A 72,089-nucleotide genomic window follows, 5' to 3' on the forward strand; every position below is an offset into this window, starting at 1 on the left:
CGATGGTCTGGTGGCCGAACTGTTCAAGATGGGTCCGGAGAGGCTTGCCGTCATCATGCATCGGCTGATTGTTAGGATTTGGGATCAGGAAGAACTACCGGACGAGTGGAAACTGGGTGTCATACACCCAGTGTACAAAAAGGGCGACAGGCTGGACTGTCCTAACTTCCGGGCCATCACAGTCCTGAATGCTGCCTACAAGATCCTGTCCCGAATACTCTTCTGCAGACTTTCGCCTCTTGCTACAGATTTCGTCGGCAGCTATCAAGCTGGATTTGTTGGAGGCAAATCAACTACCGACCAAATCTTTACTCTACGGCAGATCCTCCAGAAATGCCGAGAGCACCAGATCCCTACGCACCACCTGTTCATCGACTTCAAGGCGGCCTACGATACCATAGATCGGACCGAACTATGGAACACCATGCAGCAGTACGGATTCCCTGGGAAGCTGGTACGACTGTTGCGGGCCACTATGGACGGGGTGCAGTGCAAGGTGAGAGTGACGAACATGCTGTCAGAAGCGTTCGAATCTCACCGGGGTCTGAGGCAAGGGGATGGACTCTCCTGTTTGCTGTTCAACATCACTCTGGAAGGTGTCATGCGAAGCGCGGGCTTCGAGATCCGGGGCACGATTTTCACCCGAACTCTCCAATTCCTTGGCTTCGCGGATGACATCGACATCATCGGGCGAACATCTGCGGCGGTGTGCGAGGCGTACACCCGACTGAAACGCGAAGCCGCTAGGATTGGATTGAGGATCAATGCGACGAAGACAAAGTACCTGCTTGCCGGGGGCTCTGACCGTGATAGAGCCCGACTCGGAAGCAGAGTATCAGTTGACGGCGACGATCTCGAGGTGGTAGAGGAGTTCTGCTACCTTGGCACGATCGTAACTTCGGACAACAACGTAAGCAGCGAAATCCGAAGGTGCATTGTTCAGGGAAATCGTGCCTACTACGGGCTCCACAAACTCCTGCTATCCAGAAGACTCCAACAACACACGAAATGCGCAATATATCGCACACTGATACGTCCGGTGGTCCTCTACGTGTACGAGTCCTGGACTTTACTGACGGAGGACGCCAATGCACTCGCCATTTTCGAACGGCGGGTGCTAAGGACTATCTTTGGCGGTGTGTGCGACCCGTTCGGCACGAGGCGTAGAGGAGCACAGCGAGCTCGCTGGCTGGATCAGGTGGAGTCGCACCTGTCGGAGATCGGATGCAACCGTGGTTGGAGGACTGCAGCCCAGGACCGAGTTTCCTGGAAACGAATTGGCGACCTGGCCATGTCTACGAGACGTGCTCATTGAGCAGGCCAAGAAGAAGAAGAATATACCAACCATGAAAGCAAGATTTTCACAAACTCAAGTTCAAGACATTTGTGATCAAGAACCATAGATAGAAGAAATTCGTAAAATACATAACTTTGCCCATAGCTAAGGAAACGCTAAGGAAAATTCATTACAAGCTATAAAAAATTCTATTTCCCTTCTATGAGAAACAAGATAGAACAATATGTTAAAAACTGCGAAACTTGCAAAGTGGAAAAATACGAAAGAAGACCCCCTGAATACATACCAGTTAAAACACCAATCCCAAAATATCCAGGAGAAATTGTTCATTTTGATATATTTGCATACAATGCGAATTTTTATTCATCTTGTCAATGGACAAATTTTCGAAATATTTGAAATTAAAACCAATTAAATCAAAATCCATAGCAGACGTTAAGGAAGTACTGCTACAATTATTATACGATTGGAATTTGCCTAGACAAATTATATTTGATAACGAATGTACATTTGTATCGAACGTCATAGAGCAGTCCATACTAAATTTAGGCGTATCCATTTTTAAGACACCAATGAATAGATCAGAGTCAAATGGACAAGTGGAACGATGTCACTCCACGATCAGAGAAATCGCAAAATGTACGAAAGGTTTGAATCCAGACATGAGCTTAATTACCTTAATACAACAAGCCGTGTATAAGTATAATAATACTATTCATTCTTTTACAAAAGAGACTCCCAAAAAAGTATATATTGGAGAGCAATCAGAAGAACTTTCATTAAGACATAGGTACAATATCAAAAGAAAAACTTGAGAGTAAAATCATAAAAATATTTGAAGAAAAAAATGAAAAGATTAAAGATGATAAGTACCATGAATATGAACCGAATCAATTTGCGTATGAAAAAAAAAACTATGAATAAGCGTGACAGTCGTTATAAGACAGTGGTAGATAAGGAAAATCATCCAACGTATATAATAGATTCGAACAATCGAAAAATCCACAAAATAAAGTTAAGAAAAAAATAATGATATAATTATGAAATAATTAATTTTCTATTACAGAATCGCGTTTTTCACACTATATGGTGTTCTACAAGCTAGCATAAATATTTTCGACTTAACAAACAACCCATTGGCTATTGTTCCGTTAGGGCAAGCAAAAATTAGGATCGGATACTTGAGGACGATTCATCCAATTGATCTTACCGAACTAGAAGAGATAATTTATCGAGTTCTAGAAAATAGCGCAAACAGTACAGGAAAATCCCCATTGCAAAGTTTAATTAATTTGAAGCTCGAAAAACTTAACGCCACAATTTCAAAGATTAGGCCACGTAGACTGCGAACGAAAAGATGGAACAGCATAGGCACCGCCTGGAAGTGGATAGCTGGCAGTCCCGACGCGGAAGATCTAAAGATAATAAACACCACCCTTAACTCGCTCATCATACAGAACAACGAGCAGCTATTAATCAACAACGGTCTCAGCAGAAGATTCCAAGAAACAACCAATATTGCTAATCATGTTATCGACCTTCAGAATAGAATCCAAAGGGAACATCAAACCGAGATACAACAGATCATTAAGATAGCGAACCTAGACGCGCTACAAGCTCATATAAAAACACTCCAAAAAGCCATACTAGCCGCTAAGCATGGGATACCGAATAGCGAGCTACTATCAATAGAAGACTTAAATACCATCGCAGAATTTTTGGCACAAAATGGCATTTACTATACATCAGTTGAAGAAATGTTAACACAAGCCACAGTGCAAGCTACTATGAACTCTACACATGTGATATTTATACTAAAATTTCCACGTCTATCCTATGAAACTTATGAGTACAACTATATAGACTCTATCATACAAAATGATAAGAGAATCCTATTAAAACATAACTACATAATCCGGAATCTAACCCATATGTTCGAATTGCCACAGCCCTGTATCGATCAGAGCAGCCACCAGCTTTGCGAAAGTAAAGATCTGGAAGAGCCTTCACGCTGCATACGACAACTCGTACAAGGGGAGCATACAGAATGTATGTACGAAAAGGTGTATTCAACGGGATTAGTTAAACACGTTAACAATGCGAATATTCTATTGAATGATGCCACTGCCGAAATTTCATCCAACTGCAGCAATATTAACCACATTCTTAATGGATCATATCTCATACAATTTCACAACTGCAATATATTTATTAATGGAGAACTCTTTCCCAGCACAGAAGTTTCGATAACCGGTAAACCATATATATCAACCCTTGGCCTTATCGCTAAAGAAGACGGCATCAGAGACGAACCTTCAATTGAACATCTTCGAAACATAACATTGCAGCACAGAGAGAAACTACATACCATCAGCCTGGTTAATAATTCCCTCACATGGAAACTTCATATCTTTGGGTCAATTGGGCTAACGACAATTGTTATGATAACAATAGCAATTTTCTATTTCATCACCAGATTAAGAAGAATGAAAATAAGCTTCAACATTCCAACGAACAACACCAACCGACAAGATGTCCACAACATGGAAACCTTCGTAAGAAAACCCACAACATTCCATACTCTCAGCAGACTTTGGGGGCAAAGTCATCTAAGAAGGGAGGAGTTAGACCAACCCGCTAAAAGACAAGACTGCAAGCTGGCATTCCAAACTGGCCACGAGCAGACGAAGATGTAATGCTACACCGGTAACGAGCGGACGACGGCGACATGCACAAGATGCGACACGCGGACCAACCGTGGGAGCGGACCAATGCAGCCGGCAACCAGTGGCCTAGTTAGAACGTTAGTTTGTTAGGTTTAGGCAGTTGAAGTCGAGAATCAGCCAGATTTAGTTCATAGTTTAGCTTTAGTCAGGAGTAATCCTGTTTGTGTAAAATAAAAAATCTTTTTTTATGGCCAATCGGTCTAGATAAAGATTAACTATACCAAAACGCCTTAAGGTAGAAAGCAACAATGATCTAGATATTGTTTTAAATACCCGTTTTAGATCCAAGAAAACAGCAACTATCGATTCCCTCCGATCCATCAACACCCTCCACCTCGCCAGTACAAGATTCAGAGCAGTCTCACAAGAGTGTCCTTGCCGATATCCTGATTGCTCTCTGATCAACAGCTCGCTTCCATTCAGAAACTGAACCAATTGCTCCTTAACTACTGTCTCCAGCACCTTTTCGAGCACATGCAACATGTTAATAGGACGAAAATCCTCCGCATTGGCAGCTCCGTTCACCTTAGGAATAGGTGTTATCAATGATTCCTTCCAAGTTTTTGGGAAAATTCCACTGTCTAGGGATTCATTTATCACCATCAAAAGGTCATCTCCTATCACATGAAAGCAATCGTGTATGGTTGTTGAACTCACATTCCCTATACCTGTGGTTTTTCTCAGGTTGAAACAAATAATCTTTAGCTGACTAAGAGTTATTTTTTGGAATCTGAAATGGTTTCGTGGAGTTTCTCTATGCGACAAATAATAAGGCTCATTAACATCATCAATGTTTTGATTTATATCCAAAACACTGTTGACCAAAAACGAGTTAAACTTGTTACAGATGATGGAGTCTTCAGATTCGATCAAACCCGCAAATTTAACAATAGAAATATGTGCTTCATCTGGCCTTAACATGCTTTTTAGCACTTTCCACAATTCTCTGCTATCTCCCTTGTGCTTATTTATCTCACTGCTATAGTAATTTTTGCGTGAGTTTTTAAGATTTCTAATGTATAAATTTCTGAGTGCAGTATACTCAGTCCAATCATAATCTGTGTTAGTTCTAATAAATTGTTTGTACGCTTTGTCTCTTTTCCGTTTAATACGTGCAAGATCCAAAGTATACCACCTACTAGTTTCTCTTGAAACAATTGTCTTTTCTTCCACCAAGGTGTTCATTGCATTTTTCAACGTGTTCCATAACAAGTCAGCTGCTTCATCCAAGTTGGATCCGACATACTGTAAACCTTGTGACACATTGTAGCAAAGAGCAAGTTTCGAGTACGCTCATCGTTTATGGTCAAAACAACGATATTTTCAATAGCGAATCAGTAGTGACTTTGATTGAGTCAATACTACTGTAAATCTGATCAATCAATGTCCTGCTCTGCCTAGCAATTCGTGTGAATTCGTTGACTTTTTGGATCATATTTACTGAATCCATTAAGCTTTTCAGCTTCGCAGATTTTTCAACATTCACCCAGTCAATATTGAAAACACCGACGACAATGTTCATTTTGCTAAAATCCAAAAACCTTTCTAACCACTATTCCAGAATGTCTACGAACCTTGAATCACTTGCACTTGGTGAGTGATACAATATGCTATAATTTCCTGCCCTCATATTGCCGTCAATTGCCTTCTAATGACTCGTTTAAAATCACTTTAAGGACAATATCACTTCTGGCATAAGCTGCAACACCTCCTGTGTGACGTGAATGTGATAAACACGACACTACCCTATAACCTATTATATAATATTGCTCAAATGCTTCCTCCTCGGTCACGTGAGTTTCCGAGATCAAGACCAACAAAGGTTGAACTTTTTCTACTGTCTCACGAAACATAGCATAGTTAGATGAAAGACCGGCAACATTGAAATATAAAATCTCTCTGAACCGGCCTAATTCCACCCCTCCCTGCTATTGAGAAAGTTGCATTCGTCTCTCTACCTGTTTTTTAAACGGCGCGCAATCATAGCTATTGGCCGCATGTTGTACCTGTAGTTTCTGGTTCCTAGATGTGTTAGCCAAAACACAATTCACACACTTTAGGATGGACGAGGTGCAATCCGACGTTCAGTGCTCGCCACTGCAGTTTGAGCAAGCTTCCTTATTTTGGCATTCAGTGCTCTTATGGTTAAACTGACCACATTTAAAACAACGCATAACATGTATGCTCCTAGAAATTTTACAACTATCAAATCCAATATTGATTTTATCGATTTTTTCCAAACATTTGTCAGTCTCATTGTCGATTTCCAATACCGCGTTGTGTTTCTGGTACTTTTAGATCTTACTCTCAAACATTCCAATTACTTTTACCTGTTTCCAGGGAATTAACTCATTTTGAGATTTCAAAAGATCTACTAAGTCGGACTCAGAATATTTTTCACTCATTCCAATAATTTTTACTCGTGCCATTGGCAAGGAAGTCAAATACCCGTCTTCTAAAATGCCTTCTACTTCATTTCTAATATTATCTAAATTCGCAGAACATTGAACATAAACTTGACTGTCCCTGCCATTACGGAATTCCAATATTTACTGTCGTCTCGGATCCATTTTCACGCGTATATCAGCTCTTGTCGTATCACAAGACTGAACCACCTTAGGAACAATAACCAGTGTTTTATTCTTATTTTTGTTTTTATTTTTTTCCATGGACTCCTTCATATCGTCATTTTTCCTAATTTTGGGAGTAACTTTATTGTTTCCCTCGTCAAATCTATTAATAATAGTTTGAACATTACTGTCCCCACTCTTTGTCCTCTTCCTTTTTAGTGACCGTCGCCCATGATTCTAAATTTACTTCTTGCACTGTTTCGCTGGTTTTCATAGTGTCAGAAGTTGCACGCAAGGCCACCTTATACATTTTTGAGGCTTCTATAGCACTTAACGTTTCACGCAATGTTGTCTCCAACTTACGCTCCACTTGCGCGCAAAGCTCAGTTTTGAGAATCTCGATTTCTCTCTCTAAAGTGTTATGTTCTTTCAAATATATTAAATAAACACGATGTGTTTGGTTGGAGCTTGGACGCTAAAATCCTTTTATTCGAAATGGACAGCATGTCAAGACGAATCGCTATCGCTTAAACCGTGCACAATGGTTTCAGATCATGGCAATATTGGTCATAATGCCATAACAAAAGCGTTAGCTATCCACACACTCACATTGACCTCTAAATCCCTCAATGTTTGTGCAAGCAAATCATTCGATTTAGCTGCATCAATCTCCATATCAACCAAGCCCGCTTTTTGATCCAAACAGATGTCACAAATATATACAACATTGTGGTTCTCACTTAAAAGTTTAACCGCGGGCTTATTGAGTGTGGGTGTAATACACCGACGGGGAAAACTAAACCCACAACTCCCGGCACAAACGATCGGGTCATCGCCGTTTACGATCACGGCGGAGCATTTTAAACACTCCATGCCGTAAAACAAATCACGGGTGAAACTATTATCAACTATTTATACTTACATTGATATCTACGCAGGCGTCTTAACCTTCATTTCTATAACCACCTACCCGGGTATGTTTAGCTTATTCTTTTTATGATAACTTTTTATTGGATTATCGAATCGATCCAAAAAAATTAGAATGCCTAGAGAAACATGTTTTAAAAAAGTGGTAAAAAATTCAGAATTTTTTATTTTTTTAAATGTGCTTTGAAAAATAAAATCAACTTTTACCCCTTACTTCTATAACCACCTACCCGGGTAGGTAATAAATACAATAAAGGATTTTGGTTTCGATTAGTCGCTAATTTAGTAATGATAGGTATAGCAATGCATGTAGTTATATTTATAAAATCTATTCCAAAAGTTTTCTAGCCTTTAATATTCTTCTAAAGCCACATAGATTGAAATGATTGCCCCGACAGTCGGGAAAACATGGCAGTGTATTAGTGTCAGTTCATCCAATTGCTATGCAATCAATTTATGTAACTAAAAGCCATACTTCATAAATTTATAACATAAAAAGAAGTATTGTTATTGTAGCTGCATAGAATAAGTAAAATACGACATTTTTTTAACAATAAAAATACGAATTCCCTTCTAAAATGTATTACCTACCCGGGTAGGTGGTCATAAAGATGAGGGTGTATTTTTGGTCATAGAAACGAAGGTTAAAGCAAAAAAAACACACACACTCTTCGGTGTCACACACACAACACAAGCTACGGTACTAAGTTGGTCGGACACAAACACAAACATATATCTACAGCGGGAAGGATCGATCGTTGTCTCAACGTACAACGCTGTTGACCGCACAATCCACCCGTAATTTGGCACAATAAATAACGTACACAATATCAACAGTGACACCGAAAGAGTTTACAAACATTTAACAGCACTTGTGATTTTTTTTGAGCGCCCAGCTCTTTATTTCACACGTTTTACAGGAAAACACAAAGAGCTAAACAGTAACACAACTACACTTGTCACCAGTCACCTGCACAGATGGTTATAATAAACTGGTAAGGACAATAAAACGAATTTGTAATTATCGCAATAAATTATATCCTAACAAAACAATACAAATCTACAGAAGTTTTATTAGAAGCAACTTAGAAATAGGAACAGCATCAATAAGAAATGCAAACAAAGAACTATTGAAACAGTTAGATACAATACAAAATCAATCTCTAATAATACTTACAAGATGTACCAAAACAACTCCTATACCCTCACTAATGGCCATAGCGGCAGAAATTCCTTTAGGCATAAGAGCAAAATACCTCGCGAGCAATGAGCAAGCAAAAGAGATTGCACATTCAAAAATTCACAGAAATCTACTATGTGACACAAAACAAAATCACAACACAAGAAACAACAATAACAAGTACAAAACATATTACGAAAAAATATATGACGAAAACAAAAACATCATAAACAAAATGGATAAGATAGTAATAAATGATAACACTAAAAGCGTATCGATAACTTCCAAAGCTCTGGATAATATAACGAAAAATCAACGTACAAACAAACAAATCCTCAAAAGACATTACCAACAAGAAATAGAGTTTTTTTTAGAAAAACAAACACCATTATTTTCACGGATGGAAGCAGAATAGATGACGGTTGTGGTATAGGTATATACATCAAACCACACAACAACAAAAATATGTACTGGTGTCACAAATATAAATTAAAAAACAACACACCCATTACATCAGTAGGACTGACTGCAATAGATAAGGCAATACAAATAGCAGTAGAAAACAACATACTAAACCCTATGATATATACGGATAGTAAAGCGGCTTACAGCATCATCAAAAGGGAACAATACAACAACAACATAGAGGAAAGTACATACCATATTATTAAAAACAGTTTAAAAATAAATGCACAAATCAGATGGTTACCGGGACACATCGATATCGAAGGTAATGAAAAGGCTGATAATTTATCAAAAAAGGGAGTGACGGTAGACAACATTCTGGAAAACAAATTAAGAAAAAGTGATATTAAACTTATGCTTCAACAAAGAATGATATTTGAAACGCAGGAATAGTACACAATGGAAATCCAACATAAAGGGAAAAAATTCGCAGAACACCAGAAAGAGTTTAAAAGAGATAACTGGCATAAAACGATAAATATCAATGCAAACGAAATAAAGACTATGAACCGGATGCTAACAGGACATGACTACTCCAAATACGGGCTAAAAATACTAATAATTGAAGAAAATGACATATGCGATGTTTGCCAAGTACAAGAAACGGGCAAACACCAATTATTTCACTGTATAAAATACAACAATGAAAGACAGAAATACCCCAACATCCGAGAAGATATATTAAGCAAACACTGGAAATATAATGACCTTAAAATAATAAAGGAAATATTTAGATTCATACTAGACACAAAAATCACCATATAAAAAAAATAATGAAAATTAAATTTAAAAAATAGCAAGTTTGAACAGCGCACAAAAACATAGCCACCATGATCATATGAACTCTGAAAGACAAATCATAAACACAACATAGAAATTTCAAAACTATCAGCAAAAAACAACACAAAAACAACGGTATCAACTTTGGATAGGTATATGACTCAGGAAGTCGAAAACCTAAGAGCGGTATGTCTTTGAATGTGCAGTTCGGATTCGAAACTCGACCAGAAAACACGTCAGTGTGGATTGTTTAAAACACGCCGTCTTTGAAATGGCGATCAGTGATTGTGCTACCTTTAGGGTAGAATTTTTCCATATAAAAGAAAACCAAATAGAGGTGAAATCTTGAGGTTCCTTACTGAACAATTGAAATTAAATCCAGAGAAACTGGAGAAGGTTCAAATATTACATACGGCGAGTATAGCCGTAATACAAATGAAAAAAGCTGAAGACGCACGTGAATTTGTGGAAATGTTTGATTCAAAATTAAGCATGACACGCGAGGGAGTGATATACAATATCCCCCTTCAAATGGATAACAACACCAAAGTTGTAAAAAATTTAGTACGGCAAAATACAGGATATCAGAGACCTGTTTTGGGAGAACCCATCGCCTTTCGCAGGCATTAAGGATGGCAATCGAGCAGCCACCATGATAATCGATGCACCCATCCCACCTTTTATCTCCATCAAAGGAGAAAGAGTGAAGATCACACATCCAGAACAGTTAGCCACAAGCGCTGTGGGTGACACAACTGATACGGAAAATACAGAATATACGGAGACCAAAACCAAAAATGTAAGAAAAGTGGAACACAAAAAAAAAATCCTATTAAGGATACAATCCAGAAAAAGATACTCAAATTAGTACCCAACATGATTTGTTTTCCCCATCTAAATGGCATGCACAAAAATCAACCGATTCAAACAAAACATAAAAAAAACTAAAACGAAGTAACAAATACCATGATATAAACACATATATACAGGCTGATGTCTACTGTCATCAGAATTATCATATACCAACAACAAAAAATAGAAACATCCTACTTACCAGACATATGACTCTAGACAGTCGAAGTCTTTTCAGAGAGAGTAAGCCTCTGAATATGCTGTTTCAAACAAATGTTTGAACAACATAGGAGGATACATCCCCTCTCGCAAGTAGAAGAAGAAGAGGAAGAAGAAGTCTTTGAATGTGGCTTTATAAAGTATAGGTTTTATAAAACATAGACTATATTCTGCTCCACAAAAGAAGAAGATTTCTATGTCCTTGCTACCGGTGGCCGGATTTGCTGTCATGATGTAGCCAGCGCGGGACTACGTAATCGCCTTCCTCAATACGATGGCAACCAACAAGCGTATGGTGCGCACCACGCCTACCGAGACGATGGTTGTCATGACGCTGATCACGCTGCAGTGTTTGCGCCTGGTTCGTGCAGGTGTTCTCGAGCAAGCTGAAAATCACCCACCAGTGGTACGTGGAAAACTTTCACAACTATCCGAAGCAAAGGAAAGCACTCGTCCCGTTTGTTCTGTGAGATCGACGGTGAGGGTGCGAATAATATCATTCCGGTTGTTGGGCTTTTTTTTAGGATCGAAAAAATGGTAAGGTTGGTGTGTCCGGCTTTTTTTTAGGTTGCAGGTTCCCGGTTGATGGGATTCAGCTGGTTTTACTGGATCGTCTGTGAATGCTTTGTTCGATATATTCGCTACGCGCACGATCAAACTGTGTAACGATGCCGAGTGTGTCCGGCCATCGCGAATAGAAGCATAGCGGAAGTTAAATTGCATCGTCTATTGTGGTGCGATGCGTTGTATGTTCCGGGTGTGCGATTGAGTTTCATGTTTGTTTCTTTCTTGTTCACAGGCACTTTTTCATCAACAACTGGCATAGCTATCGGCGCACGGTCGGTGGCCCTATAGCGAAGGGAAGGGTGCGTTCCAATCGGCTTGCAGGACACAGATCGGATTGGTTAGGACAGCGATCGGCATAGTACGGCTCACGACCCGCATGTGGCTATTTCATACATGTTCTCTTTTGGTTTATCTAGTTGCCTCTTCAAATGCAAATCTACGAACATGTTTATAAGATTTGGCTCTTTCGGTCGCAACGTTTGCCGAGTCGCTGGGGATATTAAATTGTAAGGAATGAATATGCTGTCCGCAGGAACCAGATGATGAGATCACCAAGGAGTTAATGCGTAGCTTATCAGGAGGAGGCGAGAATGGTTTGCTGTTTTAGCACACCTCCCATGTATCATCCATACCACACCAAATCATTATGGCGCAGCCGTGAACATGTACAACGTCATCCTGCTTGGGTTGGATGGTGACGGTCTCCCGCTCGGTATATCTTGATGGCAGTATAACGCAAGGCAAGTATACATATAGCAATTAGTTTTAGTTTAGCAAGTACATATAGCAAGTAGTTTGCTAAAGAAAGAAAAATAAAGAATGCTAATATCTTTGTCTCTTTTTTAAATTTTCAGATTCAAATGAACAATATCCAAGGTAGACTAAACATACATTGGACCTTGTTTGGAAATGGTCTAGTAAAAGTATTTGTTAGTGGTGCGAGCATATTATTATGTGCACCTATTTTATTTTTCCTATCTTGTAACCGATCGAATCACCCGAACCCAGTAGAATAAAAAATATGATTATATTACATATCCCAAATGTGGGTTACTTACTTACTTATCCGGCGTTACAACCGCTTTGCGGTCTTAGCCTGCCTCAGGAGTGTCCGAAACCGCTCACGGTCTCGCGCCTTCGTCTGCCAGTCCGTTATCCCGGCCTTAATGGCGGACGCCTCCACGCCATCTTGCCACCTCAATTTGGGCCTACCACACCTCCTCTGTCCTTGTGGACGGCCTAAAAAGACTTTACGGGCTGGGTTGTCCGTTTCCATGCGTATAACATGGCCAGCCCACCGGAGCCTGGCGAGCTTTATACGCTGTACGACAGTGAGGTCGCCGTACATCTCGTATAGCTCGTCATTATAGCGGCTCCTCCATTGTCCTTCCACACATACGGGGCCAAGTATCCTTCTGAGCATCTTCCTCTCGAACGCGGCTAAGAGGGTTTCGTCAGATTTGGACAGTGTCCATGTCTCAGAGGCGTATGTGAGTACTGGTACTATATAGGTACTATATAGTCCCAGCTTCGTCCGTCGCGACAGGTTCTTTGAGGTGAACTGCTTTTTCAGGCTGTAGAATGACCGGTTGGCAGCCAGCATCCTTGCGCGCAACTCAGCTTCCATGCTATTGTCGTTGCTGACCTTTGATCCCAGATAGGTGAATTGTGGGACGACTTCAAAAGTGCGCTCACCTATCTGCACGTCACGCCTACGTAGATTCTGATTATTTGTTGGCGGGCCCGCTGATGTTGCCACCATCAGTTTGCTCGCTAATAGAACAGATAATTTGTTAACTGATTCAAATTTCAATGACAGTTTCCTTTTGCTTGTTGCGTTATTTTAACTATAACGGAACCACGGCCGTTAATAATACTCCAAGTGACACGCAAGGCTTACCTCACCGCTTGAATTGACCATTGATCCGCTGAACCAGCGGAGAACATCCGACGATCGCGACCAAAAAGAAATACTGTTCTAAAGATTACGCACCTGCGGCAAGTGCTAGGATCGATTGTCTATAACCAATTTTCGTGTCAGCATTTTGTTCGACCCGAGAACCGCAGCCAACACAACGAGCGTAACAAACAACGGCCTCACATACGCTCTAACACAACGTTTGGTTTTATGATTAGAAAATCTGATGTTAATTATTACTCAAAGTACGTACTTCCTCACGAGTATACGTAAATTATTTTTTATACCCAGATGGTGTTGCTCAACAAACACATAATTATATGTTTCAATAGTCCATGTGTATATAGAGCATAATAAAATCTTACATCTAATTAAACCAAACTAATACTAGTACTAATCCTATGCTAGAGCAAAACAAAAGAAAAAAATAAGGCAATGGTCACATTATAAGGCAAAATTCTATTCCGTTTGGTGAGTGTTTTGCTCAGCAATCTCATTCACCAGATGTTTCATGATGTGTGCGTTGAATGACGTGCGTGAGTTACTGAGTCACTTGCCTGTCACGGGTTAGCATGATACAACATTATTGTTTCGTCTATATGCTTGACTATCGTAGGATGTTGCGCAGTGACTGTGTTTTTTTTTTTTGCAGTTAGATGAAGGAAAACGAATACCTTAGAACATGAAATAGAATGAAAAACAAACAAAATAACGTTTAAAAAAACATAAGAGATAAAGTAAAAAGTAAATGAGCATGTGGTTACTTACCGATAGTGAGTGGTGGCATGTGTACTGAAAAACAATTCGCTATCATTTCGCGTGCAATTCCAACAGGTAGCACGAACTCATGCGGTAGGGGATACGCAAAAGAGAAAATAAATAAATATTTAAGTTTACAAATTTTGTTACCGTCTTGTACTGGTGATGTGAAATAATTTACCTCAGGGGCAACCCCGCGATAAGAGACGTTTCCTTTCTTATCGTGAACACTTATCGAAAGGTTGGCGTTGTAGGGCCCTTTTCACGCTGCCACTTAAATCCGGATCGACGTGTAGTTCGGCGAGCTCGTGCGGCAGTAGGCATGCAAATAGGAAGAAAAATAAAAATCAAAAATATTAATAAACTGCCTACATTGTCTCGTGCAAACCGATCGCTATGATATATCAATACTTACCGCAGGGGAAAACCCCTCGACTAGTGACGTGTGCTACCGCTTCGGGAAATCGGTCGGATGGTATAGATCTTCTACACCAGGTCGGCAAGCTCGTGCGGCAGGAGGCATGCAAATAAAAAGTGTTAGGAAAGGAAGGACATTATGTTATCATCTCGTGCAAGCCGATCGCTATGATCTAGAATTACTTACCGCAGGGGAAAACCCCCGATAAAAAATCGATGTTTTCAACTGCGCTGCCTAAAAAACAAAATTTTGTTTTGCAACAAAGGGATTTGTTGTAAAAATACATTTCTTTTTTTACAAGGAGGGGAAATGTAGAATTCACCTTAGCAAGATGCCATTAAAACCTCCTCCTTGGGTCCGTTTTGCAGCTAAGCTTCTCTGGACCAAATGAGAATCAGCTTTGAGTGTACCTGCTTAAAAAAAGAAAACTAATTATTTAAAAAAAATCATTTTGGTTCCCCAAGGCATCTATCAAGGCGACCAACACATCATCATTGCTTTTCCGGAAGATATTCTACGACTCTTCCTGTAACAATTTTCTTATCCGTAGTTATTCTTCTTGGAGGATCGGTAATACACATATTTTTGATATACAGCGTCGATACTCTCCTTCTTTCGTCCGAACATCTACTACACGTATATTGCCATCATTGCCTTCAAAGATTCGTGTGCCTCGTCCCACAGCCCATTTCAACGGTGGCAAATTGTCTTCTTTAATCAGTTCTATCGTTCCAATACTAATATTATTCCTTTGTCTTGTCCATTTAGTTCGGGGATGGAGTCCGGATAGGTAATCGGTCTTCCACTGTTTCCAGATACGACGGACAAACCCTTGAATTTTCTGGAAACGATCCAAACGATTGACTTCGATGCCTTCGTAAGATAGTTCTGTCGTAGACACCAAACTGCGATGGATTAAGAAGTGCCCCGGAGTTAAAACCTCCAAATCCTCCGGTTCTGTGGATAGTTGTGTTAGTGGTCGTGAATTCAAACATGCCTCGATTTTAATCAACAACGTCGCAAGGTCTTCCTTCAGATGGTAGCATGGTAGCAAATGGTAGCATCAATTGTGCACTTTAGATGCCTTTTCAAACTCTTTATGGCCGCTTCCCATAATCCTCCAAAGTTTGGCGAGCGTGGTGGAATGAATTTGAATTCAATTCCTTCAGAAACGCATTGCGTAGTTATTGTTTCTTGTGCTTGTTGCGTTTTGAACAGATCGTATAGTTCTCGAGTTCAGTACTCGAGCTGCTCCACGAAAGTTTTTGGCGTTATCGCATTCTATTACTGCTGGCTTACCTCATCAAGCCACAAAACGTTTGAGCGCTGAAATAAATGCTTGTGTGGACAAATCAGCTACCAGTTCCACATGAACTGCCTTAGTCACCAGACATACGAAGACTACCACAAAACATTTCATCGGTGTTGCTTGTCGTGGTGCTAGTCGATACCACAACGGTACACATAGATCTACTCCGGTATTTAAAAAGGGAAAGCCAGGAGTTACTCTTTCTAGAGGCAGGTCACCCATTAATTGCTCCATACAAGTAGGTTTGCTGCGAAAGCATTTTACACAGTTATGTAAAACCCTTCGAGCAAGGTTGTGCGCAAGCAGTGGCCAGAATCTTTCTCGAACTATTGATATTAGTAGTTGCGGAGCCGGATGCTTAAACTGGTGATGGTACGATTGCATAATCAACGTGGTTAATGCGCGATTATAATCGAAGATGATTGGATGTTTTCCAGTATTCGAAACGGGTGCATTTAGAAGCCTTCCGCCCACGCATATAATATCGTCTACTAATATAAGGGGTAGCGCTTTTAGCTTGGACGCTCCCTTAACTTGACCTTTCTTCACGTTCTTGATCTCTTCTGCAAAGGTTTCCGCTTGTGCCATCCGCACGAGTACATTACAGGCTTGCCTCAACTCTAAGAGCTGTAGGACTCGTCGTTGGAGTCGGTTTACTCTCTTGCTGTTACGACAGAACCGTAAAATGTACGCCACTAATCGCAATAAGGCTGTGTATGATGACCGAAGAGCGAACAAAGGATTAGTAGCTTTGGATGTAACTGTCATTGCTATAGCGCGTTCTTCTAGTTGTTCTGGTGTGAAGCTTACATCAGGGGTAGTGATACTTGATGCCCATTCGTAGCTATGCCTCAGCCATTTGGGTTCGTGCCACCAAGGTTCGCTGTGCAACAATTCACTGGGGGACATGCCTCTGGATATAATATCTGCCGGATTGTCTTCACCAGATACATGGAACCATTGTGTCCGATCCGTGATATGCTGGATCACTGAAACCCTGTTCGCTACAAATGGTTTCCATCGAGATGGATTGGCAGCTATCCAGTACAACACAATTGTAGAGTCCACCCAAAATACTCCCTTCGTTTCTTGCTTCAAGGTTGTGTTGGGTTCTCTATATTTCCAAGTCACTCCACCTTAGTTACTCGCCGGTATTCAAGTGGCGTCCCCTTAATTTCCCCCGTCCTTGGCGTTCAATCTAGTTACTTTTTGACAACCACCGACCAAGGTTTATCTCATTGTCACGGTGGGCGTCCAATACGCTCGAAGACGCGGCACACCAACCAAACTCTACCGATGTGAAACCTAGCGAACTCTACAGGTTGCTTTAACCTTCGGCCACAGATGGCATAGCAATAAGGCACCTGGAAGCTCTAGTCTTGGAAGGGTTACTCTTTTTTGCCTTTTGCCATTTTCTATTGGTGCTACTCTTGATTTGGCACATAGCAGCTGTACTGTGATAGTACCATTCGCCGAAATCGTTCGCATATACAAGCAGGCACCATAGGCCCTTTCTGATGCATCGCTAAAATCGTGAATCTCAATGCTGTTTGCTGCATCTCCTATCACCCTTCGTGGGACCGCGATTCTTTCAACGTCTTCTATGCCTTGTTTAAACTTTTTTCCAATTTACGCGTATTTCTTCCTCTAATGGTTCATCCCAGCCGACCTTTTTTTTCCACAGGACTTGTAAGAAGCATTTTGCCATTACGATAACTGGCCCGATCAACCCCAAAGGATCATACAAGCTGCGTCTGCCACAACCGTCCGTTTAGTTATGTTATCCTCCTTATGCCATTTTGGGATGCTGAATGTAAGCACATCTTGTGCTGGATTCCATTTCAGACCCTAAGTTTTTATCGACTTATGTGGATCAATCAGCAGCTCCGAGCCAATTTCTCGAAGATCGGGTGGAAGGGAATTCCGTATCTCTACGGAATTTGATGCCCATTTCCTCAAATGAAATCCCGCAGAATGCAATAATTCTGACAGCTCATTGCAAACTAGCCTCCCTTGTTCTACCGTGTCAACTTCGCTAATCATATCATCCATATAGAAATCTGACTTCAAAATCTTTGAAGCTATCGGGTATGATAAATTTGACTCGTTCGCCAGTGCTTGAAGACATTTTGTCGCCAGGTACGGAGCTGACAATGTCCCGTACGTTACAGTCTTAAGCTGAAACTCTCGAATTCCGTCACCATTTTCATCTCCCCACAGGATACGTTGAAGTGGACGGTCTGCCTCTCTTATCCATATCTGCCTATACATCTTCTCGATGTCTGCGGTCAATGCGTATCTCGGGGTGCGAAAACGCAGTACGATACTAATCAAATAATCTTGAATCACAGGGCCAACTAACAAAGCATCGTTTAGTGAAACTCCAGACTCAGTTGTGTTGTAGATGGGACGGAACCGTAATTAAGTAAATTGTGCAACGGAACTGTTTTATCTCTATCTAGATATATTTGTAGTCCTGTAGTGCTTGTAGTTCGGCTTCTCTTCTTCAAGTGTCGTAGTCCGGTAGCGGAAGCGATCGCTGTGTATATAGAATCTAGCTATTCATACCACGGTGTGTATAGAAGATAGTTGTTCATACCACGGTGTGTATGGGGAATAGCGTATGACAGCTCCAGTGCTGCCAGAAGTGTAGCTCAGATATAACAGCTCTTCCGCGCAAAATAGAATTCGTTGTTATAGGTTGAGCCTTTGCGGAGGCTTGATGGTCCGCAGAGAACGACACAACCTTTGGTCCACCGGAAAGTCCGCTGACCCAGTGGGTTGATCAATTGCAGCTGTTTCGTTAGAAATCGGTAGTTGGATACCCGTTTCAGGATTAGGAGTAGTCGGGATAGCAGGGAGGGACATGTCAGTGGATGTATAAGCGTTATCGTAGTTGTATGTATTTGTAAGAATGTCTGGAGTGACTGCGATAGTGTTATCGTAGAAATTTTCACCACCAATCTCTTCACGGCGTAAAGAAATTTCTTCCTTAGTGGATTCCGATAGCCCTGCACCGACACTACGTAGTTGATCGATATGCCTTTTCCAGGTCCGCCCGCCATTGAGTTTCACTAAATAGTGGAGTTTACCTAGACGTTCCTTAATTGTCCCAAACTCCCACTTATTTCCGTGAACGTATTCTCGAGCTGCAACTTTTGATCCAGTAGTCAATGCACGTATTTTAGACTGAACTTCATTTGAGTTTGGATCGTTTGATGGTATCATGAGATCCAGCCTTGAACGGATCTGACGACCGAACACTAATTTTGAAGGTGAAAATCCGGTGACTGGGTGAATCATTTTACGGTATGAGAGCAGTATATTGCAAATTTCACTCTAAACTTCCCCCCGATTACATTGTAGCGACTTTAGTTTAGATTTCATTGTTTGTATAAATATTTCAGCCTGTCCATTTGTGGCTGGGTGGTACGGAGCACTAAGCTTATGAGTAATTCCGTTTAATTTAAGAAATCTTGAAAATTCAGTAGAGGTAAATTAGGGACCGTTGTCACTCACAAAAACAGAAGGTAATCCATAAGTACTGAAAAACTCCCGGCACAAACGAATTGTCGTTTCCGTAGTCATGTTTTTTACAACGTAGACCATAGGCCACTTCGAGTATGTGTCAATCAATATGAGGTAGTAAAGTCCCATGAATGGACCAGCATAGTCCGCATGAACACGCTGAAACGGTTCCGTAGGTGTTTCCCAACAATGAAAAGTGACTTTGGGAGGATTAACCTTTGCAGCCTGACAGGAAGCACAATCGTTGACCAGGTTTTCGATGTCTCTGTCTATGCTTTCCCACCAACAATAACTCCGAGCAAGTGATTTGATTTGTGTTATACCGAAATGTGTTGAATGGAGTTCTTCAAGCACCTTTCTTCGCAATACAGGTGGTGTGTTTACTCGGCTACCACGCATCAAGCAATCTTTATGTAAGTTGAATTCTTCCTGATTCACACCAAATCTATGTTTCCCTTCAACTGAGTTTCCAGTTCTCAGGGCACATAGCAATTCACGAACATTCACATCCGCTAGGGTAGCTGCACTCAATTCATCTACAGTCAGTGGGAGTGTTTGTATTGCATTTACCTCGACTACCTCCGGTTCTTCAATTTCCGATTCAGGGTCAATAGTTCAAACCGGTAGGCGAGACATAGCATCGGCATTGAAAAGTTCCGAAGAACGGCGATGTCTAATCTTATAATCGAACGCCTGTAGGAATGCCGCGTAACGCTGCATGCGCATTGCGGACATAGTAGGAAGTCCTTTAGATTCCAAAAAGATCTGGCTGATAGGTTTATTATCTGTTACCAGAATAAATTTGCGACCGTAAAGGTATTGATGAAACTTGCGAATACCAAAAATGATCGAGTAGGCTTCCTTATCGATCAGAGAATATTTTGTTCGAGTAAGGGTCTGAGATTCGTACTGTAATGGCCGTTCAGTTCCATCAGGATGCTGATGACTAAGAACTGCCCCAACCCCGTATGGGGACGCGTCAGTAGCTAAAACTACCGGAAGTGACGGGTCATAATGTACTAAAAACCTATCGGATTGCATCTCCCATTTTACCAATGCAAACGATTTATCACAATCAGCACTCCACACAAATGGAACGTCATCTTTAAGTAAGTTATTCAGTGGGTACAAAATAGTACTGAAGTTAGGGAAAAATCTACCATAGTAGTTAATGAGTCCAACAAAAGACCGTACTTGCTCCTTATTTTTAGGAATAGGGTAAACGTACCTATAGTGGTGCTAGTACCAATAGTGGTGGTATTTCACTAAAATGCGTCTCATACGATAAATTAACAGTAGTTAAGTTATCTACGATAGTGTGAAATGTTCTCTAGCCTTTTACAAAGTTTTTAAAAATGAAATGGGGTCATTCCGTTTCTTAGTGACCGAAAAATCCATTATTTTATAAAAGGTATCAACATTTTTCCAAAATCCTTAGGATTTCAAAACGATACTCATATTTTTGTTAACGTTCCAAATGACCACATAACAACGCAGTTATTAGTTTTTTAACATAATTGTTATCAAATGATATTGTTTTATTCTAATTCATTGGCTTTTGACCATATTTACGTATTTTTAATTGTTTTTTACGATAGTGCCATTATAGGTACACCAAACAGACATGTTCCTATAGTGGTCCTAGTTCTAAAATCAATAAAAACAGGTAATTTTAGGTTTTTTTCGACAACATTTTTGATATGTCGTACTGTTTTCATTACAATAAGCAATAAAAATGAGTTTTCTGTAAGTAATTTACCAAACAAAGGCTAAAATTCGCTTATTTGGCTGAGTGAAAAATCGACTTCAAATCAAGCAATCTCTTCTAGGTTTGAGTTGACGACAGGTGTTATTCAGTACTTTAGTTAATATTGTCATCAACCAAATTCATACATTTTTTACGATCAAATCACGAAAGATATCATTATTATCGCAGTAATCCTTGCTATTCACACGAAAACAGCTTCAAAACTAAGTTATATTGATATTATACACTGTTTTTAAGGCATCTTTGTTTACCACCACTATAGGAACACAATACGACGACTATAGGAACCATACCACCATTATAGGTACAACGAAGCAGTCACAAAAATATGTATTTTTTTTCGTAAAATTTATGTGTTTCATGGTTAAAATGGTTGTGATTGCGAAGATAAAGAAGAAGAAGAACTTATCATAGCAGTCCACACTCGGGGAAGGTTTTTGTTTTGACTTTGGTGCTGCCGGGTCTACCGCTGTGGCGCGACAAATGCACGGAATTCACTCGACTAAAACATGAACCTACCGATCCGAGCCCATTCCAAGGCAATGCCGGTCAATCCGCGTCATGATAACTTCTCCAAACCAACAAGCCGCCAGATTCTGGAAGGGCAGGTGCAGCACCATATGCGCGAAAGAATTTTGCTACATATCACACGCACGTTTGCTTCGATCGTGTGCCTTTTTAACACCCCCAACAGCAGAACCGATCGCAAAGATCGTGGTGCCAATCCGATAGTTGTGTTGTCTCTCAGGTAGCGAAATCGAAAATGCATGGACTTTGTAGCCGCAGCGGATGAAAATGTACGCATCAGAATCAAATAGTTTTGGGGTTTCCACACGCACGCACACACACACAAAAACACAAATGCACACATGCACGTACGCGTGTACGCGGGCAGGCACCCGCGAAAGCGCAAACGCAAGCACGCACCCACGAAAGCGCGAACGCAAGCACGCACTCCCCCCCTTCCCCCCACCAGACCACCCCCCCCTCCCCGCATGATCGATTACGGCTACCCTATCGGTAGAACGGCTGGTTCAGCTTTCTTGTATCGCATCCTCATCCAAAGCGCCGGGCGGGGTGGGGGATCGCGGCATGATAGAGTGAACGGTCACTTTCCCCGCGCTGTGTGCGTGTGTGTGTGTGTCGAGACCCAAAAACTGGAGACAGATTTCGGCAAATAAAAAAAAAAATTATTACCACTATACACTGTGCTACATGATGCATAGAAGGTCGTTGAAGCATCAAACATGCTCAAATAAAAAAATATTAGATTAGTGTTAGACGTTCTCCTACGCTTGTTTTAAATAGGCTTCTTCACCCTCAATTGGCAGGGGCATCGAATGGTCTCATCAGCAGCGGCACGAAATAAAATAATCCATCAATACACCGATAACACTTTAAATCCCAATCCAGCTTCTCCTACAGCGTCTCAAGGTCACACACAAATTAATAAATGCTAACACCCACCAATAACAATACATAACCGCAATGCACATATAAGTATCAACGCATACACCACAACACCCAATCAGCTGGCGGCGGAAGGCACGGGCTGAAGCTCAAGTAAGGCAAGCCAGGGTGAAGGAGGGAGAGGAGAGGAAGAAGCGGACGAAAAAATGGGCGCCATTATTTTTTTAAATTTTTTGACCGTTTTTTTTTTTTGCTCCGCCGCCGCCCGAACTGCCCGAACTGCCCGAACTGCGCGAGCCAGCGCTGGAATCGCTGAAGTCCAGCGCGTCAGACGAGCCAAAATCTGCGCTGGCCAGCGCAGATTTTGGTGCATTTTCTGCGCTGGAAACTGCTCGAATTTGCGCAGCGGGTAGGCTGAAATTTCAGCCTGTCAGCTGTTTGCATTGTATAGCTGTTTTCGAGCAGCTATCTATGGGAGTATAATATACAGGTGGGATTATCCCAAGGTGTATGAATTTAGAAGGCTGATTTTTATCGCTTCTGATTCTGAATGAAGATTTTAAAAGTGTTTTGAGTATTCGTCAAGCCTCCAGAAAGCTCGTTTTAGCAAAAGTTTTCACTCGTTCTGTCAAAAAGTGATGTTCAAAATTGATTATAAAAAAATGCTATGAGACTACCTGGACTACATACACTTTGATTCTAGATTCCACCACGTGATCTCTTTAATACACCTTGGGATAAATGTAAACAACACCGTGTTTTCGAGCAGGTACTCGAATCTAATTGTTGCTTGGAGGCTAAAATAATCTAGACTGAAAATTGCAGGCTAGTTTTTTGTGTGGTTTTGTATGGAGTGTTTACATGATTTCAGCCTCCAACTGTCAAACTCCATACAAAAGCTGAAAAAGCTCTTTTCACATCTTTCGGCAAAGCTACTATGAATTTTCCATCGATTCCCCGTTTTGTAGTGCTTTCAAATATCGCGTCGCATTTCGATTCTACAGGCAAAAACATATTCCCTGACTGGCACGCTTCTATCTCCCAAAACTGCTTTAGCCTCTCATCTAATGATTCATCGATGCACGCTACGTTAACCAGACTTCTTTGATTTAAACTTGCAGTGACAAATTATTTTCTCCCGATCGTAGCCTAACTAATCCGTTCAACAATATTTCATAATTTCACCTCCCTTCCGAGAAGCATATCGATTGCGCCAATTTCTGCACAGGTTGGGTCAGCTAGCTTAACGTTCGGTTTTAGTTCCCATTGTTGCTGATCAACCTTAACTGACGGAAGGTTCCACATGATCTCAGGTAGCACGTGCAATCTTAAAAGAAAGCAAAAATTAGTACATTGCGAATTAATCACCACATTTACCGAATAAGTTGATGGTTGGCTGCCTCTGCCCACTGCTCCAATTGCGAGATGATCTCGTAGCCTTTGTGCTCGTAAACCTTGCACTAAACGTTCGGTGATGAAATTCACTTGCGCTCCTCCATCCAGTAATGCGCGTGCGATCATTTTGTTGCCATACGATGCGACGACAGTTAGCAGAACAGTTGGCAACAATATAGATGTTGTAGGCACCGGTTGGTTCGCGGTCGGGGTCAGCATCACCGTGTAGCTATCTACTATACACAACTTATTATAATACACACTATCAGCTATAGACACATTGTAACACACTTTGGAAAGCCAAACCACACCATTGTAACACATTCATTATAACACATTCAGTGAACCAGATCATACCATAGCACCGCAACCGGAAGAATTCAGGCCGTCCATTCAAACAAATAACAGATGTGACACACTTATCAAAAACAACCGAAACGCACAACATAAGCAGGAACAGTATGTAACCCAAAGCAGGAACAGTATATGCATTAAACCCAAAACACGAACTTATTGACAAGAACCATCGCTCTTGTCAACAAAAGACAAACGTAACCAGCTGAGTGAAAACAATAACTTTCCAACATAAAACCCGGAACCAAATGTGCGAAACCCTTAACTCATTTGAGTATAAATAAAACCAATTCCAACCGTGGCAAGCCAGATTCGTTCGGACTGCCAAGATAGGACATTACGCTCCCCAAAACCTTCGCCTTCCAACTTATTTCAAGAGTTTAGTTATGTCCCCCTTCCCAAGGTAAGGCTTCTAAACTCCGACGTTTCCAGTAAGGGAAACCCCTTTTGGGTTTCTATGATCGCCTGGACGATCATGTGTTGAAAAGTCCGCTTCGAACAAAGTATGATTCTACATCGATACATGTCAGCGAAACACTGACCTACCGCGACGGTACTCGAGGTACAGTTGTACGATCATCGCATTACATGGCGACCAGCTATCTTCCGAACACATTACAACCGTATTGTTCGGTTCAATGAAAGATGTCGCTCTCGTTAATATTGTCACCGTACTCTCAGGAACACTCGCGACAACCGTAGACGATGGTTCAATCGGCGTCCGATGTAACATAGTGTGATGCTTCAGCTTACACACACGACACGTGCTGGAGGTTCATTCTCGTACGCGATGGTCTGGCGCCAAGCAATTTATGCAAAATCCTTTCTCTTTCACTTTGTCGTACCGTTGATTTACAGGCAGGTTTCGAAAGGTGTCACACTTAAAGGCGGAATGGTTCTCTCGGTTGCAGAATGTACATTTCTTTTCTATAACGTTTACGGTTGCACACGCTTGCTTCCATTTTTGTCGACCGTGGTTAGTGTGTGCGTGAGGGGCAGTTTCCTTTGCATTGGGTAAAGCTTGTAGAACCATAGCGTGCTGCCGTAGAAAATTCACCAATTCCTCATAATCTGCTACTTCACTACTTTGATGATGAGTTTTCCATTCCTTTCGAGTGTTAGAATTCAATTTGTCGCATAACATGTGAGCCAAAAGCACATTCCAACCATTCGCACAGACACTAACCTTCTCCACCATTTTGATCGTTCGCTCGAAACCGTCTAGCAAAATGGTGAGAGACTCGTAACTTTCACGTTTTGCGGGAGAAATGCTGACAAGATCATCCAGATAGCGCCGCACTAACACTTTTTTTATTTTCATAGCAGGTTTTCAGCAACTCCCATGCAACGCTATAATTTGCTCCTTTCGTTTCTACTGCGTCGATCACTTGTGCTGCTTCTTTGGAAACCACTCGTTTTAGATAAATTAATTTAACTAAATCCGATAATCCAGGATGCCCATCAATCATGCTACTAAATGCATCACGAAACATTGGCCACGATTCTAGCGCACCATCGAAACTAGGTAACGGAATTTCCGGTAAACGCACTTACGATTTGGCGTTCGACACTCTTGGATCCTGCGCATCCGTATTAGGCACCGCATACTCCTGCGCTTTCGTGTTAGACACACACATCTCTGCTTCACGCCGCTTCAGCAAAACCGTTAGCTCGAAGCGTCGTTGCTCGAACTCATCATACCGCATCTCTTCTTCCTCACACTGCACTTCGTCGCCCGTCTCCAGCAACGAAGCGTGCCTTCTCTCGAAGGCGGCCGCAATTGTCGTTAACTGCTCCGTACACGCTTGCAGGTATGACAAATCAGGAACTGCAGCTTCTACTGCTTTCACGAGGGAATCCATCCTACGCATGTCAATGCGCTTGAAAACGTTCGACTACACTTGCCATCGATATCGCTTCCTTTGGACTTGACGATGCTTGCACATCCACAAATGTAGATATTTCCGGATTCGACATTTCGGCACTTTCACTACTCCAATGAAACAATTACTTAAAATGGTAAAAGTTATCAGCAATACTTTATAATCCGATCGAAGGACCAAATTTTATGTAAGGGTTTCTCGATACAAATTTTCCGTTCGGCTTCTGGTTTTAGACTAACTTTATTTCCTTTCATTCTTTACATGTATTCGCTTATTCGAGCACGATTAGTGTAGCGCCTGGGAACGATCGTGTAACATCGGTTTTTTTGGCTATCTGTACTAATTCAATGGTGGTGTTAAACCAAATCGATCAAAATGGAATGCGAGCGTTTCGGGACATGCTCCAGGAAAATGGCCTTAGTTTCTCAGCACATCCCACCCACAAGCCACTGAGGACCGGAACTACCGACCCAGCCGACGTTGTAATTTCGACGAGTGATGACGGTTTCGTCGACTTCCACCGTCATGCCAGGGCCCCCTATCGTATCTCGTGTACGATCGAATGTTTCCCAAAGAAAACTTCGGATCGTATCGTACCACGAGAGAACCGTGTTGTGGGAGAGGCCAGTCTCCAACGCACAACGAGTTGAGTTGGCCCCATTAGCCCACTCGTAACAGCAACGCACAAGACTCCTAAGCGAAGCTTGTTGTTGGCAAATATGGACCTGGCCCGGATGCTGTTGGTTCCGCCGCATTTGCAGTTGGGCCATACATACCTGTAGCCGTCGATGCTTTTGTAAGGAGTTAGCTGCATTTCGACATCTCGGACACAATTGGAACGGCTGCAGAAGAGCCCGCTGTTGCATCCAGCCGATCGCTTTTTTACCGTCCTGAAAAATATGAGAAATCATATCAGAATTGTATGCCATTTTCGATTGCCTCTTTACGCTTTGAAAAATATGCACAAGTGGTGCCAAATATTGTGTATGTGTGCGGTATATCGATGGGGATACAAACTAGGGTTAAGATGTGGGTGAACAACGGTAGCACTGCTTAAATTTGCAAATGTATGAGCTGGTTTAAAATATAATATTTATTGCGGATACACATTGAAAGGGATTAATAATTAATGCAGAAAATAAATGTATTTACTAAAATATCGTTTCGTCATATTTTTATTCATGAGTTTTCAAATATTTTCATTTCAAGAACACCGTCTGTCCCACAGTTACCTTTGCAATTACCGTTATTTTTAAAAATTCTCATACGCACGCAGGCAATCTATGATATCGTAGTGTACGTGGTTAGCTCTCATACTTAAAAGGTAAACAAACCATTTCAGTTTGTTTAACACTAGCAAAAAGGTGTTTTGTTGGATTTGTGCTTTATTTTATTACAATAATCGTTTGGTATTTTACAATCTCTTGGTATTTTATTATGTGAATCTACTATGACAGTGTGCCCTGTGTGGAATTGAAACGCATCGACAGCTGTTCGACCTTCGCAGCTGTTTCGTTTTCCTTGCGTTAAAGGAAGAATTAGATTATTGCCTTCCATGTGCCATTAAAATCAACATTGGTTTCTTAAGCTTGCTGAAAATTAAACTACTAGCAGAACAATACGCAGCCAGACAACGGTCATGTTGGGCCCCTCGGAATCCTCGCACCAAAACCCGATGAAGCAGCTGATGATTATTGATGGCAAGCATGCATTTTAATTATTGTGTGCGGCTAGGGCTGATGAGCGCAGCTTTACCACACAGTATTACTTCTCAGTCTGAATTTTCTCAATAGAAGCAGCTGGTGCTGTATCTAAAGCAGATACCACGAACAGATGCCGATGGACGAGGCCACCATCGGCCATAAAGAACTTGGGGAAAATCAATTTTATTTCCGGCAATCCGTTCGCACCTACATTGGAAGTGATAATTTTAGGGCGGTCACGTTGTCTCCCATTGTCGGATGACAAATCCCACGGACTGCAGCTTGGCACGAACCGGGTTTGGGATTATATTACTTTACTTTTACTTATTTTTATAGAGACTTTGAGGTCTAGCTCATTCGCCTCTTTGGGATTATATTGGCGACAACTTTGTGTACTATTTGCTGCAGAACAAATCGAACGGCAAGCTATCTCCGACAATCACCCGTATTAGCGTATTATTCAGTATTAGCGCTAGGAGAAGGAAAGTTTAACGAACCCAATAGAGGAAAACCCCTACCACGGTTTTAACTCTTCTGCGCTCCGAAACATTGTAATAAATGCATAAACCTTCGTACTTTATGCGTTCAGGTATAATTTCCTATACAATGTGTGGTGCATTTTGCGTTTATGTTAAGGATCGCACTTTATAATTTTCGTTTTCTTTTCATTTTTAATTCATGAGCACTATGAATGAGTGCTTTACTGATGAGTGGTACAACTGATCAGATTTGATGTGGTTCGTTTTATCTATTTATTTCTTAATTATGGTGATGATAATAATGAGCAGCTGCTGCTTCGCGTACAATGTTGAGGTCTTATTTTTTCCAAAGATACGTGAGTTAGCGAGTTTGTTAAGAAAAAGTCATTGTTTACATTTATAGTTCATGGCTATTTAAATCGAACCTAATACTTTTGACCCAATACTACGTAACACTCTTTCTAATAAACTATGAGATAGTATACGTAAATATCGTGCTATTTACAGTGCGGTAATTTGCATTTACATTTCTGTTGGCCGCATGACTACAACATGCCCGTCATGGGGTTCAAGCCCCAAATGGTCTGTGCTCCCATATGTAGGACTGACTATCATGCTATGTGTAATCAGTAAAGCCAGAGTGAACTGGTACGAAGCGGAGTAGTGGATATTTTTCATCTGAACGTCCAGGCGATCCCAAACACCCGGAAGGGAACGTTTGGAAACGTTTGAGCTTAGAGGCCTTACCTTGGGTAGAGGGCCGAAACTAAGGTCATAAAATAAGTTGGTAGACAAAGTTTTAGGAAGTTTAACGTCCTATGTTGGCAGTTCGAACGAATCTAAATTACTATGATCGGTGGTGGTTTATTTATACAACGAAAAGTTATTGATTTGGTACAACATTTTGTGGCGTTCTAATTATAATATGTGGTGATTGATTTTCCTATGGAAGGCCGTTAAGGGTTTCGGGAGCGATCGGGCTACCGAGAAGGGCACTCGATCGTAGGCTACGACCCGATACACACAACAGTCCCGATAACGTTTATCTTTTTGTATTAGAATATAAGTGTCTGATACCAAAGATCCGCGAGTGTCCCTAATCCCTCAAATTTGCACCTTGTCCGAAACACTAAAATAAAAACTCTGGTTTTTGTCAACTAAGATGTTTTGGGTGCTGGAGTACAAAGTATGGGGTAAAGTGTGAATTTTGTGTGTGTGGAGACTTACAGAAATATCGCTTTAAGTGTGTTGGGTTATAATGCGTATGTTGTTTCTGCCTTGGCTTAAAGTGTGTCTATCTTTACTTACGCTGCGCTATTGGCTATATGATGTGATGCATTCTTGGTCTTACTCAATTGCAGTAACGCCTGTTTTGCTTGTGTTGCGTGTTTTTGGTTGTTTTTGTATTAACGGTGTGGCCTGAACTAGTTTGCTAAGTTTGTTAAAATGTGTTTCTAAGAGTCTATATTTGGTAGTGTGGTTTATAATGTATTCTGCATAGTAGATATGCTATGACGTGTATATAGCAGATGGTAGATGGTGGTTACAATCACAGGCAGATGGGCAATCAAGCGTATACCTTCCTTGAACACCTACACTCCTAGTACGTCCTTCGTAAACTCCTTAGCAACAGAGCAGCTCTGCTGTGACGTCGGGTGTATAGAGGTCGGCATGGTTGTTTGACATGGTGACAGCGTGTAACGGCAGCGCGGGAAAGTTCGCCTGAGCGTTGGACGGTACATCGCGGAAAATGAGCAACCATAGCTCTTGTGCAGAAGGTCTCAAAGATCTGAAAAGAACCAAACAAATGGGAGAGAAGCACATTATTAGTAGAGAAATGGAATACATAATGTCAATATCAAAACAATAAACAATAACTATGTATTTGGTCACCTTTCCTCTTAGTGATAGTTTAAACAATTGTAAATTACGGATTTTTAATTGATAGAATAAGAAGAAGTAGAAGTTATGCTACACTTCATCCAGCTAACGTCATGAGAAATACTGTGGTAACCTTGCTTGCTGGGATATAAAGACAGTTAATGCTGTTAATAATCTAAAGTAATCGTATCCTATTACGACAGCAAACAGCAGTCCTCAGTAATCCTCAGCAAGCTAACACTCCGCCAAAGATGGTCCGGAGGATCTGCCGGTGGGATACACCAAGTGTTGGGTAAAATAGCACAATTAAGTGTGCTGTGCGTACACGCACGCACATCTCAGTGTGCGTTGCACATTTCGCACTGTGCGCGCTCTCCGCACTGTGCGCGCTCTCCGCACTGTGCGCGCACTCCGCACTGTGCGCGCACTTCGCGAGAATCGAATGCACAGAACGCTGCGCTTGACCACCATCGAAAACCCGTTACACAACCACAAGCATACAACACATCCAGACAAAAATTTAAAGGCCCCGAAACACAAACCACAAACACAGCGGTCCGTAGCCGGAGAAATTATCAGGAAAAATCGGCTTACACCAAACACGCGTCTCTTTACAACTATGAACTGTGAAGGTCGTAGGTAAACGACGCTCCAGTGGGTTGAGGTTTCTCTTGAATTTGACTGAGATGAAACGTGTCTTTGCTTGTACTCGGAGCCACTGCTTTGCGATTGTGCAATAAAACAGACAGTTTGTTTCACGCGAAAACTGCTATTCGCGTCGCAGGCTTGCGATAGCAGGACATGTTATAATGCAAAGATTACAATTTTCACTCGGAGCCCTAGTCAAATTTTGTAACTAACTAAAGAGAAGGGAACATGGAACAGGGCGAGAGGGGGGGGGGGGCGATGGGCATGTGTGTGGTATGAATGAGTGCAAGCCATTTGTGGACCTTTGATTCGCTCCGACTTGAACTCGTTGCACCAACGGATCGGACTCGCTAATGCTAACTGATGCTAATGCTAAAAGGCGGTTTGACTAAATATGCTCAGTACTACACCACCTGACTTCCTGTAACAAGTACAATGTAAAGCACTGCACAAAATTTGCGAAATATGCTTGCACTGTGCGAAGTGTGCTTGCACTGTGCGAAGTGTGCGAAACGTCCGGACTGTGCTTGCACTGTGCGTAAAGTGCGCGCACTGTGCGGAGTGTGCGAAAAGTGCGCGCACTGTACGGAGTGTGCGAAAAGTGCGCGCACTGTGCCAAGTGTGCGAAAAGTGCGCGCACTGTGCCAAGTGTGCGTAAAGTGCGGAGTGTGCTCGCACTGTGCGAAAAGTGCTCGCACACTACAAATTGTGCTGTGCAGTGCGCACAATGAGGTGTGCTGTGCGCACAGTGCGCACTCGCGCACAATGCCCAATACTAGATACAGCTAAGGTGATTGCATCCGTCGCTGGGATGATCGTGTACAGGGAAAGAGGTTAGCGCTATTAGAAATGGTTTTCACGCACAACATATATCTGGCTACATACCTCAAGGTAACTGTGTTACGGTGATTGAAAGTTGGCTCATCTTTGGGTTAAGTTTCAGCAGCATCGAACCCCGGTATCGAGATCGAGATGAAACGCTGTTTGCATCTCGTGCTTCAGCTACTTGTAAAGGTTTACGCGAGCAGGATTTAAATGTAAATTTAGCTTTTAAGGGTAATAATACCTATTACCTATTACCTGGTCTGGTGGTACAGTCGTCAACTCGTACGACGTAACAACATGCCCGTCATGGGTTCAAGTCTCGAATAGACCGTGCCCCCATACGTAGGATAGACTATCCTGCTATGGTAACAATAAGTCACTGAAAGCCAAGCTCACTACACTTGTGGGTAATGGCAGGCCTTGACCGACAGCGGTTGTTGTGCCAAAGAAGAAGAAGAAGAATACCTATTACCTAGCGATTTGGGGTCTGGACTTTCAACAAAATAATTTAAAAAAAATACTAATTACCACATTACACATTACAACACATTACAAACTATGACGTATTAACCAAGTACGACCGGTCCTATGACAGGTAAAGTGACTTGCGTACTTATTACTTAAATTATAGTTATTTCTAAGGTTACCACCGTTGCTAAGTAGTAAATACAGCTATTGATGCTTATTGTCTGGTATTATTGAATCCGTTCGTAGCAGCGGCGAACGTCCCGACACTCATGAATCATTTAATGTATGCAGATGACATTAAAATCTACATGACGATAAAGAATGACACAGACCACTCCGAGCTACAACAATACCTATTCGATTTTCACCCATGGTGCAATCGAAACTGCCTGAGCCTCTGCATTGAAAAATGCCGAGCCATTTCATTCACACGAGCACGAGAAATTAGGAACACCAGCTACACAGATAACGTTTTACCAATAGAACGCACTAATTCTATGAAGGATCTCGGATTCATACTTGATTCAAAGCTGTCATTTGACCAGCAAGCGGAGGAGGTGATTACCAGAGGTAATCAATTGCTTGGCATGTTGTTTCGGATAACAAGAGATTTCAAAGACCCAGTCTGCATCAAAGCATTATACTCTGCGGTATTATCCGCCCGGTACTCGAATACGCCTGTGTTGTCTGGAAGCCCTCAACCCAAAGACTTTCTGAGAGAATGGAATCGATACAGCGTCGCTTATCCCGATACGCAACACGCTTGTTACCTTGGCCACCTGACAGTCAGTTACCACCTTATGAAACGCGACTTCAGCTTCTCGGACTGCAACCGCTCCACATCAGGCGCCGTACCGCGCAACAACTGTTTGTGGCTGGTTTACTGCAAAGTAACATCGACTGTTCATCCCTGCTCCAGCAGTTAAACTTTAACGTGCCTGCTGTTCAGCTTCGTTCTCGTCCGTCACTTGCCCTGGACGGTAGATGGTCGAACTGGATATGGAATGAAGTGAGCTTGGCTTTCAGTGACTTATTGTTACCATAGCAGGATAGTCAATCCTACGTATGGGGGCACGGTCTATTCGGGACTTGAACCCATGACGGGCATGTTGTTACGTCGTACGAGTTGACGACTGTACCACCAGACCGGGCCGATCTTTCTACTTATCATAAACTAATTTTAGACTTAAGAACATTCACACAGATCCATTGTTATCCATTGAACGAGTAATAAACAGTTAAACAATCACAAAAAAAGCATCGACGGCTACAGGTATCTATGTCCCGACTACAAATGCGGCGGAACCAACAGCATCCGGGCCAGGTCCATATTTGCCAACAACAAGCTTCGCTTAGGAGTCTTGTGCGTTGCTGTTACGAGTGGGCTAATGGGGCCAACTCAACTCGTTGTGCGTTGGAGACTGGCCTCTCCCACAACACGGTTCTCTCGTGGTACGATACGATCCGAAGTTTTCTTTGGGAAACATTCGATCGTACACGAGAGACGGTAGGGGGCCCTGGCACGACGGTGGAAGTCGACGAAACCGTCATCACTCGTCGAAATTACAACGTCGGCTGGGTCGGTAGTTCCGGTCCTCAGTGGCTTGTGGGTGGGATGTGCCGAGAAACTAAGGCCATTTTCCTGGAGCGTGTCCCGAAACGCTCGCATTCCATATTGATCGATTTGGTTTAACACCACCATTGAATTAGTACAGATAGCCAAAAAACTGATGTTACACGATCGTTCCCAGGCGCTACACTAATCGTGCTCGAATAAGCGAATACATGTAAAGAATGATAGGAAATAAAGTTAGTCTAAAACCAGAAGCCGAACGGAAAAGATGTATCGAGAAACCCCTACAGGTGGTTCGGCATGTTGAACCCGGAACGAAAATTATGACCGACCTCTGGAAAGGTTATAATGGGCTGGAGGAGCTTGGAAATGCCCATGGATGTGTCAACCACTCCAGAAATTTTCTCAATGCGGATGATAAAAATATCAACACACAACGGAATGAGAATGTTTGGAGATGGTTGAAGGCATTTTTGAGAAAACAAGGCACTAATACTAAAAGCAACATGGACAAATATTTTGCTGAGCATATCTTCCGGAAAAGCAATGATGGTGTGTTTGTCGCCTTGATAGATGCCTTGGGGAACCAAAATGATTTTTTTTAAATAATTAGTTTTCTTTTTTTAAGCAGGTACACTCAAAGCTGATTCTCATTTGGTCCAGAGAAGCTTAGCTGCAAAACGGACCCAAGGAGGAGGTTTTAATGGCATCTTGCTAAGGTGAATTCTACATTTCCCCTCCTTGTAAAAAAAGAAATGTATTTTTACAACAAATCCCTTTGTTGCAAAACAAAATTTTGTTTTTTAGGCAGCGCAGTTGAAAACATCGATTTTTTATCGGGGGTTTTCCCCTGCGGTAAGTAATTCTAGATCATAGCGATCGGCTTGCACGAGATGATAACATAATGTCCTTCCTTTCCTAACACTTTCTATTTGCATGCCTCCTGCCGCACGAGCTTGCCGACCTGGTGTAGAAGATCTATACCATCCGACCGATTTCCCGAAGCGGTAGCACACGTCACTAGTCGAGGGGGTTTTCCCCTGCGGTAAGTATTGATATATCATAGCGATCGGTTTGCACGAGACAATGTAGGCAGTTTATTAATATTTTTGATTTTTATTTTTCTTCCTATTTGCATGCCTACTGCCGCACGAGCTCGCCGAACTACACGTCGATCCGGATTTAAGTGGCAGCGTGAAAAGGGCCCTACAACGCCAACCTTTCGATAAGTGTTCACGATAAGAAAGGAAACGTCTCTTATCGCGGGGTTGCCCCTGAGGTAAATTATTTCACATCACCAGTACAAGACGGTAACAAAATTTGTAAACTTAAATATTTATTTATTTTCTCTTTTGCGTATCCCCTACCGCATGAGTTCGTGCTACCTGTTGGAATTGCACGCGAAATGATAGCGAATTGTTTTTCAGTACACATGCCACCACTCACTATCGGTAAGTAACCACATGCTCATTTACTTTTTACTTTATCTCTTATGTTTTTTTAAACGTTATTTTGTTTGTTTTACATTCTATTTCATGTTCTAAGGTATTCGTTTTCCTTCATCTAACTGCAAAAAAAAAAAAAAAACACAGTCACTGCGCAACATCCTACGATAGTCAAGCATATAGACGAAACAATAATGTTGTATCATGCTAACCCGTGACAGGCAAGTGACTCAGTAACTCACGCACGTCATTCAACGCACACATCATGAAACATCTGGTGAATGAGATTGCTGAGCAAAACACTCACCAAACGGAATAGAATTTTGCCTTATAATGTGACCATTGCCTTATTTTTTTCTTTTGTTTTGCTCTAGCATAGGATTAGTACTAGTATTAGTTTGGTTTAATTAGATGTAAGATTTTATTATGCTCTATATACACATGGACTATTGAAACATATAATTATGTGTTTGTTGAGCAACACCATCTGGGTATAAAAATTAATTTACGTATACTCGTGAGGAAGTACGTACTTTGAGTAATAATTAACATCAGATTTGCTAATCATAAAACCAAACGTTGTGTTAGAGCGTATGTGAGGCCGTTGTTTGTTACGCTCGTTGTGTTGGCTGCGGTTCTCGGGTCGAACAAAATGCTGACACGAAAATTGGTTATAGACAATCGATCCTAGCACTTGCCGCAGGTGCGTAATCTTTAGAACAGTATTTCTTTTTGGTCGCGATCGTCGGATGTTCTCCGCTGGTTTAGCGGATCAATGGTCAATTCAAGCGGTGAGGTAAGCCTTGCGTGTCACTTGGAGTATTATTAACGGCCGTGGTTCCGTTATAGTCAAAATAACGCAACAAGCAAAAGGAAACTGTAATTGAAATTTGAATCAGTTAACAAATTATCTGTTCTATTAGAGAGCAATGAAGCTGATTTGGAAAATAGCCTACACAATCATTCACACAATCGTGACAATATCGCAAGTATATATTGCACTACAACATTATTTACATGTTTCAATTATTCAGTATTCAAACACATGTATAATTATGGTATTAAATATACTTGACAATTTTTTTACTGAAATTTTACAAATGTATTTACTCGGCATTACTCGCCAATTGATAGCCCATTTGTTTTTCTTTCGTTTGGGATTGAGGTGTAGTAGCCACATTTGGAGGATCTTGGAGAAGATGGCTGAATACAGAAACGACACATACAATCTCTTCATTGACTTAAAGCCGAATATGATAGCATAGCCAGGGTAAAACTTTACGACGCTATGAACTCATTTGGAATCCCGGCCAAACTGATAAGGCTAGTTAGAATGGCTATGACCAACGTCACATGCCAGGTGAGGGTGAATGGAAAACTCCCAGGACCTTTTGCTACCACCAAGGGTCTGCGCCAAGGGGACGGGCTTGCCTGTCTCCTATTTAACCTGGCACTAGAGAGGGCCATCCACGATTCGAGGGTGGAGACTTCGAGAACCATCTTCTATAAGTCAACCCAGATCCTGGCATACGCTGATGATATAGACATCATTGGTCTGCGGCTCTCCTATGTAGCAGAAGCCTACCAAGGGATCGAGCTGGCGGCAGAGAGCCTCGCATTGCAGATAAACGAGGGAAAGACCAAACTGATGGTGGCAGCATCAGCGGGCCTACCAATAAATAATCTGAATCTACGTGGGCGCGATGTACAGATAGGTGAACGCACTTTTGAAGTCGTCCCACAATTCACCTATCTGGGTTCAAAGTTCAGCAACGACAACAGCATGGAAGCTGATTTGTGCGTAAGCTTGAAAAATCAGTTCACCTGACAAATAAATATACAAATAAAAAAACAAATACAAAAAAAAGAACCTGTCGCGACGGACGATGCTGGGACTATATAGTACCTATATAGTACCAGTACTCACATACGCCTCTGAGACATGGACGCTGTTCAAATCTGACGAAACCCTCTTAGCCGCGTTCGAGAGGAAGATGCTCAAAGGATACTTGGCCCCGTATGTGTGGAAGGACAATGGAGTAGCCGCTATAATGACGAGCTATACGAGATGTACGGTGACCTCACTGTCGTGCAGCGTATCAAGCTCGCCAGGCTTCGGTGGGCTGGCCATGTTGTGTGCATGGAAACGCCCAAGGATGCAAAAACCGACGGCGGCCTGTGTAATCTGAGCTCTCTACAAAGCTCTCCACGAAGCTCTCGTTTGCAGGCTTGTCGAGAGCTTCGCCACAGGCGCCCGAACCATCCGTCACGCACACATCTAAACGTTCTGGTTTCGTCAGCCGCTCACGCATACCAATGTGTTTGCTCCACCCCCTTTTTCAGATTGCTTATAGAAATGATGAAGCTGTTCACATTTGCTTTATGCACACATTCGCATGCTGTTTATTGAATAATATATCTCTCCCTTCCCACATGTGTTTTGGCATACTCCCGCTGTGTAGACGGCAGAACGCTTTCCCCCGTTACCGTTCTTCCTCCTCTCGTTCTTCCTTCCTCCTACCGCGCTCGGGGCACCATCCGTGCGGCGCGTGTTCAGCTGACTTCAGTTTAGTGATGACGTCATGAACAGGAGCTGCGCGTGTTGAGCCGGCTTCTGTTAAGTAATGACGTCCTCACCGGGGGCTGAATGAAGCAATAATGAATGTAAGTAGTATGTATTACTATGGAGAGTTTAGCGCATAGAATTAGATCAAAACTTACCTTAATATTTTAAAACTGGAAAACATTTTCTTTGCGTCGCTCACTTTGAAGATTGTTGACGAGGCTAGCAGTTGATAAATAGCGCATACATCTGTAACTTTAGACGCAAAGGGTTAGTTGAATGTACCTGCACAAGCACACAGCAAGAAACTTACCTCAACAATTTGCTAGGATAAATCATTCCATAACTGAAGAAGAAGGAACACGGCCCAAAACGTAGATATTAGTTTCGGATATGAAATTCGCGAAGTCGCGGAAGGTTAGTTGATCGGTTCAGACAAAAAAACTCTGTACACGGGTGCACAGTTAGGCGTCAGAATTGTAAGTGTTTATTCAGATTCAAAATGAATTCTTATATACTAATTTCTTCAAGTTCTATTTTGGGAAGGTTATTTTCTCTTCCTTTTTCGCATATGTTCGTGTCGCTAGCCCTTTCCTTTTTGCCACGCCTACGCATTCTCCTAGGAGGTTTTCTGGTTCTGGTGTGCTGTTTTATGTCAAGCGATCCTGAAGGAAATGTGATCCCTTTTTTTATTGCTTTCTCTGGTGAGAACAAATTGTTGCATTGATTGCAGGCGTTGTGGTTTTCCCTTTTTGGCGTAACTGTACCTAACACTTGACTTCAGTGGTGCATGTTCCGGATGTATCGCATCATTGACAAATACTTGAACTTATTGCCTTTCGAAATCTTATCTGGTTCATGTTATTAACGCATCTATGTTTGAGAGATTTTTAGGTTTAACGATTTTACGGCCGTGAGAAAAGTGGATGTGGAATTTTCCTACGCTTCTCGGAGTTGGTCTAGCTTGGCACACATGCATGCTGTAATCCTAAGTTAATCGTTATAGGTTCGAAACGAATTGAAGTAATTGACTGCTAAAAAATGCAAGTCAAAATACCCAGATGGCCCTACTTGAAGGGTTTAGGATTACATTAAGTTTGTCTCCTTGATGGTACGTCTGTTCTCGAGTATGTTTGAACTATCATATTTTATTCTATTTTATGGTTAGAAAGAAATATAAAAAATCTGGATTGTCGCGTTCGCAACATACCGGCCCTCGTAAAACTACAAGTTTTACAAAATAACGCGACATTTTCTATGATAGAATTTAGGAGATTATAAAGCAGAGATAAAAAAAAATATAAAATGTATAAACCTACTATATTTGTGTTACTTGCGTTCGTAATCACCGTCTTGCTGCCCGATGAGCGGTTGCTGTGAAGGCGGTGCGCATGCTGTAGTCATCTCGTGGTCTATTGTTGTTGGGATGTTGTTGTATCGCGGATACAGGAACATTGGTAGAGTACGATGTATTCTTTGCTCTACTACGGGTGATGAGAATGCTGGCGGGTTCTGGTCTGTGTTTGGTTCATCGATAGTGTGGTTTTGATTGTACGCCGGCTGTGGTGCTACATTTTCTTGTTGTCTCCGATGGCCGCGATGAGATAGCAGATTAGTCAAGGAATCCCAAAAGGATGCTAGCAACTGCCATCCTACTCCGTAGATTTCGAATAGAATTCTGCCATGGATTATTGTATCCATAATGAATTTGACTGCTCTGCCAAATACATAGATACCTATGGCTGTAGATGTAATGTTTCCGATCCACGTGGACCATGATACCAGTTTCGACCAATATTTTTGAAATGCATTATGAATTACCTTTTCTGATATGAGTGCGTCAAAGGTAAATCCTTGTAGATTAGGATGTTGACCGGCGATCATCTTGTACAAGACTGAAGATGCTATTTTCTTATCACCTTGTTCGTACACTAAGTTCTTCATCTTTTGGAGACTTTCGGCATCGTACACTCCACTCTTCATTAGACTTGGTAAGGGAGTGTATGCCCAATTGGTTACGATATCGGTGGTCAGTTGTTGTGGGGCTGTCGTTTCTCTCAAACGATGATCTGTAGTATACCACCTACCACCAATTGTAAATTTCGCTGGTAGTAATGGTGTGCAGTCTATTTGCGTGCCTCTTAGTTGTAGCATTCGTGTAACTGGAGCCATAAACATAGAGCGATTATTGTACTTCACTGGAATTTCTTGATAGCAATCTTCTTTGCTGTCATAAGTGACGTAGACCGGTTTGCATTCCAGAATGTATAGTACTTCGGCTGCTACGACTGCTGTGTACCCAGGACGTTTAACGAGATTCTTGACGAATTCACTTGGATTTAGGCGAGCAAGTGTTAATTTGGTCTCCAAAAGTGCTTTATCTAGTTTGCACATTTCGGTCATAACTGTAGTGTACACATCGTTCAACTTTTGACCGAGATAGTTTTCTACTAGCGTGATTTTTGAGTTGAAATAGGTGAACAAGTCGAGATTTTTTCCATCGATTGCTCTGCGTTTGAAAGGCGATTGATATCCTTGTAACTCAAGAATGAAAATCTTTGGGTGATCGGTTACGTAGCTATTAAAGCCGCATATTTGAGTAGCATCGAGAGCCCTTATTGAAAACATATGCTCTTTCGATATTAAGGTGTAGACTGCGTTAGCTCGTGTTTTGACGTCAGTATTTTGATCAAAGGTTTTGTTTACAGTACCTTCGTAGATTATTTCAAAGTCGTTGCGCTCGCATTGTCTTGACAAGTCGACACTCCACGTAAGGTAGCCGTATTCCGCATCTAGACACCAACCCGTCGTATATTTGCAGATGATCCCGTTACGCAGCGTTACCTGGTCGTTTTCGATGTCCGCCGTGGCTACGTAATCGTACATTCCGATTTCATATTCGTAATATACCAATGCGCTTTCCCAGGTGTAGCTCGATGTCCGGTAAGTTCCGCCGCTGCATTTGGTTCCCGTGACGCTGCCGACGATGAGTGCTTCCCCTCTGGTGGTGTGATTACGACGCAGTTCCCTGACCTTGGCATTGATAGATATAGAAACTTCTCCTAACGTTTGAGCTAATTTACATTCTACTGGTGTAAATTCCTTTATGATGTACGCGTACCCGTATTCATAATCAGAAGTGTGAGAAAAGGCGCCACAATGTCGAATTGAGCGTTTGATTATTACTTTGCATTGACTAACATGTACTATAGTTTTCGGACTTCTTTGTAGTACTTGAATGCGTATTTCTTTTGTCGTTACATTTTTGGCCGGTGGGATACATGATGCTACGTCCATAAGGGAGTAGCTAGTAATGTTTATGTCATTATTAGCGCAGTCATACGCTATCAAACCCCTTGATGATTCCCCTATTGCTTCAGCTGAAAGAAATAAAATCATTAGTAGAGTAATGACAATATTGTTAAATTTTTTGATGGTATTCCCCGTTAATTTCTTTTCCGATCCCGGCCCTCGTTTAGAGTCTGAAACGCGCGTGTCGTTTGGTGGTAAATCATTATAAGGACGTTTAAAAGATTTAACATCGCGATCGTTTTTCTTGTTTTCATTTACCTGATTATGACAGGTACTTAATGGTTTTTTAGGGTTTCGTTCATGCATGATACCTACAAATTCAGGTGTTTTGGCGGAATTGTCTATTGAAGTCTTAAGATTTTCTTGTTTATAAACGTCAAGGATTGCTACTCCTGTAACTGGACGACAATATATACCTTGTGCTGTTTTTATTTTAACAGATCGTATTTGTCCGTCCTTGCCGGGTTGTAATTCTATTACTCGTCCCTTTAGCCAGGTACCGGGTTTCATCGAATTAGAATCTGGATAAGTTCCTTTATTTCCTTTTGAAGTGACGCAGGGTGACGTTCTCCTTGTCTGGACCTTGGCTGCGCTGTGATGAATTATTACAAGCACAATTGTTCAGTAATTTGATAAACAAACACTGCTGGTTCAGATTACGAGTTTTTTTTTGTTTTGTTTAATTAACGAGTTTAACGGACGAGGAGGAAATTGTTCTTTCACAAGAACGGTAAGAAATACGATTTGACGTTACAATTTAACACCCTTTTGTGTAAACTCATTCACTAACTTTTTTGTTCACTTCGTTCACTGGAGTAGATATAAAAAAATAAAGTTTTGGAGTTTTCCTATTTCTTTACACTACTCCTCTCTGGAGCCACCATTATTAATTTCGGATATGAAATTCGCGAAGTCGCGGAAGGTTAGTTGATCGGTTCAGACAAAAAAACTCTGTACACGGGTGCACAGTTAGGCGTCAGAATTGTAAGTGTTTATTCAGATTCAAAATGAATTCTTATATACTAATTTCTTCAAGTTCTATTTTGGGAAGGTTATTTTCTCTTCCTTTTTCGCATATGTTCGTGTCGCTAGCCCTTTCCTTTTTGCCACGCCTACGCATTCTCCTAGGAGGTTTTCTGGTTCTGGTGTGCTGTTTTATGTCAAGCGATCCTGAAGGAAATGTGATCCCTTTTTTTATTGCTTTCTCTGGTGAGAACAAATTGTTGCATTGATTGCAGGCGTTGTGGTTTTCCCTTTTTGGCGTAACTGTACCTAACACTTGACTTCAGTGGTGCATGTTCCGGATGTATCGCATCATTGACAAATACTTGAACTTATTGCCTTTCGAAATCTTATCTGGTTCATGTTATTAACGCATCTATGTTTGAGAGATTTTTAGGTTTAACGATTTTACGGCCGTGAGAAAAGTGGATGTGGAATTTTCCTACGCTTCTCGGAGTTGGTCTAGCTTGACACACATGCATGCTGTAATCCTAAGTTAATCGTTATAGGTTCGAAACGAATTGAAGTAATTGACTGCTAAAAAATGCAAGTCAAAATACCCAGATGGCCCTACTTGAAGGGTTTAGGATTACATTAAGTTTGTCTCCTTGATGGTACGTCTGTTCTCGAGTATGTTTGAACTATCATATTTTATTCTATTTTATGGTTAGAAAGAAATATAAAAAATCTGGATTGTCGCGTTCGCAACAGTAGACGAGCAAAGTACGTCGCACAAGAAATCGCACCTCACTTCAGTACATTCTTCCATAGGGAAAGTTCTGGACAGACTGAGGATGCCTAACACCCGGATGAGCGCGATAGCAGAAAAATCATGGTGGATCGAGAGAGATGGGTAGACTCGGTGCTGCGATATCCACTGGTAAATGCATGTGTGTGTGACGAACGAAAGACTTCAAACCCCGCTTCCCCAGTATTTCATCCATAATTTTTCGTCACACGCACACACCTCTACACGGGCGGCGGTTTGCCGTCCAAAATCTAGAGAGAGAAGATTGGGCCTCCCGCTTTGGCACACAGAAAAATCTCTCAACAACTTCGGCTCTGCTACTTGGGCGGACAACCCAGCCCGTAAAGTCTTTTTAGGCCGTCCACAAGGACAGAGGAGGTGTGGTAGGCCCAAATTGAGGTGGCAAGATGGCGTGGAGGCGTCCGCCATTAAGGCCGGGATAACGGACTGGCAGACGAAGGCGCGAGACCGTGAGCGGTTTCGGACACTCCTGAGGCAGGCTAAGACCGCAAAGCGGTTGTAACGCCGGATAAGTAAGTAAGTAACCCACATTTGGGATATGTAATATAATCATATTTTTTATTCTACTGGGTTCGGGTGATTCGATCGGTTACAAGATAGGAAAAATAAAATAGGTGCACATAATAATATGCTCGCACCACTAACAAATACTTTTACTAGACCATTTCCAAACAAGGTCCAATGTATGTTTAGTCTACCTTGGATATTGTTCATTTGAATCTGAAAATTTAAAAAAGAGACAAAGATATTAGCATTCTTTATTTTTCTTTCTTTAGCAAACTACTTGCTATATGTACTTGCTAAACTAAAACTAATTGCTATATGTATACTTGCCTTGCGTTATACTGCCATCAAGATATACCGAGCGGGAGACCGTCACCATCCAACCCAAGCAGGATGACGTTGTACATGTTCACGGCTGCGCCATAATGATTTGGTGTGGTATGGATGATACATGGGAGGTGTGCTAAAACAGCAAACCATTCTCGCCTCCTCCTGATAAGCTACGCATTAACTCCTTGGTGATCTCATCATCTGGTTCCTGCGGACAGCATATTCATTCCTTACAATTTAATATCCCCAGCGACTCGGCAAACGTTGCGACCGAAAGAGCCAAATCTTATAAACATGTTCGTAAATTTGCATTTGAAGAGGCAACTAGATAAACCAAAAGAGAACATGTATGAAATAGCCACATGCGGGTCGTGAGCCGTACTATGCCGATCGCTGTCCTAACCAATCCGATCTGTGTCCTGCAAGCCGATTGGAACGCACCCTTCCCTTCGCTATAGGGCCACCGACCGTGCGCCGATAGCTATGCCAGTTGTTGATGAAAAAGTGCCTGTGAACAAGAAAGAAACAAACATGAAACTCAATCGCACACCCGGAACATACAACGCATCGCACCACAATAGACGATGCAATTTAACTTCCGCTATGCTTCTATTCGCGATGGCCGGACACACTCGGCATCGTTACACAGTTTGATCGTGCGCGTAGCGAATATATCGAACAAAGCATTCACAGACGATCCAGTAAAACCAGCTGAATCCCATCAACCGGGAACCTGCAACCTAAAAAAAAGCCGGACACACCAACCTTACCATTTTTTCGATCCTAAAAAAAAGCCCAACAACCGGAATGATATTATTCGCACCCTCACCGTCGATCTCACAGAACAAACGGGACGAGTGCTTTCCTTTGCTTCGGATAGTTGTGAAAGTTTTCCACGTACCACTGGTGGGTGATTTTCAGCTTGCTCGAGAACACCTGCACGAACCAGGCGCAAACACTGCAGCGTGATCAGCGTCATGACAACCATCGTCTCGGTAGGCGTGGTGCGCACCATACGCTTGTTGGTTGCCATCGTATTGAGGAAGGCGATTACGTAGTCCCGCGCTGGCTACATCATGACAGCAAATCCGGCCACCGGCAGCAAGGACATAGAAATCTTCTTCTTTTGTGGAGCAGAATATAGTCTATGTTTTATAAAACCTATACTTTATAAAGCCACATTCAAAGACTTCTTCTTCCTCTTCTTCTTCTACTTGCGAGAGGGGATGTATCCTCCTATGTTGTTCAAACATTTGTTTGAAACAGCATATTCAGAGGCTTACTCTCTCTGTAAAGACTTCGACTATCTAGAGTCATATGTCTGGTAAGTAGGATGTTTCTATTTTTTGTTGTTGGTATATGATAATTCTGATGACAGTAGACATCAGCCTGTATATATGTGTTTATATCATGGTATTTGTTACTTCGTTTTAGTTTTTTTTATGTTTTGTTTGAATCGGTTGATTTTTGTGCATGCCATTTAGATGGGGAAAACAAATCATGTTGGGTACTAATTTGAGTATCTTTTTCTGGATTGTATCCTTAATAGGATTTTTTTTTGTGTTCCACTTTTCTTACATTTTTGGTTTTGGTCTCCGTATATTCTGTATTTTCCGTATCAGTTGTGTCACCCACAGCGCTTGTGGCTAACTGTTCTGGATGTGTGATCTTCACTCTTTCTCCTTTGATGGAGATAAAAGGTGGGATGGGTGCATCGATTATCATGGTGGCTGCTCGATTGCCATCCTTAATGCCTGCGAAAGGCGATGGGTTCTCCCAAAACAGGTCTCTGATATCCTGTATTTTGCCGTACTAAATTTTTTACAACTTTGGTGTTGTTATCCATTTGAAGGGGGATATTGTATATCACTCCCTCTCTTGTCTTTTTGATTTTAGTCATGGTATTTTCTGTGTCTTCAGTATCGGGTGAGGTAATTTCGTCCGATCTCGATCTTTTATCAGTAGACCTGAGTTCTGAGCTTTTGTCATATTCCATTCTTTGAAAAAGGGGCGATAAGTTCTTTAGTTCCATTGTATTGTTATTCTTTGTAGTGTGTGTGTCAATTTTATTGCTTTGCCTGGTTTCCAGTTGTATAGAGTCATCACTTTCTTTTGTGTAGTTTGGTTTTTGTTCTTGAGCGGTGAGTATGCCGCTTTGTGTCACTTCTAGGAATTGGTTGTTGACACTCGTCTTTTTGTATTTGCTTTTGCGGTTTTGGGTGCATGAAACCCCGTAGTGTTTAGCTTGGTCACAAAATGCGCATGTGGCTAACTGCCCTCGATGTGTGATCTTAACTCTTTCTCCTTTTAAGGAGATAAATGATGGGATGGGTGTATCGATTAGCATGGTAGCTGCTCAGTTGCCATCCTTGATGTCTGCGAAAGGCGAAGGGCTCTCCCAAAATAGATCTTTGATCTCCTGTATTTTGCCGTATTTGGACAGTTCCATTTTGAGCTTTTCATTAGAAATGTTCGACAAACGATCTAAAATTTTTACAACTCTGGTGTTGTTATTCATTCGAAGGGGGATATTGTATATCACTCCCTCGCGTGTCATGCTTAATTTTGAATCAAACATTTCCACAAATTCACGTGCGTCTTCAGCTTTTTTCATTTGTATTACGGCTATACTCGCCGTATGTAATATTTGAACCTTCTCCAGTTTCTCTGGATTTAATTTCAATTGTTCAGTAAGGAACCTCAAGATTTCACCTCTATTTGGTTTTCTTTTTATATGGAAAAATTCTACCCTAAAGGTAGCACAATCACTGATCGCCATTTCAAAGACGGCGTGTTTTAAACAATCCACACTGACGTGTTTTCTGGTCGAGTTTCGAATCCGAACTGCACATTCAAAGACATACCGCTCTTAGGTTTTCGACTTCCTGAGTCATATACCTATCCAAAGTTGATACCGTTGTTTTTGTGTTGTTTTTTGCTGATAGTTTTGAAATTTCTATGTTGTGTTTATGATTTGTCTTTCAGAGTTCATATGATCATGGTGGCTATGTTTTTGTGTGCTGTTCAAACTTGCTATTTTTTAAATTTAATTTTCATTATTTTTTTTATATGGTGATTTTTGTGTCTAGTATGAATCTAAATATTTCCTTTATTATTTTAAGGTCATTATATTTCCAGTGTTTGCTTAATATATCTTCTCGGATGTTGGGGTATTTCTGTCTTTCATTGTTGTATTTTATACAGTGAAATAATTGGTGTTTGCCCGTTTCTTGTACTTGGCAAACATCGCATATGTCATTTTCTTCAATTATTAGTATTTTTAGCCCGTATTTGGAGTAGTCATGTCCTGTTAGCATCCGGTTCATAGTCTTTATTTCGTTTGCATTGATATTTATCGTTTTATGCCAGTTATCTCTTTTAAACTCTTTCTGGTGTTCTGCGAATTTTTTCCCTTTATGTTGGATTTCCATTGTGTACTATTCCTGCGTTTCAAATATCATTCTTTGTTGAAGCATAAGTTTAATATCACTTTTTCTTAATTTGTTTTCCAGAATGTTGTCTACCGTCACTCCCTTTTTTGATAAATTATCAGCCTTTTCATTACCTTCGATATCGATGTGTCCCGGTAACCATCTGATTTGTGCATTTATTTTTAAACTGTTTTTAATAATATGGTATGTACTTTCCTCTATGTTGTTGTTGTATTGTTCCCTTTTGATGATGCTGTAAGCCGCTTTAATATCCGTATATATCATAGGGTTTAGTATGTTGTTTTCTACTGCTATTTTTATTGCCTTATCTATTGCAGTCAGTCCTACTGATGTAATGGGTGTGTTGTTTTTTAATTTATATTTGTGACACCAGTACATATTTTTGTTGTTGTGTGGTTTGATGTATATACCTATACCACAACCGTCATCTATTCTGCTTCCATCCGTGAAAATAATGGTGTTTGTTTTTCTAAAAAAAACTCTATTTCTTGTTGGTAATGTCTTTTGAGGATTTGTTTGTTTGTACGTTGATTTTTCGTTATATTATCCAGAGCTTTGGAAGTTATCGATACGCTTTTAGTGTTATCATTTATTACTATCTTATCCATTTTGTTTATGATGTTTTTGTTTTCGTCATATATTTTTTCGTAATATGTTTTGTACTTGTTATTGTTGTTTCTTGTGTTGTGATTTTGTTTTGTGTCACATAGTAGATTTCTGTGAATTTTTGAATGTGCAATCTCTTTTGCTTGCTCATTGCTCGCGAGGTATTTTGCTCTTATTCCTAAAGGAATTTCTGCCGCTATGGCCATTAGTGAGGGTATAGGAGTTGTTTTGGTACATCTTGTAAGTATTATTAGAGATTGATTTTGTATTGTATCTGTAGTGACCGTTACGGCTTTAGACCGGTTCTAACCGTTCGATTCGCGTTAGACCAGTTCTAGCGATCTTCGCCTAGCAGGCAACAAATTATAGCAGGTACGCCACCTGTCGCTGTGCACCTCAACCTTCCACTGAATCAAGTTAGGCCATGGTTGCCAACTGCGTTGGCAACCGGAGTGAGAATTAGGGAACTAAGGACATGCGGCCCATAGCTCGGTCTCTTTTGCTCGCTGACCGTTGTAGAGACAGGACGCAATAAAAGTAATTGATAACTCACACACGAGAGTTATAAGTGGTGACCCCGACGAGTGAAATAAAGTAGCTTGTGTTTGTGCAGTGAAGTGAAAAAGCAGTTATTTTTGTCTTCTCTACGCCAACTGAGTAGACATACGGCAAACGCTAATCGTCGCGAAAAAAATCCTAATACTCGTTAGAGTGGATACATTGCGATAGCGGTGACGCCACGTGTAAAAGCCGTGCTCACGATATACACGAGCACACGCTGATACAGCTAGGACGGCAGGTTAACAGCCGCGCTCACGTCACACGGGCACACGCTGCTTCAGCTGAACGGCTCTGCATTCACGCGAAATTCTCCGGCAGCAGCAAAGAAAGAACGTACGTTAGTACGTATTCAGCGTACGCTACACACACGCTGACAAAAAGGTACATCCAGCGCACGGATTCTGCACAGCAGATTCCCCCGGCAACGGCATTTACGAGGTAAGGGACGTAATAAGTGCACGCTACGCATACTTACACACCTCACAACCTCATACGCACGGATACGGTACCTCATCGGAAATCCGTCGACGAGCGGCGACCACGAGGTGACTTACGTATTACGTACTAAGTGCACGCTACGCACACCTGCACACCAGTGGCGCACGAGGAGAGCTATCATCATCGCATCCTCCGTCGGCGACACCAAGTACCACGAGGCAATTGCATTGTCGTCGCACACACATATCGACACACCTCGGTACATGCGTCGCAGTACGTCCAGTGCATCGCAGTTGTACGAGAGCGAGACGTTTAAGGACAAGGAAGTGATCTACAGGTCGACGATCGGCACTATATCCTACAAGTTCGACGGCGCGGGAGAGCGGTAAGCAGCAGCTCACAACGGCAGAGATCGTCACATCATCATCGGAACGGCGGTGTTACCGCTGAAGACCATCTCATCACCATCGGACCGGCGGTGTTACCGCTAAGATCGTCACATCATCACCGGAACGGCAGTGTTACCGCTGCGAACCATCTCATCACCATCGGACCGGCGGTGTTACCGCTGAAGACCGTCGCATCATCATCGGGACGGCGGTGTGACCACTGAAGACCATCACAGCATCTTCCAGGAGCGGAACAACCGCTGAACACCATCGCTGCATCCCCCGGCAGCAGGGTAACCGTTGAAGCATACGGTTAAGGGAAACATCTACTCGGTGATTCAATAATTGGCGGTGAGCACGTTCCTTTTTTTATCCTGTTTATATTTTTTTTTCTCACGCACTTTTCGATCTTGAGATCCAATCATATCATCTAATTATTATATTATAAGAATATTAAGATTAAGATAGCACTAGGATTAGCAGTTAGATTTTTTATCTTATTTTTATAGTTCAATTTCATTTTCTGGTATATTTTTTATCCATTATCCGCTTTCAATCATTCATTGCATTATCGTATTTCCTTTATATTTTTATTACTCGCTAAATTTTCATTATATTTTTTTGCGTTAAATTTTTATCTTAATTCACATACACATAAAATTTGAATTGTATAACATGACATTAGAACGGGAGGTTGAGAGGCCTAGTGCCAGCACAGCGCAGAACCCCACATCAGTGCCACAGGTGGAGCGCATCGCCACCAAGCTACCCCCATTCTGGGATGATATGCCTGAAATTTGGTTTGCTCAGGCGGAGGCTGAGTTTGAGGTATCTCAAATTACAAGGGAGCGCACCCGATACTCGTATCTTATAGGCGCTCTTCCTAAGCAAACCTTAGCGAAAGTGTTGGATGTTATCAAGGCTCCACATGAAAAAACACCATACACTCATTTGAAGGAACAGGTTTTGAATCGCCTTTCAACCAGTGAGGAGGCCCGACTTTCGAAACTTTTATATCACGTGGAGATGGGTGACAGGTCACCATCCGAACTTTATCGGCACATGGTGCAGCTCGCGGGTGGTTCGGCTGATATCTCTGCTACACTTATACAAAAGTTGTGGAAATCGAGATTACCAAAATCCATTGAGGTAGCACTCATTGCAGTCGATTCTAAGGACCACGATGAACAAATGAAAATCGCTGATAGACTCTGGGAATGCACCAATTCAGGTAGCGTTTCTGCAATTGAATCTAAGCCAAATCATTTTTCGCACAATTATGCGACTGACGATATTCGTCAAGAAATATCGGAGCAGAGCGACACATGATTCGCCAAATGGCTGTCAATTCTAATCATCAGCGGAGGGGACGACAGAGAAATCGCTCAAAATCGCGAAATAGGAACAACACACCCTCACAACAGGGACAACGTCCACTATGTTGGTACCACCACAAATATGGACGGAACGCAAAAAAGTGTATCAATCCTTGCAATTTTCATTCAACGCAGGGAGGGAACAATTTATCTCTTCAAAAAAACTAATTTGCTCTGAAGCGTTGACGGATAGCCCACGAGCAATTTTAAGCTCCTCACGTCGTCTCTTCATCAATGATGAGATTACTTTATTCACATTTCTTATAGATACCGGAGCTGACATATCCGTCATTCCACAAAATTTGGTAGGCATTGTAGCCAAACCAACTGACCACATATTAGCTGCAGCCAACGGTAGTACCATTGCTACATATGGCACCAAGCTAATACAAGTATCTCTTGGATTGAGGCGGTCTTTCACTCATACTTTCGTTATAGCAGCGGTGAATCGTCCCATAATAGGAGCTGACTTTATTCACAAACACGGTTTGTTAGTTGATCTTAAGGAACGGCGCCTAATTGATCCAACCACAAATCTTGTGTCAAAAGCTACTATAGCGACAGTGGACACTCCCACACCAAAACATTTTTCTGTGGAAACAAATGAGTTCGGTGAAGTCTTACGACAATACCCTTCGTTGATCGAGCCCCCTGACTACAACACACCAGTCAGTCATTCTGTTTCACACTACATTGAAACAAAAGGCTCTCTACCATTTGCTAAGCCTCGTCGTCTGGAACCGAAGAAACTTAAGATTGCCCAGGCAGAGTTCCAGCATATGCTGAACTTAGGTATTTGCCGGCCGTCTTCTTCTCCAGCTTCTTCGCCACTGCACATGGTTCCCAAAGCAGATCATGACTGGCGACCATGTGGGGATTATCGACGACTAAACGCCATAACTTTGGGCCGGTCTGGTGGTACAGTCGTCATCTCGTACGACGTAACAACATGCCCGTCATGGGTTCAAGTCCCGAATAGACCGTGCCCCCATACGTAGGACTGACTATCCTGCTATGGTAACAATAAGTCACTGAAAGCCAAGCTCACTTCATTAGTGGGTACTGGCAGGCCTTGACCGACAGCGGTTGTTGTGCCAAAGAAGAAGAAGAAGAAACGCCATAACTACACCCGATCGATATCCCATACCACACGTGCAAGATTTCACAATGAACTTGCATGGGTGCAAATTTTTCTCAAAATTGGACATTGTACGGGCGTACCACCTTATTCCTATTGCCGAGGAAGATGTCCACAAAACTGCTATTACCACTCCATTCGGATTGTTTGAGTTCCTAAGAATGCCATTTGGGCTTAGGAACGCGAGCCAAACTTTCCAAAGATTCATGAATAGCATTTTTAGAGATCTGGAATTTGTGTTTGTCTATATTGACGACATCCTTATAGCTAGTCCGACGAAAGAAATGCACATTGAACATTTACATAAAGTGTTCCATCGGCTGGCTAGTCATGACATAAAAATAAAGTCATCTAAATGTGTTCTTGGCGTACCATCGTTGGATTTCCTTAGCCACAACATTTCTGAAAAAGGAATAACTCCTTCTTCTTCTAAGGTAGAGGTCATTACTAAATTTCCCTCTCCGTCATCCGTTAAACAACTTCAGCGATTGGTAGGAATGATAAATTACTACCATCGATTTATTCCACAGGTTTCCGACAAGTTGAGACCCTTGTATCAACTCATCGCTGAGCAAAACGGCAAAAAGAGTAAACAAAATTTTGAATGGTCAGAGGAATGTGAACAAGCAGTACTTCAAGTAAAACATGACCTATCAAATGCAACCATGTTAGCTCATCCACAGAGTAATGCCAACTATTCTCTCACTACCGACGCTTCTAACTATGCAGTTGGTGCAGTACTACAACAACATCTTAATGGTGAAAGTCAACCATTGGCGTTTTTCTCAAAAACACTAACACCAACCGAACAGAGATACTCAACCTTTGATAGAGAACTACTTGCCATTTTCCTAGGAATCAAACATTTTCGGCATTTTCTGGAAGGGAGAGACTTTACGGTATTAACAGACCACAAACCCATAACAATGGCGTTAAAATCCAAGGCTGAAAAGTCTCCGCGACAAAGTCGGCATCTCGACTTCATCTCCCAGTACACATCTGATATACAGTACATTCGGGGAGAGAGCAATGTAGTAGCGGACGCCTTATCTAGGATTGGGGGCATGGATTCCATAACGGTGTTAACGGATCAAACTTTCTCAAAAGAGCAAAAGAAAGATTCACATTTAAAAATATTGCTGGAAAAACAGAACAGAAAAACTAAATATAAACTGACACAAATATCTTCAAACAATGTTAAGCTATTTATTGAGTCTTCGACAGATATGGCAGATATGCCATCGCAAAAACATTTGTCGACAATTATGTCTCGCGTTTTGGATGCCCTGAAACCATCACAACTGACCGTGGAAGACAATTTATCTCTAAACTGTTTCAGGAGCTAACCAAGCTCCTTGGGGCCCATCACATAAAGACCACAGCATACCACCCACAATCAAATGGGATGGTCGAAAGATTTCACCGACAACTAAAAGGTGCTATCATGGCAAGTGAAGACTCCATGCGATGGATGAGACGATTACCATTGGTCTTGTTAGGTATTAGGTTGTCTTTTAAAGACGACATTAAGGGATCACCAGCAGAGATGGTATACGGCCAGAGCCTTAGGCTCCCAGCTGAAGTATCTGTACCATCCTCTAAAAACAACTCAGAAGATCTCCCTGACTTTATCGTCAATCTGAAAAAGGCATTTCAAACTTTGAAGCCTACAGCCACTACACAAAAAACTTCGATCACTCCGTATGTTCCTAAAAATCTAAACGATTGCGAACAAGTTTTTGCACGAGTGGACAAAGTAAAAACTGGACTGCAAGCTCCTTACGAAGGACCATTCGACGTAGTTCGGCGTTTCAGAAAATTTTTCATAATCAATAGGAAAGGAAAAAACGAGTCTATCCCAATAGATCGCCTGAAACCAGCATACCGCTCGTCAAGCATACCAAAGATCAGGCAGAGTGGAGCGGTGATTGGAGAGGTGCGATTCCGCCTTTAACGCTCATATCAAATTCATCTCGTGACTCCGTCACTGGTGGGGGGTTCTGTAGTGACCGTTACGGCTTTAGACCGGTTCTAACCGTTCGATTCGCGTTAGACCAGTTCTAGCGATCTTCGCCTAGCAGGCAACAAATTATAGCAGGTACGCCACCTGTCGCTGTGCACCTCAACCTTCCACTGAATCAAGTTAGGCCATGGTTGCCAACTGCGTTGGCAACCGGAGTGAGAATTAGGGAACTAAGGACATGCGGCCCTTAGCTCGGTCTCTTTTGCTCGCTGACCGTTGTAGAGACAGGACGCAATAAAAGTAATTGATAACTCACACACGAGAGTTATATATCTAACTGTTTCAATAGTTCTTTGTTTGCATTTCTTATTGATGCTGTTCCTATTTCTAAGTTGCTTCTAATAAAACTTCTGTGGATTTGTATTGTTTTGTTAGGATATAATTTATTGCGATAATTACAAATTCGTTTTATTGTCCTTACCAGTTTATTATAACCATCTGTGCAGGTGACTGGTGACAAGTGTAGTTGTGTTACTGTTTAGCTCTTTGTGTTTTCCTGTAAAACGTGTGAAATAAAGAGCTGAGCGCTCAAAAAAAAATCACAAGTGCTGTTAAATGTTTGTAAACTCTTTCGGTGTCACTGTTGATATTGTGTACGTTATTTATTGTGCCAAATTACGGGTGGATTGTGCGGTCAACAGCGTTGTACGTTGAGACAACGATCGATCCTTCCCGCTGTAGATATATGTTTGTGTTTGTGTCCGACCAACTTAGTACCGTAGCTTGTGTTGTGTGTGTGTGACACCGAAGAGTGTGTGTGTTTTTTTTTTGCTTTAACCTTCGTTTCTATGACCAAAAATACACCCTCATCTTTATGACCACCTACCCGGGTAGGTAATACATTTTAGAAGGGAATTCGTATTTTTATTGTTAAAAAAATGTCGTATTTTACTTATTCTATGCAGCTACAATAACAATACTTCTTTTTATGTTATAAATTTATGAAGTATGGCTTTTAGTTACATAAATTGATTGCATAGCAATTAGATGAACTGACACTAATACACTGCCATGTTTTCCCGACTGTCGGGGCAATCATTTCAATCTATGTGGCTTTAGAAGAATATTAAAGGCTAGAAAACTTTTGGAATAGATTTTATAAATATAACTACATGCATTGCTATACCTATCATTACTAAATTAGCGACTAATCGAAACCAAAATCCTTTATTGTATTTATTACCTACCCGGGTAGGTGGTTATAGAAGTAAGGGGTAAAAGTTGATTTTATTTTTCAAAGCACATTTAAAAAAATTAAAAAATTCTGAATTTTTTACCACTTTTTTAAAACATGTTTCTCTAGGCATTCTAATTTTTTTGGATCGATTCGATAATCCAATAAAAAGTTATCATAAAAAGAATAAGCTAAACATACCCGGGTAGGTGGTTATAGAAATGAAGGTTAAGACGCCTGCGTAGATATCAATGTAAGTATAAATAGTTGATAATAGTTTCACCCGTGATTTGTTTTACGGCATGGAGTGTTTAAAATGCTCCGCCGTGATCGTAAACGGCGATGACCCGATCGTTTGTGCCGGGAGTTGTGGGTTTAGTTTTCACCGTCGGTGTATTACACCCACACTCAATAAGCCCGCGGTTAAACTTTTAAGTGAGAACCACAATGTTGTATATATTTGTGACATCTGTTTGGATCAAAAAGCGGACTTGGTTGATATGGAGATTGATGCAGCTAAATCGAATGATTTGCTTGCACAAACATTGAGGGATTTAGAGGTCAATGTGAGTGTGTGGATAGCTAACGCTTTTGTTATGGCATTATGACCAATATTGCCATGATCTGAAACCATTGTGCACGGTTTAAGCGATAGCGATTCGTCTTGATTGGCTGTCCATTTCGAATAAAAGGATTTTAGCGTCCAAGCTCCAACCAAACACATCGTGTTTATTTAATATATTTGAAAGAACATAACACTTTAGAGAGAGAAATCGAGATTCTCAAAACTGAGCTTTGCGCGCAAGTGGAGCGTAAGTTGGAGACAACATTGCGTGAAACGTTAAGTGCTATAGAAGCCTCAAAAATGTATAAGGTGGCCTTGCGTGCAACTTCTGACACTATGAAAACCAGCGAAACAGTGCAAGAAGTAAATTTAGAATCATGGGCGACGGTCACTAAAAAAGGAAGAGGACAAAGAGTGGGGACAGTAATGTTCAAACTATTATTAATAGATTTGACGAGGGAAACAATAAAGTTACTCCCAAAATTAGGAAAAATGACGATATGAAGGAGTCCATGGAAAAAAATAAAAACAAAAATAAGAATAAAACACTGGTTATTGTTCCTAAGGTGGTTCAGTCTTGTGATACGACAAGAGCTGATATACGCGTGAAAATGGATCCGAGACGACAGTAAATATTGGAATTCCGTAATGGCAGGGACAGTCAAGTTTATGTTCAATGTTCTGCGAATTTAGATAATATTAGAAATGAAGTAGAAGGCATTTTAGAAGACGGGTATTTGACTTCCTTGCCAATGGCACGAGTAAAAATTATTGGAATGAGTGAAAAATATTCTGAGTCCGACTTAGTAGATCTTTTGAAATCTCAAAATGAGTTAATTCCCTGGAAACAGGTAAAAGTAATTGGAATGTTTGAGAGTAAGATCTAAAAGTACCAGAAACACAACGCGGTATTGGAAATCGACAATGAGACTGACAAATGTTTGGAAAAAATCGATAAAATCAATATTGGATTTGATAGTTGTAAAATTTCTAGGAGCATACATGTTATGCGTTGTTTTAAATGTGGTCAGTTTAACCATAAGAGCACTGAATGCCAAAATAAGGAAGCTTGCTCAAACTGCAGTGGCGAGCACTGAACGTCGGATTGCACCTCGTCCATCCTAAAGTGTGTGAATTGTGTTTTGGCTAACACATCTAGGAACCAGAAACTACAGGTACAACATGCGGCCAATAGCTATGATTGCGCGCCGTTTAAAAAACAGGTAGAGAGACGAATGCAACTTTCTCAATAGCAGGGAGGGGTGGAATTAGGCCGGTTCAGAGAGATTTTATATTTCAATGTTGCCGGTCTTTCATCTAACTATGCTATGTTTCGTGAGACAGTAGAAAAAGTTCAACCTTTGTTGGTCTTGATCTCGGAAACTCACGTGACCGAGGAGGAAGCATTTGAGCAATATTATATAATAGGTTATAGGGTAGTGTCGTGTTTATCACATTCACGTCACACAGGAGGTGTTGCAGCTTATGCCAGAAGTGATATTGTCCTTAAAGTGATTTTAAACGAGTCATTAGAAGGCAATTGACGGCAATATGAGGGCAGGAAATTATAGCATATTGTATCACTCACCAAGTGCAAGTGATTCAAGGTTCGTAGACATTCTGGAATAGTGGTTAGAAAGGTTTTTGGATTTTAGCAAAATGAACATTGTCGTCGGTGTTTTCAATATTGACTGGGTGAATGTTGAAAAATCTGCGAAGCTGAAAAGCTTAATGGATTCAGTAAATATGATCCAAAAAGTCAACGAATTCACACGAATTGCTAGGCAGAGCAGGACATTGATTGATCAGATTTACAGTAGTATTGACTCAATCAAAGTCACTACTGATTCGCTATTGAAAATATCGTTGTTTTGACCATAAACGATGAGCGTACTCGAAACTTGCTCTTTGCTACAATGTGTCACAAGGTTTACAGTATGTCGGATCCAACTTGGATGAAGCAGCTGACTTGTTATGGAACACGTTGAAAAATGCAATGAACACCTTGGTGGAAGAAAAGACAATTGTTTCAAGAGAAACTAGTAGGTGGTATACTTTGGATCTTGCACGTATTAAACGGAAAAGAGACAAAGCGTACAAACAATTTATTAGAACTAACACAGATTATGATTGGACTGAGTATACTGCACTCAGAAATTTATACATTAGAAATCTTAAAAACTCACGCAAAAATTACTATAGCAGTGAGATAAATAAGCACAAGGGAGATAGCAGAGAATTGTGGAAAGTGCTAAAAAGCATGTTAAGGCCAGATGAAGCACATATTTCTATTGTTAAATTTGCCGGTTTGATCGAATCTGAAGACTCCATCATCTGTAACAAGTTTAACTCGTTTTTGGTCAACAGTGTTTTGGATATAAATCAAAACATTGATGATGTTAATGAGCCTTATTATTTGTCGCATAGAGAAACTCCACGAAACCATTTCAGATTCCAAAAAATAACTCTTAGTCAGCTAAAGATTATTTGTTTCAACCTGAGAAAAACCACAGGTATAGGGAATGTGAGTTCAACAACCATACACGATTGCTTTCATGTGATAGGAGATGACCTTTTGATGGTGATAAATGAATCCCTAGAGAGTGGAATTTTCCCAAAAACTTGGAAGGAATCATTGATAACACCTATTCCTAAGGTGAACGGAGCTGCCAATGCGGAGGATTTTCGTCCTATTAACATGTTGCATGTGCTCGAAAAGGTGCTGGAGACAGTAGTTAAGGAGCAATTGGTTCAGTTTCTGAATGGAAGCGAGCTGTTGATCAGAGAGCAATCAGGATATCGGCAAGGACACTCTTGTGAGACTGCTCTGAATCTTGTACTGGCGAGGTGGAGGGTGTTGATGGATCGGAGGGAATCGATAGTTGCTGTTTTCTTGGATCTAAAACGGGTATTTAAAACAATATCTAGATCATTGTTGCTTTCTACCTTAAGGCGTTTTGGTATAGTTAATCTTTATCTAGACCGATTGGCCATAAAAAAAGATTTTTTATTTTACACAAACAGGATTACTCCTGACTAAAGCTAAACTATGAACAAAATCTGGCTGATTCTCGACTTCAACTGCCTAAACCTAACAAACTAACGTTCTAACTAGGCCACTGGTTGCCGGCTGCATTGGTCCGCTCCCACGGTTGGTCCGCGTGTCGCATCTTGTGCATGTCGCCGTCGTCCGCTCGTTACCGGTGTAGCATTACATCTTCGTCTGCTCGTGGCCAGTTTGGAATGCCAGCTTGCAGTCTTGTCTTTTAGCGGGTTGGTCTAACTCCTCCCTTCTTAGATGACTTTGCCCCCAAAGTCTGCTGAGAGTATGGAATGTTGTGGGTTTTCTTACGAAGGTTTCCATGTTGTGGACATCTTGTCGGTTGGTGTTGTTCGTTGGAATGTTGAAGCTTATTTTCATTCTTCTTAATCTGGTGATGAAATAGAAAATTGCTATTGTTATCATAACAATTGTCGTTAGCCCAATTGACCCAAAGATATGAAGTTTCCATGTGAGGGAATTATTAACCAGGCTGATGGTATGTAGTTTCTCTCTGTGCTGCAATGTTATGTTTCGAAGATGTTCAATTGAAGGTTCGTCTCTGATGCCGTCTTCTTTAGCGATAAGGCCAAGGGTTGATATATATGGTTTACCGGTTATCGAAACTTCTGTGCTGGGAAAGAGTTCTCCATTAATAAATATATTGCAGTTGTGAAATTGTATGAGATATGATCCATTAAGAATGTGGTTAATATTGCTGCAGTTGGATGAAATTTCGGCAGTGGCATCATTCAATAGAATATTCGCATTGTTAACGTGTTTAACTAATCCCGTTGAATACACCTTTTCGTACATACATTCTGTATGCTCCCCTTGTACGAGTTGTCGTATGCAGCGTGAAGGCTCTTCCAGATCTTTACTTTCGCAAAGCTGGTGGCTGCTCTGATCGATACAGGGCTGTGGCAATTCGAACATATGGGTTAGATTCCGGATTATGTAGTTATGTTTTAATAGGATTCTCTTATCATTTTGTATGATAGAGTCTATATAGTTGTACTCATAAGTTTCATAGGATAGACGTGGAAATTTTAGTATAAATATCACATGTGTAGAGTTCATAGTAGCTTGCACTGTGGCTTGTGTTAACATTTCTTCAACTGATGTATAGTAAATGCCATTTTGTGCCAAAAATTCTGCGATGGTATTTAAGTCTTCTATTGATAGTAGCTCGCTATTCGGTATCCCATGCTTAGCGGCTAGTATGGCTTTTTGGAGTGTTTTTATATGAGCTTGTAGCGCGTCTAGGTTCGCTATCTTAATGATCTGTTGTATCTCGGTTTGATGTTCCCTTTGGATTCTATTCTGAAGGTCGATAACATGATTAGCAATATTGGTTGTTTCTTGGAATCTTCTGCTGAGACCGTTGTTGATTAATAGCTGCTCGTTGTTCTGTATGATGAGCGAGTTAAGGGTGGTGTTTATTATCTTTAGATCTTCCGCGTCGGGACTGCCAGCTATCCACTTCCAGGCGGTGCCTATGCTGTTCCATCTTTTCGTTCGCAGTCTACGTGGCCTAATCTTTGAAATTGTGGCGTTAAGTTTTTCGAGCTTCAAATTAATTAAACTTTGCAATGGGGATTTTCCTGTACTGTTTGCGCTATTTTCTAGAACTCGATAAATTATCTCTTCTAGTTCGGTAAGATCAATTGGATGAATCGTCCTCAAGTATCCGATCCTAATTTTTGCTTGCCCTAACGGAACAATAGCCAATGGGTTGTTTGTTAAGTCGAAAATATTTATGCTAGCTTGTAGAACACCATATAGTGTGAAAAACGCGATTCTGTAATAGAAAATTAATTATTTCATAATTATATCATTATTTTTTTCTTAACTTTATTTTGTGGATTTTTCGATTGTTCGAATCTATTATATACGTTGGATGATTTTCCTTAACTACCACTGTCTTATAACGACTGTCACGCTTATTCATAGTTTTTTTTTTCATACGCAAATTGATTCGGTTCATATTCATGGTACTTATCATCTTTAATCTTTTCATTTTTTTCTTCAAATATTTTTATGATTTTACTCTCAAGTTTTTCTTTTGATATTGTTCTATGTCTTAATGAAAGTTCTTCTGATTGCTCTCCAATATATACTTTTTTGGGAGTCTCTTTTGTAAAAGAATGAATAGTATTATTATACTTATACACGGCTTGTTGTATTAAGGTAATTAAGCTCATGTCTGGATTCAAACCTTTCGTACATTTTGCGATTTCTCTGATCGTGGAGTGACATCGTTCCACTTGTCCATTTGACTCTGATCTATTCACTGGTGTCTTAAAAATGGATACGCCTAAATTTAGTATGGACTGCTCTATGACGTTCGATACAAATGTACATTCGTTATCAAATATAATTTGTCTAGGCAAATTCCAATCGTATAATAATTGTAGCAGTACTTCCTTAACGTCTGCTATGGATTTTGATTTAATTGGTTTTAATTTCAAATATTTCGAAAATTTGTCCATTGACAAGATGAATAAAAATTCGCATTGTATGCAAATATATCAAAATGAACAATTTCTCCTGGATATTTTGGGATTGGTGTTTTAACTGGTATGTATTCAGGGGGTCTTCTTTCGTATTTTTCCACTTTGCAAGTTTCGCAGTTTTTAACATATTGTTCTATCTTGTTTCTCATAGAAGGGAAATAGAATTTTTTTATAGCTTGTAATGAATTTTCCTTAGCGTTTCCTTAGCTATGGGCAAAGTTATGTATTTTACGAATTTCTTCTATCTATGGTTCTTGATCACAAATGTCTTGAACTTGAGTTTGTGAAAATCTTGCTTTCATGGTTGATATATTCTTCTTCTTCTTGGCCTGCTCAATGAGCACGTCTCGTAGACATGGCCAGGTCGCCAATTCGTTTCCAGGAAACTCGGTCCTGGGCTGCAGTCCTCCAACCACGGTTGCATCCGATCTCCGACAGGTGCGACTCCACCTGATCCAGCCAGCGAGCTCGCTGTGCTCCTCTACGCCTCGTGCCGAACGGGTCGCTGACGAGCACCTTCCTGGTGGGGCATGAGTCCGGCATCCTCATCACGTGCCCCAGCCAGCGTATCCTTCCGGCTTTGATGACCGTCAGGATATCTGCACCGCCAAACAGCTCAGCTAGCTCGAGGTTCATCCTCCTTCTCCACACGCCGTGCTCGCACACACCGCCAAAGATAGTCCTTAGCACCCGCCGTTCGAAAATGGCGAGTGCATTGGCGTCCTCCGTCAGTAAAGTCCAGGACTCGTACACGTAGAGGACCACCGGACGTATCAGTGTGCGATATATTGCGCATTTCGTGTGTTGTTGGAGTCTTCTGGATAGCAGGAGTTTGTGGAGCCCGTAGTAGGCACGATTTCCCTGAACAATGCACCTTCGGATTTCGCTGCTTACGTTGTTGTCCGAAGTTACGATCGTGCCAAGGTAGCAGAACTCCTCTACCACCTCGAGATCGTCGCCGTCAACTGATACTCTGCTTCCGAGTCGGGCTCTATCACGGTCAGAGCCCCCGGCAAGCAGGTACTTTGTCTCCGTCGCATTGATCCTCAATCCAATCCTAGCGGCTTCGCGTTTCAGTCGGGTGTACGCCTCGCACACCGCCGCAGATGTTCGCCCGATGATGTCGATGTCATCCGCGAAGCCAAGGAATTGGAGAGTTCGGGTGAAAATCGTGCCCCGGATCTCGAAGCCCGCGCTTCGCATGACACCTTCCAGAGTGATGTTGAACAGCAAACAGGAGAGTCCATCCCCTTGCCTCAGACCCCGGTGAGATTCGAACGCTTCTGACAGCATGTTCGTCACTCTCACCTTGCACTGCACCCCGTCCATAGTGGCCCGCAACAGTCGTACCAGCTTCCCAGGGAATCCGTACTGCTGCATGGTGTTCCATAGTTCGGTCCGATCTATGGTATCGTAGGCCGCCTTGAAGTCGATGAACAGGTGGTGCGTAGGGATCTGGTGCTCTCGGCATTTCTGGAGGATCTGCCGTAGAGTAAAGATTTGGTCGGTAGTTGATTTGCCTCCAACAAATCCAGCTTGATAGCTGCCGACGAAATCTGTAGCAAGAGGCGAAAGTCTGCAGAAGAGTATTCGGGACAGGATCTTGTAGGCAGCATTCAGGACTGTGATGGCCCGGAAGTTAGGACAGTCCAGCCTGTCGCCCTTTTTGTACACTGGGTGTATGACACCCAGTTTCCACTCGTCCGGTAGTTCTTCCTGATCCCAAATCCTAACAATCAGCCGATGCATGATGACGGCAAGCCTCTCTGGACCCATCTTGAACAGTTCGGCCACCAGACCATCGCTGCCAGCTGACTTGTTACATTTCAGCTGTTTGATGGCGCTGATGACTTCGTCCAAAGATGGCGGGGGCACTTCGTCATTGTCATGCTGGCTGTCGTAGGGTTGCTCTCCTCTGCTTCCTACGTCTGCTCTGGTATCTGCTCCGTTCAGGTGTCTGTCGAAGTAGCACTTCCATCTGTCGATCACCTCTCGCTCGTCCGACAGGATATCTCCCTCCTCACTGCGGCATATAGCGGTCATGGGAGTAAAACCGCTCCGTGCCGCATTCAGCATCCTGTAGAACTTACGAGTTTCCCCCGACTGGGATTGCTGCTGCATGAGTTGCTCGTCCGACTCTTCGAAGCCGCGCTTCTTGTCCTGGAAGAGTAGGGTCTGCTGCCTTCTCAGTCGTCTGTAGTCTTCCACGTTCTGCCGGGTCTCGCGCTGGAGCATGCGGGTCCGCGCGGCGTTCTTCTCGGAGAGTGCTCGCCTGCACTCATCATCATACCATTCCTTCCTCTGGTTATGGGTCACGCGGCCAATTGTTCGCTCGGCCGTGCTGCTGATGGCTTGCTCCACCATGCGCCAGTGGTCATTAAGAGACATCACCTCGGTAGTGATGTCCTCCGGCAGCGCTTCCCCAAGCGCGATTGCGAAGTCCCTCGCCACAACAGCTTGTTTCAGCCGGTCTGTGTTGAGTCTTGGGGTGGGCTGATAGCGCAGTTTGTTGGCCACGCACAGTTTCTGGCGTAACTTAACCATAACCAGGAAATGGTCTGAGTCGACGTTTGCTCCTCTATAGGTCCTTACGTCGATTATGTCCGAGAAGTGCCTTCCATCGATGAGAACGTGGTCGATCTGGGAAAGTGTTTGCTGCGGTGATCTCCAGGTGTAACTGAAACGAGGTGCGTGCTGGAAGAAGGTGCTGCAAATGTTCATGTGCTTGGAGGAGGCGAAGTTTACGAGCCGAAGCCCGTTGTCGTTGGTCAGCCGGTGGGCACTGAAACTTCCTATCGTCGGTTTAAATGCCTCCTCCCGTCCGACCTGAGCATTAAAATCCCCGATGACAATTTTAACGTCGTGTTGTGGGCAGCGGTCGTACTCCCTCTCCAACTGCGTATAATAATTGTCTTTATCGTCATCGGTGCTTCCAAGGTGCTAACTATGCACATTTATGATGCTCAGGTTGAAGAACCTGCCACGAATCCTCAACCTGCACATCCGTTCATTGATCGGCCACCACCCGATCACTCGCTTTCGCATCTCACCTATGACCAGGAACGCCGTACCGAGTTCATGCTTTTCACCACCGCTTTGGTAGATCATGCAATCGCTACGATAGGGGCGCTCCGTCACTTCTTTCCAGCGCGTCTCCTGAAGGGGTACTATTCCGAAGCCACGGGCCCTCACCTCGTCCGAAAGAATGCGGGTACTTCCGGGTGCTGTGAGAGATCTGCAGTTCCATGTTCCGAGTTTCCAATCGTTTGCCTTGTTCGGTTGCGTGGGTCGGTATCGGTTGGTCCGGTTCGAAATCCTTTGGTTTCCTTTCGTTGCGTTTATGCTTTTCCAGGGGTGGCTTGCAAGGCCTCTCCCCCAACCTCCAGTCTCGTCGTAGGGCCTACGCATCCTAGCTGATTAAAGTCCCGTAGGATGTCAGGACAGAAGGGGCAACCAGCCGCCCCTAACATGGAGAACAGACGCTGGTCGTCCCCCCCCCCCCCGCTCAATTAAGCCATATAGCCCATCTTCCCAAGGAGTTGGGTTTCCCCGTATACCCAAGCTCAGATATTTGGAGAAATATGTTACCGTTCTGTACGCCGTGGACGTATTGAGTCGGAGTATGGTATGGAGATCCTATATTAGCCTTCGAGAGGCGTCAGACCATACCCGTATCAGTGCGGTATTGCTACAAACACTGACAACAGAACCGATGGTTGGCTTATGATTATGGCTTAATGGTTGATATATTGAATAGATTTTTAAAGGTTTCTTGAATGATCCCCATGGTTGGCTCATCAGTGAATATGCCATTTATTATACCAGGTATCATGAATCTCCAAAATTAAGTTTGTCTTTTATGAAATCGATTGAAAATTGTGGTTCTATGAAAGTGTGTCTTTTAAACTTAGGAAAGGGTTTTACAAACTCGTAGGAACTAAAAGAACCTTTTTGAAAAATTAATTGATTTCAGAAAACATTAATTGGAGCTTCGGTAGAAGGAATAAGAGAAAGATCATCTTCTTCGGCAGAGTGTTGTGTAGGAGTTAGTGAGTTAATTTGTATGCGTGAAAGAGCATCAGCTACCACGTTGGTTTTTCCAGGTTTGTAGCTTAGCTCATAGTTATGTTCCTCAATGAATGCTTTCCATCGCTTTAATTATGCATTGTTATTTTTTGGTGACATTGCATATGTTAAAGGTTGGTAATCAGTTAATATTATTATTTTTGCACCGTAAATGTAATTACGTAGAGAATGTAAAGCCCAAACTATAGCAAGCATTTTTTTTTCGTTTGTAGCGTAATTCTCTTCTGTTTTTGATAGTGTTCTAGATATGAATGTTATTGGTTTTTCAACACCATTAACGTTCTGGGAAAGAACAGCTCCGATTGCTTTGTCAGAAACATCGGTAGTTAAAATGAAATCATGATCAAAATCGGGGTATGCTAAAACATCATCGGATGATAAAACTTCCTTAAGAGTTTTGAATGCGCGTTTGGCATCATCATCTAATTTTACCAGAAAATTTTTAGATTGATTTTTTGTAATTTTGCAGTGGCCTTGGCCATCCTCTCCTCCTAAAAGTTTTGTTAAAGGTTTTGCTAAAGCTACATAATTTTTAACAAATCTTCTGTAATATCCAGACAGTCCTAAAAATGATCTAAGTTCTCGAATAGTTTGAGGTTCGGGGTATTTTAAGATACTTTCTATCTTTTTCTCATTTGGTTTCGAGCCATGTTCTGAAACAATGAATCTTAAGAATTCAACTTCTGTTCTTAAAAACTCTGATTTGTCTGGCTGTATTTTAAAATTGGCTTCTCGTAATGTATTCAAAACAATTTCCAAGTTTTTCAGATGTTCGTCGAATGTTTTTCCCAAGACTATTATATCGTCTATGTATACATGACAGATTTTTCCAATATGTTCTCTAAGAACATCGTCAATGACTCTGAAAAATCGAAGGTGCATTTTTCAGACCGAAAGATAATCTTAAAAATTCGTATTTTCCATTATTGATGGAAAAGGCGGTTTTTTCGATATCTTTTTCTGCTAAACGAATCTGGTGAAATCCTGATGCTAGATCGAGTGTTGTAAAATATTTATTATTTCCTAGATTGGCAAGTACTGTTGAAGTATCGGGAATGGGATATCTATCGCTTTTAGTTTTGAGGTTTATTTTTCTGTAATCGATCACAAGTCGATTTTTTTTCGTTAGATGCGTCAACCTTTTTGGGAACTATCCACACAGGTGAATTATATGGTGACCTAGATGGTCGAATTATACCATTATTTAATAATTTTTTTATCTGTGTTTCCACTTCTTGTTTGAGGGACAAAGGGTATGGGTATGGCTTACAGTAAATTGGTTCCGTATCATTCGTGGCTATGGTTGCTTCTACCTTTGTTGTAAAGGGCAACTTTTCGTCGGGTGGCTGGAATAAATCTTGAAACTTGTTAAGAAATGAATGTAATTTTTCTTTTTCTTGGTGGTTAAGATGTGTGTCTCTTATTTCGATTCTGTTAACTTCATCTCTTTTTCGATCTTCGGAGGAAAAGCGAGGGATGGTAACGGTTTTCCAAAAGCGTTACAGCATCACACATAGGAGGGGGGATGGGGGGGGTTCTCAAGAATTTCCCGACGCACGCACAACTTCATCGTCGCGTCTCGTTCACGCGGTAAGTTGGAAAAGGAAAATTCGCTTCACAGGAATGGTTTGTGAAGCAAAAAAATGAATCTCAGTAGCCGCAGCATCCCACAACAGACTGGACTAGCGGTCGAAGACGCAACCGTTACAAACACACATACTCACACAGCCACACACAATGCGTTCCGTCACCGAGTGTTTCGGTTTTGTTCTCGCCGCGGGGGGGGGGGGGGGGGGGTTTCACCCGCTCACTCATTCTCTCTCTCTCTGTACATCTCTGGGGGTGTCGTGAAAAGTCGGCAGTGGTTCGGTTACTGCAGCGAGCGTGTGCATGTGTGTGGGTCCGTTTGAATGAAATTTTGCTCCCCAAAAACACAATCGAGTTTTTCCGCTGGCTTTTCATTTCATCATCACACAAAGGCGGGCGCCGATGCGAGTGTGCATCGACGGTTTGCGTGTCTTTTGTGTGTTTGTATGGTGGATGGGGAGAAGGTGGTTGCTGTGTAGGGTAAAGACACACACACACACATACACGAACGCACGCACACGAGCAGATCGGCGAGATTGAAAAGAAAAGATAGGGTGGGAAAACTGTGACGACGAGCAACATTGTGCTGTGTGCTTGTTTGATGTGTTTTGGGGTCGTTTGTACCGCGAACGGTTGTAGTGATAATTTTTAGTTTGTCATCTATTGTGACAACGCGTAGCGTGAGATGTGTTCGCCTATTATTATCTTCGTGCAGAGCAGGGCTGTTTTATAACGTTTACATTTGCAGAAGAATTTTCCTATTATTTCTCTTAAGTTTTTTTCTGTTTCTTAAATTAAGCTGAAAGTCTTGAATCACAAAAACGACCATTAGGAATATCAATTGAAAGGTTGAATCCCTCCAAAAGAACACTGAGTTATTACACAAAGCCCACCTTTAACACATGTAATTCACTTTGGATCACTTAAATGACACCTCCAACCACTTCAATTCCGCTTTCCCGAGACACACGCTTTGTTTTGTTGTTTCCGGTTCATTCACTTCATATCACTCTCTCGCTCTTACCCTCTCGCTGGCTCACTTTCTCCGTGGGAACTATCGGGACGAAGGACTTGCACTGGCAGCATCCGAACCACCCTCCACACCCCGTTAAAGGCACAATAGACACACTGTGAGACGGCAGCTCAGGGATGGGATTAGAACGGCACGGTAGCAGGCGGCGGCGTCGCTGTGGTTGCCACGGGAGCAGGACGAACGACGGAGGAAGCAGGTCCTGTCATCCTTTTGATCTTGACACTTTTGAACCGTACACACTGTTTTGCAGACACACACACACACAATCACCAACAAAACAAGAGAGGGAGAGCGTGTGTGCGGTTGTACCTCTGCAGTCACCGTACACACACACGCACGCACGCACGCACGCACGCGTTTGATACAGGGCGTTTTGTTTGCCGTTTTTTAAAACACTTTTTGTATGTCTTGTGGTGTTGTTGTGGTGTGACAAAGGGAATGGGAAAACTGTGGACGAAACACTGTGTGTGCACTTTCTGCCGCAGTGGGGCCCCCAAAGGATCTAATTTCACCACACCGGGATAAGGGATGCTCTACTGCACACAAACAAAGCTGCAGGAGAGGAGGCTGCTGCTGGTTTTAAGGGTTTGGGACGGGGTTACAGTGGGATTTAACAAACCGCAAAAAGGAACGTGTCTATTTATGAGGGGAGGGCGGGAGAGGAGGAGGAACAAAAAAAAGGTTGGACCGGAATGGACACACTCTGGACTGGAGTGGACTGTGTGTGTGTGTTGTATCTGTGTGTATGCTGCGCGATGCTGCTTCCGGGATAGGTAGTGGGTTCGCCCGTATCGCACGAACGACTGACACCGAATGAATGGACAAGCGCGCGCGAGAGCGTGTGGCAGCTGTAATGGATGAAGTGAGAAAGGTATTATAAAATTTTCAAGAACTAGATTGTCTCTTTTAGCGTCTACAAATGCTCCCATTTCTTTGATGGTATCATAACCTATTATGGCGTCAAATGATTTTAGTCCCTGCAAATGAAAAAATTTGACATTTACATTGGAATAAGGGGCAAATATTTGAGCTTGTGAATATTTTGTGATGAGTAAATCTCCTCCCACAGATGATACAAAAAATGGTTTTATAACGTCCTGAGAAATGCATGTTTAGGGTTGATGAAATTTTTATTAGATCCAGTATCGATTAGAATTTTAATTTGTTGACCTGCCTTACCATGGTATATAAAATATGGTAAGGCTGATTTTGATCTAAAAAATTTAATTCTGCTTCGCGAGAAATTTCGTCGTAATGAGAAGTTTCATTTAGTTTTTCTTGCTTTTCTACATTTCTCATATATCGTTCGTATGACGCCTGACTTTCGACATCATCATCGTAGAGATTATCTTCATATGAAGTGGGTTCTATTTCGCGTCGCGGAACTGCTTCAATATTGAAAGCCCTTTGTCTTTTCAATGGACGAATGTTTGAGGAATTCGGCCTGTTCGCATAATTAACTTGATGTGACCTAATTGATGGGTCTATTTCCATCGGTTCAGGTCCGTTTTGGCGAAAATTGTTTCTCTGCTGTGTAAAATTTTTCATCTGATTTGGTTGATTAAAACTTGTGCGCTGAAAAATTGGTCTTTGCTGATTTGGTTGATTCCAGACAGGATGTTGTGTAAATTTCCTGCAAAATTTTGAATCGGTGGGTGGTGCGCAAAATGAGGTCTTACGTTGTTCGCTATCATTGGTCTTTGTTGGTGTTGGAACACTCTTGGTGGTAGATGAGGTGTGGGCAATGGTATTTGGTTTCTGGGGGCTGACGGAGGTGTGTTAAAATGTTTTGGTTTTGTTAGCATCTTACGGCACTCTAAGTTTTGAAATGAAATGAAATAGCTGTAGCAATTTATCCCTACGTTAGATGCTACTAAAGCATCGTTGGCTTCACATCTAATTTTTCTACGTATAAATTTACAAATCATGTGGAATTTATTTTGCTTTTCCAAACTATGGCTAGATATAGTTTGGTATAGTCGGATTATCCCATCTACGTCATTGATCCAGCTATTAAGTTCACTTGGGTCGCCGCAGAAAATTGGGAGATCTTTTACAACTCCAGGGATTTTTTCGAAAGATTCGGGGTCTACTGCACTACCATCTGGCTTTATAAAAAAGAGTGGTGGGTCTTGAAAATCATCCGTGACATTGCTTTCACTAAAACGTGCTTCTAAAGCTGCAATTCTGCCTGCTAATGCTTCCATATCTTTATTTGTTAGTTTTTCCTTGTTATCTTTAGATTTTACTGTGACTGAGAATTTATGTTTATGTTAATGTTTATGTTTATTTGTCTATCGATGGACAATAATGCCCTCTCGAACCATTTTTCAATGTTTTACAATTAGTTCTTTACAGTGGATTACAATAACATAGAACATAAAAGTGTGCACTATGGAACCAAATTTAACACAGAAACACGATCATTAAGCTCAGTTGGCGAAATCCTCGGCTCAAAAGCGTCGCCTACTGCGTTGAAAGCACGACACATCAGTAGGAACGGGTCAGAGGAGTCAAATTGCGTTCTACGGTCGTCGAGGGCCAACATTGCCCGAGTCCGGAGCGGCCTGGCCGGAACGTACAGATTGATGGCAGCCAGTAGTGACGGAGAGTCAATACGGCCGTCGAGAAGTGATGAACGACAACCTGGCTTTTCGTATTCGCTCACTTAGGGTGGGTAGCCCGAGTAGTAAACACCTAGTCCGGTAATCGAGCCTTTGGTTCCATGAGCGAAGTGCAAATCGTGAAATTTTGCGCTGGATTGATTCCAATCGAGCTAATGGACGCGCTGCAGTTGGCCACCAAACGATATTTGCATATTCCATCAACGACCGGATAAGTGAGCAATAGAGCGCCTTGGTGCAAGGTATATCATTAAGCTCGCGAGTCATATTGATAACTAGACCTAGCATTCTGTTGCTGGTGGCTACTACGTGATCCAGTTGATCCTTAAATGATAGTTTTGTATCGAGCAAAACACCTAGATCCTTAACACATTGTTTTCGCGCCAAAGACTGTCCATCAAGCGCATATTCATACAATGATGGGCAGCGAGAACGAATGAAAGTGATGGCTTCACATTTATCTGTGCATAGGGATAAAGCATTACGGTTGCACCAACACTGGAACTCATGCAAGGAAGTTTGCAGTCGGGCGTGGTCTTCTGGTTCACGAATAACACGAAAAATTTTCGCGTCATCTGCGTACAGTAGGTGATTATCAGCCGGAAGGATCAACGTCGCGTCGTTGATGAAAAGAAGGAACAGCAAAGGACCCAGGTTGCTGCCCTGCGGGACTCCAGAAGATGCATGCACTGGACTTGACATGTACGGGCCTAACTTCACAGAATATTGACGATCTGTAAGGTACGATCTAAGCCACATTATCATAGGGTTTGGGAGACCAAGTAAGTCGAGTTTCGCAAGCAAGATGGAGTGCGATACACTGTCGAATGCTGCCTTGATATCCGTATAAATAGCATCTAGTTGTAAACCGGTATCGATAGATTTATGGCATTTGCTAACAAATTCTAGTAGATTAGTCGTTGTAGATCGCCTGGGTACAAAACCATGTTGATTCACACTAATATAGTTGCAGGCCGAGGCCAACAATGGCTCGTAGATTAGCATTTCAAACTCCTTTGCACACACGCTGAGTGAGGTTATGCCACGATAGTTTACAGCATCATTCTTACAGCCCTTCTTGTAGATGGGTGTCATCCAGGAAGATTTCCAAGTGGCAGGAAAGGTTCCACATCTCAGGGACTCCTTAAAAATCTTCATCAGCGAGGGAGCAAGCGCAGAAGCACACCACTTTAGGATAACGGCCGGTATACCATCTGGGCCAGGAGTATATGAGGATTTGACACGTTTCATGGCAGAGGTGATCGTATCGACGGTGATGACTGGTAGCATAGGGAGCAGTGCACCAACAGGTGTTTTAGAGAGAGCATCGGCCACATCTTCTGGACCAGTAGTTTGGGAAGCGAAGTTGTCCTTGAAGCGCAAGGCAAACAATTTACACATTTCTGGCAGGAAACAGGCACTGTCACCGTCATAACGTATAATGCTTGGTAGCCCAGCAGATTTTCGTTTTTTGTCCATATAACTCCAAAAGCGCCTAGGGTACTTGCAAAGGGAACGTGCAGTTTTTTTTTTTTTTTTTCAAATAACTTCGGTGACAGGATCTATTATATCGGCGATAGAGAGAACGAACTCTGTTGTAGTAAAGACGTGACGCGCTGTTTCGTTCTGCTTGTTGATCAGAATAGGCTTTTCT

General features: G+C 41.9%; 1 protein-coding gene and 1 long non-coding RNA gene across 2 annotated transcripts; one reads left to right on the forward strand and one right to left on the reverse strand.

Annotated features, from left to right (window-relative positions):
• Nucleotides 1-8,204: 8,204 nt before the first annotated feature.
• On the forward strand, nucleotides 8,205-12,322 carry LOC121600879. Its single transcript, XR_006005892.1, has 2 exons — nucleotides 8,205-8,515; nucleotides 11,816-12,322. It is a non-coding gene; the product is annotated as an uncharacterized LOC121600879 (long non-coding RNA).
• Nucleotides 12,323-37,804: 25,482 nt separating this feature from the next.
• LOC121600880 lies at nucleotides 37,805-43,242 on the reverse strand. The gene is made up of 2 exons (XM_041929664.1): nucleotides 38,069-43,242; nucleotides 37,805-37,990 (listed from the first exon to the last, which is right to left on the reverse strand). The coding sequence occupies exon 1, from the start codon at nucleotides 41,730-41,732 to the stop codon at nucleotides 39,240-39,242; it is 2,493 nt and encodes an 830-aa protein (XP_041785598.1). The 5' UTR covers nucleotides 41,733-43,242; the 3' UTR covers nucleotides 37,805-37,990; nucleotides 38,069-39,239.
• Nucleotides 43,243-72,089: the final 28,847 nt, after the last annotated feature.

The sequence above is a fragment of the Anopheles merus genome, unplaced genomic scaffold (assembly GCF_017562075.2).
Source record: "Anopheles merus strain MAF unplaced genomic scaffold, AmerM5.1 LNR4000009, whole genome shotgun sequence".
Taxonomy (NCBI): domain Eukaryota; kingdom Metazoa; phylum Arthropoda; class Insecta; order Diptera; family Culicidae; genus Anopheles; species Anopheles merus.

Bases quoted from the DNA above. Each gene is read 5' to 3' on its own strand.
- LOC121600880 (XM_041929664.1), bottom strand. From the start codon at position 41,732: ATGAAACCCGGTACCTGGCTAAAGGGACGAGTAATAGAATTACAACCC.